Source organism: Elaeis guineensis, chromosome 12 (assembly GCF_000442705.2).
Source record: "Elaeis guineensis isolate ETL-2024a chromosome 12, EG11, whole genome shotgun sequence".
Taxonomy (NCBI): domain Eukaryota; kingdom Viridiplantae; phylum Streptophyta; class Magnoliopsida; order Arecales; family Arecaceae; genus Elaeis; species Elaeis guineensis.
Genome location: NC_026004.2, coordinates 20,656,500 through 20,728,588, shown reverse-complemented (window position 1 = coordinate 20,728,588; position 72,089 = coordinate 20,656,500). Strand labels below are relative to the sequence as shown.

The window sequence follows — 72,089 nt, the reverse complement described above, 5'->3', positions numbered from 1 at the left end:
TCTAAGCTCAAAGATTACTTTGTCATTTTCAAATTGAGGATTCTTAGGTTAGACATTGGATTGATGACTAGGTCTAGGTGATTGGTGGATAGGTGGGTTATTTCAAAATTTGGTATTGATTCGTTTGGCAATTGACCTAGTTCTCTCCTCATTGTAAATTCAGTTAATTGATCTATTTGTGCTTCTAGCCTAACGAGGGATTGCTGTTGGATCATAATCATTTGTTGAAGTTGGCTAAACTTATCATCAGCTAGATTGGTCTGTTGAGGAGGTGGGTATAACGGCTAATTGTAACAGGATGGCTGAGTAGGCTGACCTCTATTATAGGCATATTCTGGTATAAAGGCCTACTCTGAAAATTTTGCAAAAGAAGAATTTGGATCTGAACCTGAGTCTGTTGGGGTCTCCAAGAAAAATTAGGATGGTTCCTCCAGCCTGAATTATATGTGTTAGAGAATGGATCATTGACAGGTTTGGAGTAACCTTGGACAGCTTGAACTTCTTCTTGAATGAAAGATGGACACTGTACAGCGGTGGGACATTCGCTCACATGATGGGCCAGACTAGCACAGATAGAACAAATCTCCTGATAATTAGGTGGTGTGTATTGTGCAGGAGATTGTTGACCTAATGCTAAGAACTGATCAAATTTCTGGGCAAAAAGGTCAACTTTATCTAATCTTTGGACTATTAGGTTCAGATCGACTTTAGGACTAGAGTCTGTTTGCTTGATCTCAAAAATTTCTGTCCGCTTTTGGTGAGGAATTGATCTTTCGTAAGAGGATAATGAAGCATGATTGATTGAATTTTCACTCAAAGTTTCAAATAAAATGTAGGCTTCATCCTTACTTTTACTCATGAATGCACCCCCACAAGATGCATCTACCATCTGTCTGTATTGGTCACCTAAACCCTCATAAAAAGCTTGAACAATTTGCCACTTAGATAGACCATGGTGTGGGCATTTTCTAAGAAGTTCCTTAAGTCTCTCCCATGATTCATGAATTTGTTCTCCTGAAAACTGAGCAAATCTAGTGATGGCTCGCCTCATAGTGTTGGTTCGACCTATGGGATAGAATTTCTTAAGAAACTCATGCTGCATTCCAGTCCAAGTTTGGATTGGTCTCCCTATTGTGCCAAGTCAGTACTTGGCTTTGTCTTTAAGTGAGAAGGAGAATAAGGTCAATCTAAGTGCATCATCAGTAAAATTTTAAATTTTCACCGTGGAACAAATTTCTAAGAACTCATCCAGATGCTTGTAAGAATCTTCATTAGTATTCCCATAGAAAGACGGGAGCATCTGGATTGTGATCGACTTGATCTCATAGTGGCTTGCAGAGATATCAGGTAAGTGGATACAAGTCGATGGGTTATAGATGGAAGGAATAAAATATTCCTTCATCTGCCTAGGTGGTTCTCTAGGATCTCCAGCCATCTAATTTTCAGATTTAATATGAATCAACCGTTCAATCTCAGGATTGGGTTCAACTAGATCAGGATAGAGAGATCTTCTACCTTGCATATACCAGTGCAAACCCTAATGTATGATTCAAGTTTTGTTTTTGTTTCATTTTTTTTTTTTAAGAGAAAAAGGAGAGAGAAGAAAGAAAGAGTCCTAGACCTAGATACGTAAGGTGGGAAGAATTAGTTGTGGTTTAGTGTTAATTATAATCAAGTTAGCAAACAATTAAACTTAGACACCTATGGATTTCTTATTCCTAACAGTTCAATGTAGAGTGGCTTAGCTTAAATGCAAATTAGGTTTATTCTCACTTCCTTCAACTAGCCAGGTAAGAGGTGAGATCGTGGGGATCCTCCTGTTGCTTGCCTTAGATACCAATTGAATTGGCCAGGTAAGCTAACGAAACTAATAAAATAACCACAAATCCACTTAGGCTGAGCCTTTATAACCTCTAGCCTTAGACACCACTTTCAGGAGTGAGTCCGGACTTACTTTGCACTTGACTTGACCACAATACTCAGAACTAAACTCGATTAATACTAGGGGCTAATGTTTACTTGATTTTAGTTAGACTAAGGTTAATGTGGAATGCTGGTTGGTTGTTTTTGGACTAAGGGAGGGTGATGAAATCCCCACCTTATCTTATTATGGGTGTTGCCCTTAAATTGATTTGAGATGAATATGCACAACCAATTTCAAACAAAGAGTTCTATACAACTAAATTAGATGCATGAAACTAATAAAACTTGAAAGCTTACCTTGTCTCCAGCAATCACCAAAAATAAATCTACAATGATAAATGCTCCTAAAAATTAAGTTTCTACTCTTGTCATGCAATTTTTATTAGGTTTATATGGATGAATTTTAGGCTAATTAAAAAAATAGTAATTAATACTAAAAAAAATAGTTAAGACTAAGATTAGGATTGATCCCACCAACTTGGAAGCTTTCTATCTCTCTTTTTTTTTGAATTTTTGAATTTTTTTCTGCAAAAAGATAAAAAAAGTTAGTAAGCAATAGTCACAAGAAAATCAAAAAAATCAAACATTAAAATTGGTCCCTTCCCCGACAACGGCGCCAAAAATTTAATAGGGTCAAGATGTTATCGTTAGAACACTGTGATTATCAATCAAATTTCAATTTCAATAAAAAATAAAAATATGTAGAAAGTAATGAGTCGAGTCGAATCCACAGAGTCGAATCCGCAGGATTTTGATTTGAAATCTTTGATTTTACAAAAAAAAAATAAAAGTTTGAAGAAAGTAATTTAAGTCAGAAAACAAAAATTAAAAGTGCGAAAAATAAATCGGATACTAAGATCTACTAACTATATCCTAGCATCTACTTACAATAAAAATAAATAACAAAATTTAAAAAATATAAAAATAAATTGGTACTAAGATCTACTAATTAGATCCTAACATTTACGTGCAAAAAATAAAAGACAGAAATTTAAAGTGCGGAAAAATAAATTTTACATTAATTGAAATTGAAATTCAAGTATAAGAAATTTAAAAAGAACAATAAAATAAAATAAAAATAAAACTATAACAAGGATTTGAAGTTGATCAGCCATGCCTCGTCGGAAAGATGGTTGATGACCTCTCCATCTTCCGTCGTACTCCGTAGAGCGAACCGGCTTTTCTCCTTCTTTTTCTTGGATCCCTAAAGCTATTTAATTTTTTCTCTATTTTTTTCTACACTTTCTACTCAATTTTTTTGCTCACAAAGCTTATTCCCAGATCTCCTGTTTATAGATAAATTTTTCATAATTTTTTTGATAGAAAAAGGAGTCCTAAAACCCTTAAAAATTATATTAATCTCCTTAGGAATATTCCTAGCCATCGGATCTGGATTGGACCGCTCAGATGTGTCCAAAAATCAGCCTTTTACTCCTTATCAGGGTCAGATTCGATTCTGACCGTCCGATCGCGCTTCAGATGAGATCTGGACTATCGATCAGCGCTTCTGATCTTCTATTCAAAGTCGGAAGCATCCTCAGCCATTGGATCTCTTGATGGATCACTTTTGGACCATCGGATCGCACAAAAGAGTCCTCTTATAAACCGACAATGAACAGCAACCGTTGGATCTAAGTCGGATTGAATCTCAACCATTGGATCGCGCCCAGGATCTTTCTCTCGCTGTGAACCGCGCCTGTGGACCGCGTGAAGTTTTCTGTGGACCGCGTCCTGGCTCTGTGGACCGAGCGGCCGGTCCACCGTACATCGAAGGCTATTTTCTTTATTTTTTAGGATATTTTAGCTTCGTTTTTACTCCCATTTTCATCTGAAAAATTGAAAAAAATATGCATTAAATTTTTCAAAAATTTTTCTTCATTTTGGTGTTTAAATTGCTCAATTAAATTAACATCTATTTTTTTATAAATATATCTAATTTTATATTTTTTTCAAAATCACTTATTTTTTAAGAAAATTCAATAAATTCATGAAATTAAGATTTTTAAAAAAATATTAGCACCATAAATTATCAAAAATACCTACAATAAATATAAAAATATACCACTTATCAGAGATCAGCGAGAAATTGGTTGGCCTGCAGGCTTATCTTAGTGCTTCTTGAAAGAAGTCATGGCTGAAGCTATGATAAGAAGGAATGAAAGAAAAAGAAAAATGTCACGATTGTAACTTTGCAAAGTAAAGTGACATATTATACCACCTGAACATCTCCTATGTTTTTGAAAAAATGCTAAAATACAAGAATCCCTTATGAGGCCAAAGCATGAAAGAGATGAATTAAATTGATCAAAGCTCTACATTTTCACACATTATAGTGGGATGTCCATGACTTCATATTCTCTAAGATAACCTTACAAACAACGAGATAGAACATTACTGTTGCTAGCTATAGTTACATAGGCAGCTGAAAAGCAAAAATAATAGGATTACATAGAAAATAAGAAGAAACTAATATTTGTATTTCATATCAAATTGATAGGTTTTACATTATCTAAGATCAATGAATGTTCATTACAACTGAAAGAATTAAAGAAAATATAAAAAGACATATCATATAAGGATACAAAAAAAAGAGAGGGCTATCACTTGTGCATGGTATCATTATCATCATCTCAACGACTGCTGGAAGTATCAGAATCCTGTAAGAAACAGAAAAAACTTTCTAAGTTGAGAATATAGAAATAAATACATATAACTCATAAAGCCTATACAATAAAAATATACATGAAAACAATATAAAATTCACAAATTATATGTAGCTAATTACTTGATACAGGGCAAAATCCCATAAAAAAGATGTAATTTGATCAATCTAAGTCCTCAATGATACTATCTCTATCTGATAGCTCTGTCTCAGCTCCTCCATCTATAGGTCATGTCTCTAATTCATCTTCTGTAATTATATCTCATATCTCTGCCTCATCTCTTCTACTTATATCTCTAGTCTATGGACCTCTACAGTACAACTACTCTATCTATACTCTTGAGTATATCTGCTTATTGTAGACAAATGAATGGGGATGACTCCAACTCCATAACCCCTCACTCGGCCATATATAATGCTTTGGTCTTATAAGCTTGTGAACATCTTGATCTCGATATGACTACACTCCGCAAATGATGATGACTCACCGATACGTTTTGCAATAAGTATTGTTGTCCTATCCTATATATTAAAGAATAGATCTATATATTAATGATAAAAAATGATAATATAAATTATTCAACAAATAGATCAATACATATGACTAGATCTCTAGACTTCTTTTTTACAAAGCTGCCATCTCGGTAGGTATGAGTCATCCTATAAAACTCAATCTCACTAGGCTCCCTTCCATGCTCTTCCATCTATGGAAAAAAGATATATGTTACATGATATATGGTCCATTATATATGATGTGTGATGCAATATATATCTCAATTCTAGTTTCTAATTTTCTGTTGTAAATTGTGAAAAGTGAATATATGATCATGGAGGCAAATGAGAAATAAAAGTATTGATCTTTGTTATGCAAGCACATCATGTTTATCTCCCCTCTAAAAAACCTGAAGCAGGCATAGTATTCCTCAAATCATTTTAAACCACAGCATAATCCTCTACTTCCCTGGCTGTTCCATAAATGACCTGTCCGATAATGTATAAACAAAGAAGATAAACTTACTTGTCAACAAGAAAATAAGATAAACTTACTTGTCAACAAAGAAGACAAACATGCATGTCAACCTCTGTAGAGTCCTTTTTGATGTGATACAACTAAACTCATTATGCCATTTCAATTGGCAGAATTTGGGCTCAATTGACTTATTATGTATACATTACATAATTTTATTAAGAAGTATTAGAAGCCTATAATATACAAAGTTAGCTCTAACCTTGCATAACTCTTAAAACCTAATGTGTGAGGCACCAACGAGAATTTATAGTAGTTAATTCAATCTAACATTTGTATTTTTTTTATACTTTGTTGCAGGCTAAGTTTATAATCTCTCCAGAGAGCCATGATTGAGTACTAAAGTCCTTGAATTATAAATGGAAAAAATATATGGCCAAGTTGAAGAAGGAATATATGGAGGCTATGATGGAGGAGGAGGTTGGCTGGTCGTAAATTACTGATCTAGAATCCCATCTTTAAATCCAAATCAAACTTTGTATACAATTATATTCTTATACCAAGCAGAGACCTTTCCTTATTGAAAGAATTATGAGAATGCATCAAACTAGATCAGTTTACATAGTCCCAATGATTCAAAACTATTAATATGTTATCAGATGTTCTATTTTTTTGACACCAATGGTTCCTTGAAATCAAGAATCATGCGGGATCATATCAAAAACCTTCAAGAACATTGTACCAAAAAATAAAAATAAAAACCCTTCAAGAACTTAACATCACTCGAAATCAAAATATATACAAGACTAAAAAAAGAGAACCCACACACCAAGGTGAAATAAAGCCCCAAAGATCGAATCCTTTCCCCCTTCTCCATTATTAACTTATACTAAAAAATCTTTTAGATCTAATTTTCAATTATCTTAAATGAAGAAAAAAGCTAAAAAAATCCTGGATAACAAATAGAATCCCTTACTCCAGGGCTCAAAAGAACAATAAAGCCAGGAGCTCCTCATAGACCCCGACAATCCATCATATTGTGGTCTAGAATTCACAAATCTCTCAACAATATCCACACCATGATCACTGATCATGATCAAACCTACAACATCTATAGATCAACTCAAATTCATGCATACAATCAGGAGATCAGAGGGCATAAAGACATCAAGAAGAAGTGGAAAAGCTTCTTATCTTTCTTCGAGGAAAAGAGAGAAAGAAATCAAGGCCGAGCTTTCCCTTCAGCTTCCTCCGCCTTCTACGCCCAGGCGGAAAAGGCTCGACGCTCAGTAGCTTAGGGCATGGGAAGCAGGAGGAGGATCAATAAGGAAGAGTGAAGGTGAGGTAGGGGTAGCTTAGGGCACGAGGAGCAGGAGAAAGAGGATCTACGGGGAAAAAGGGGGGCGAATAGCTTAGGGCACGGGAAGTCGAAGAAGGAGGATCGATGAAGAAGATGGTGGGAGAGGGGGAGCCGAGGTTTATTGGATTCCGACAATGCGTATAAGCATCATCTCGAAATTTCCACCTAATGATGTTTATAAGTGGCAATAAGAACCACTTTATCTTATTAAATTTCAACACTTTTAAAAAAAACAGCAAGTGGTCAGGCAATTTTAAACTTGTTGATGCTTTTATTTGGCATTGGCAAATAAAAATCGGATTTTTTTTTTTTTTTAAGATAGATTGTGTGTGTATATATATATATATTATGGATATGGATGTAAATACGAATATTAGATAGATGCTTCAATTTTTATCCTAGATAGATTCAAATATAAAAATAAATTTAGATAAATATTGTCTTATTCATTTTCAATCCTAACAACAAGATCTAAAAAAAAAATTTCTTGATCATTATTTGACTAGGTCATTGGCACCATCTTTTGTGACCTTGAATATCCAAATGCTCAAATGGCAATCCGCCTCTTTTTTGGAAGACAGATCCTCTACAATGTGCATGATGCACCACAAAATATAGTACAATAAACAGTCAGTCAACAATGCGCATTATGTATATGTACAACACGTGCTCATATGTGTATTATTTGCTAACTATCCATCCTATGATGAATGACTAACATGATGTACCTTTAGAGGTGGGCACCGGGCCAAGCCACCCATGGGCCAGCTCGGTCTGATATGAACTAGGTCGGCCCGACCAGACACGAACTAGGTCGTGCCTGGCACGACCCGTCAAGTATTGTAATAGACCGTGCTAAGGCACGGCCCAATACTAGGGGTCGGGCTAAGCTGGGGGTTTAGTGGCCCGTGGCCTAGGCCCGGCATGGCCCTTCACGGCCTAGGCTAGCATGGCCCATTGTGTCAAGCATGGCATGGCATGTGCCCAGGCACGACATAGCCCACATGCCAGCCCATATGGGCCGTGTCTTAGCACAACCCATATGGGCCATGGCACGGGGTATTTTAAAGTTTTTATTTTAAAAAATAATTTTTATAAAATAAAATAGATTAGAAACTTAGAGGATAAATAAAAAAAAGGAGATATTGAAATTTTTTTTGTAAAAGCAAAAACCATCTTGTAATGGTGGAAGATTTGGCATAGACCCCTACCAGTTTATTAATATAAATCAAAATTATACAAAAGTGGGAGGGGGGCTAGGCCTGACCTCTAGAATATAATGAAGAGGAGAGAGAAGAAAATAGAGGTGACTCACCTCAACAAATAAAAAATAAAAATATATAATTTTAAAAAATTAAGAATTGAAATAAATCTTACTAATTATTTGTACCGTTTGTGTCATCCTCATCATCAGATCTAGTATCATGTGCTTCTCTATCCTGAAGTCTCGCCTCCACATCCAGCCAATCTTGAAAATATAGCAGCATCTCAATTATCTCTTCCCATCATCATGCTCCTCTTTTCATCCAGAACATACTGACCTGTACTAAAAGTTGATTTTCATGCTACTGTAGACATCGGTATAGCTAAAATATCACGTGCAATTACAAACATAATAGGATATTGATTTTTTATACTCTTCCACCAGGTCAACATATCAAAATTTTGATTTGATTTTCATCTAATGTAAAAGAGATTTTATTTTATAAATAAAATTTTAATTCATTGCTTAAAAATGAAGAAAATGCTGATGAAGAAAATGCATGTGAATATCTCCTGTTGGGTATAAAATACCCACAGCCGAAATCCTCGACGGAATCGACATCAGAACAGCTCCGCCCGGACTCCTACGGGAGTCGGGCTCCGCCGTCGTAGGAGTCCGGGCTCCGCCGCGACACCAGAGCAGCTCCGCCCGGACTCCTACAGGAGCCGGGTTCCGCCCGCAACTTCAGCTCCGAGAGGGCTCCGCCCGGACTCCTACGGGAGCCGGGCTCCGCCTCCGGCATCAGAACAGCTCCGCCCGGACTCCTACGGGAGCCGGGCTCCACCGCGACACCAGAATAGCTCCGCCCGGACTCCTACGGGAGTCGGGCTCCGCCTCCGACATCGACTGCAGCACAGCTCCGTCCGGACTCCTAGGGAGCCAGGCTCCGCTCTCGGTATCAACTGCTGGTAAGCTCCGTCCGGACTCCTACGGGAGCCGGACTTCACCTCTACCTTTGACTGCTGGTAAGCTCCGTTCGGACTCCTACGGGAGCCGGACTTCACCTCTAACTTTGATTGCAGAGGACTCCGCCCGGACTCCTACGGGAGTCGGGTTCCGCCCGCAACTTCAGCTCCGAGAGGGCTCCGCCCGAACTCCTACGGGAGCCGGGCTCCGCCTCCGACATCAGCTACAGAACAGCTCCGCCCGGACTCCTACGGGAGCCGGGCTCCGCCTCCGACATCAGCTGCAGCACAGCTCCGCCCGGACTCCTACGGGAGTCGGGCTCCGCCTCCGGCATCAGCTACAGAGCAGCTCCGCCCGGACTCCTACGGGAGCCGGGTTCCACCTCCGACATCGACTGCAGCACAGCTCCGCCCGGACTCCTACGGGAGCCAGGCTCCGCTCTCGGTATCAACTGCTGGTAAGCTCCGTCCGGACTCCTACGGGAGCCGGACTTCACCTCTACCTTTGACTGCTGGTAAGCTCCGTCCAGACTCCTACGGGAGCCAGACTTCACCTCTAACTTTGATTACAGAGGACTTCACCCGGACTCCTACGGGAGCCGGGTTCCGCCCGCAACTTCAGCCCCGAGAGGGCTCCGCCCGAACTCCTACGGGAGCCGGGCTCCGCCTCCGACAACAGCTGCAGAACAGCTCCGCCCGGACTCCTACGGGAGTCGGGCTCCGCCTCCGGCATCAGCTACAGAGCAGCTCCGCCCGGACTCCTACGGGAGCCGGGTTTCGCCTCCGACATCGACTGCAGCACAGCTCCGCCCGGACTCCTACGGGAGCCAGGCTCCGCTCTCGGTATCAACTGCTGGTAAGCTCCGTCCGGACTCCTACGGGAGCCGGACTTCACCTCTACCTTTGACTGCTGGTAAGCTCCGTCCGGACTCCTACGGGAGCCGGACTTCACCTCTAACTTTGATTGCAGAGGACTCCACCCGGACTCCTACGGGAGCCGGGTTCCGCCCGCAACTTCAGCTCCGAGAGGGCTCCGCCCGGACTCCTACGGGAGCCGGGCTCCGCCTCCGACATCAGCTACAGAACAGCTCCGCCTGGACTCCTACGGGAGCCGGGCTCCGCCTCCGACATCAGCTGCAGCACAGCTCCGCCTGGACTCCTATGGGAGCCGGGCTCCGCCTCCGACATCCCCTGCAGCACGGCTTCGCCCGGACTCCCACGGAGGTCAGACTCCGCCCATGACCCCGGCCGTCAGGAGGACCTCTCCCGGACCTCTACAGAGGCCGGGCTCCGACCGTCGCCGAGCTTCAATCAACAGATCCGCGCCCCCTGGCAAGCCACCTAAACGGCCACGACCCTGCTCCACTTCCTGTGACGGATTCCGCACAGCTCCATCATTCCCTGACAAGCCGCAGTAACCGTCGCCGCCCTGCCCCACTTCCTGTGGTGGATTCCGCACAGCTCCACTACCCCCTGGCAGGCCACGATAACGGCCACGAACCTGCTCCACCTCCTGCGATGGATATCGGGCGATTCTCCCATCCGCTGGCAAGTCACAACAATGGGCGCTGCTTTACTCCCTGCAACTGATTCCACGTGGCGAGCTGCGGTGATGGCCACGATTTCGCTCCACTATCACTCGCAATAAATTCTCCTGACCACGGGCGGCCCACTACCAGACGGTTACAGATATCGCCATCAATCCGTTGCCCCCTCCGCCTATAAAAGGGGGACTCAGATACGTTATTCTTTAAGCTCATTTCTTATCTCAAAACTCTGCTAAATTTTTCGTTCGAGCACTCCATTCTTGTTGAGGCAGAGAACTGACTTGAGCGTCGGAGGATCTTGCCGGAGCAACCCCACCTCCAGTTTAGACTTCCCTTGCAGGTCCCGGCGACGACCGCGGCTTCTCCGACTCCAGCTTCTCCGACGCGAGCAGATTTTTGCACCAACAGGATTGGCGCTAGAGGAAGGGTCCTGTGTCTTCGCAGCACCCTTGTTCTTAAAGGAGTGTTCAACGGAGCCGCCTTCGACCGTTTCTCCGTCATCCACTCCTAATCTTCCCCCGCGGGATCAGCACTCGATGCCTCCGCGCAAGGCGTCCACTCGACGGTCTACGGCCTCCGCGGCCAGATCTCAGGCTCCGACCTCCCCTCCAGTTTTTCAGCCTCCTCCTCCTCCCCTTCCGGCGGCGGCGGTCGACGCGGAGCAGTTTGACTTGCTGGCGCAGCAGGTCAAGGGCCTCGTCGAGGCCGTGCAAGCAATGCAGCAGCAGCAACCGCAGGCGTCGGCGCATCCGGAGGGGGCATCTCCGGAATGCCAGAACCCGGCGGCGGGGCGGGCCACCTGGGCCAGCCGCCCCGTCCTTCCCGGGAAGGCGAATCCGAGGGTAGAGAGCCCTCAATCGGATCACGACTCCACCCCTGGAAGATCCCTGCCCCCGTTCTGCCAAAGGACCCTCGAGACTCGAAGTCGAGAGGACTTCCTGGATCGAAGGCTCCAGGAGATGAACCGGTGGATCGAAGAACTCCGCCACGCGCCTCCCGCTTATGGTGAGGATATTTGCACTGACCCTCCCTTCTCCCAAATGATTATGCAGGAACCGATCCCGTCGAACTTCAAGCTTCCCCAATTCAAAAGCTACGACGGGACGTCGGACCCGATTGATCATCTGGAGGCCTTCCGAACGATGATGCTGCTTCACGGCGCTCCTGACGCCATCTTATGCCGGGCTTTCCCGTCTACTTTGAAGGGAGCAGCGAGGAACTGGTACTCGGCTCTGAAGCTGGGTACCATTTTTTTCTTCGATCAAATGAGCCACCAATTTGTGGCCCATTTTGTCAGCAGCCGGCGTCCCCGGAAGGGTTCGGAGTCCCTCATCAACATCAAGCAGAGGGAAGGGGAGTCCATACGGGCCTACATCAATCGCTTCAACATCGCGGCGTTGGAGGTCCGGAATTTGGACCAGTCAGTTGCCATGACCGCCCTGAAAGGTGGCCTTCAGAAGAATGATCTTTTGTACTCCCTGGAAAAGAAGTACCTCAGGGATTTTGCCGATTTACTGGCTCGGGCTGAAGGATACGCCCGAGCGGAAGAGGCCTTCAAAATGAAGGACGAAGAGACAGCAAGGGAGCATCAGGCGGGAGGTTCGAGTAAGCCCACAGTGGAGAAGAGGCCAAAGGAAACCCGGCCTCGCTCCCGATCCCCTCCTGGGCATAAGTGCGTCCATACTCCACCCCGGGCACGCAGGCAGAGAAGCCCGGACAACAGGTTTCGGCGGGGTTTCCCGTCAGAGAAATTCTGCAACTACGCCCCCCTCAACGCCTCGAAGGCCCAGGTGCTGATGGAGGTCAGGAAGCAGCTCCCTAGGCCGGAGAGGATGCGCACGCACCCCGGGAAGCGCAACCCCAATAAGTTCTGCCTCTACCACCGCGACCACGGCCACGACACCGAAGAATGTATCCAGCTCCAGGACGAGATCGAGGAGCTCATCCGACGAGGTCGACTCGACAGATTCATCCGCCGCAGGCCTGAGGGTAGAGGAGACCGGCCAAGAGCCCTCCCACCGCCTGAACCACAGAAAAGGGAGGAGCAGCCCGGGGACCGGCCTCCCATCGGGACCATCGACTCCATCGCCGGAGGACCTCAAAGAGGAGCGAGAAAACTGTAAATGTATCACTTACTATTTCGCCTTAAATCTACTTTTTTTTTCTGCCTAACGTGCCCCTCCCACCTAGCGTGGATGTATTATGACTGGACATGATCCCTCCAAAAATGCAGCCATGCCAGGAACAGGAGGAGAACCTCGTCCTGGCATGAGCAAAGTCAAAGGCCTGGTTCTTTTAGACCGGATGGGGGGAGAGGCCTTACAACGCCCTAATGTGCCCCCACAGCCCTGTTAGGGACAGGAGGAAAATCTCGCCCTAACTTGAGCAAAGTCAAAGGCCCGGTTCTTTTAGACCGGATGGGGGGAGAGGCCTTACAACGCCCTAATGTGCCCCCACAGCCCTGTTAGGGACAGGAGAAAAACCTCGCCCTAACTTGAGCAAAGTCAAAGGCCCAGTTCTTTTAGATCGGATGGGGGGAGAGGCCTTGCAACGCCCTAATGTGCCCCCACAGCCATGTCAGGAACAGGAGGAGAACCTCGTCCTGACATGAGCAAAGTTGAAGGCCCGGTTCTTTTAGACCGGAGGGGGGAGAGGCCTTACAGCGCCCTAACGTGCCCCCACAAGCCAAGCTGGTAACGAGGAGAGAACCTCGCGCCGGCTTGAGCAAAATGGAAGACCTCGCCCGGACTCCTACGGGAGCCGGGTTCCGCCGCCAAGGAAGACTTCGCCCGAAGTCCTACGGGAGCCGGGTTCCGTCGCCAAGGAAGACTTCGCCCGGACTCCTACGGGAGTCGGGTTCCGCCGTCAAGGAAGACTTTGTCCGGACTCCTATGGGAGCCGGGTTCCGTCGCCAGGAAAGACTTCACCAGGACTCCTACGAAAACCGGGCTCCATCCGCCACTCCTGCAGCAAGGGTTAATAATGGTGGCGAAACTCGGCCGCGTAACAAGGACGGATGATAGGAAAGAGCCCCCCCCCACGACGACATCTATGTCAAACAAGCCAAACGACAAGAAAGGTTCAACAGACGACAATATCAGTGCTACGCGTAGACAAGGTAACACAAAACGCTCTTTTTTTTATTTCCGATATACATACTTCAAGGCCAGGACGGCCAGGGAAAGAAGGACAAAACGACAAAAAGAAAGTAACTACATAAAGACAAAAGAGCTCTAAGGAGGCCCTGCTCCCTCCGACCTAGGGTTATCACCTCCATCCCTCAACCAGGACTGTCTCAGGTTCTCCATTGCTTCTTCTAGTTCTTCCTTCTTCCGCAGCGTATCCTGGAGCGCCTGACGAAGTTGCCGGCTCTCAGCCTCCACTTCTCGACGCCACTTCCGCAAAACTTCGGACTCCGCCTCTGCGTCCACGACGGCCTTCCGCTCAAGCGCCAGTTGGATTTTCACTTGTTGCAGCTCGGCTGTCTTCTCTCCAAGGGAGACAGAAATCCCTTCGACAGTGCCTCTCAGGGCTTGGAGCTCTTCGGTATCTTGGGCGGAAGTAAGCTGCGCCCTAGTAACCAGCTGCCTCTGGAGACGAACGACCTCGTCCGCCGCCTTTTGGAATCTCCCTTTGTACTCTTCCACTTGCCGGCGCCAGCTGGCCCGCTGCACATCGTGGCTCATCTCAGCGTCTTGAAGCTGCTTCTGGAGGTCGGAGACCTTCTGCGACCACTTCTGTTCATCATCCACCCGTGCCAGGAGCCGGGACGAGTTTCCTTCCAACTGGCCGATCTTCCTCTTCGCAGCTGATAGCTCCACCCTAAGGGCGCTGATCCTGACTTCTTGAGCCCAAGTTCGGTCGCTGGCGCTCTTCTTACATTCCTCGAGCTCCTTTGTGAAGTTCGCCTTCCTCCGGCTGTAATCCATGATTGCCTTCACTTGGAGACTCCTAAAGCGGGCGGCCTCAGCGGCGGCTTCGGAATGGCATTCTCTCGACTTACGGAGCTCGCCCTCCGACTTCTCCGACTTCTTCAACTTCTTCGTCAGGTGGAGGACCTCCTTTTTCAGCCGCTGGATGGTTGACTTCAGCGGGACCCCCAGGGGCAAGGGAAGTGCTTCAGCAGGGCACTGCCATCGGAAGGTGCAAGCGTCAAAGACCGACTCATTACAAGAAGAAAGACAGAAAGGAGGAGGAGGGGGAAGGAGAGGCCATCCACAACAAGAAATTCGACTTTATTGATTGAATAATTTTGAAGACAAACAGAAAGGAAATATGGCGACAAAATAAGGGCACAAGATCGGAGGTCTCAGACCTCAGGGGCAGGAGGTGGAGGACTCGGCGCGGGGGGTGCGACTGCGGTGGCGGTGGATGAAGGGCCGGCCTCATCTTCAGATTCCTCAAGAAAGCTGAGATCGAGGTCCGGGTATCTGCTGGCCACCTTCTCTTGGCAGAGCTCGAACCCCTTAGTGAATGCCTCCTGGCCGAACTAGACGTTCAGTTCCCTCATCTCTGCGGAAGCCTTGAACTCCTCCACCGCAAGGGCCCTGGCCTCCGAGACCAGAACCGGAGTTTGCTCGACCAGATGGGCGACCTCGGCCTCCGCCTTCCTCACCGACTCCTCCAAGATCCGTCTCTCCTCCTTCCGGGCTTGTCTCTCCTCTTCCCGAGCTTGCCTCTCTCTCCAGGGCCTCCTGGAGGGCGGCTACTTCGGCCGTCTTCGCTTGGAGGCGAGCAACCTCGGCCTGGTAGCGTTCCTCCGCCTGAAGGAGGTCCCTTCTCATGCGGCTCGTCGCCTCGACACAAGCGAAGAGCTGGTGCCCAATCTGCAAAGACGGATAGAGAATTACAACAAAGACCGAGTGACCACGCAAATAAACACCCGCTTATCTCAAGGAAGGACCCCAAAGAGTCCCAAGCCCGTTGCTCGGGATCGGTGCGATCGATCCTCTCCACGACATCGGACAGGATGCAGCCATCGAGCAGCCACCTGAACAGGTTCTTGTCGTTGAAAGGGTTCTCTGATCCCCCCTCGGAGCAGACGGACTCGTCTGCAGCAGCTCGATGGCTGCTCACCCTGCAAGCCACCGATTTCCTCCTCCTCCCCGCGGCAGGCGCCTCCGTGGGGCGAACCCCCGGAATGGGGACCCCAGTCGGCGGGCTCCTCAAGGAAGCTCGGGGGGCCACTGGCTCGGCATCCGAAGGAATGTCGATGGTCGGGGTCACCTGGACGGGCGCAGCCAAGCTCGTCTCCTCCGTCCTGGCCCTCTTCGCCGATCCGGAGGCCGTCGCACCCTTCCTCTTCTGAGCTCTCATGCCCTTGGCGAGCATCCGCGTGGCTTCGGCGTCCATTGCTAAAAAAAAAAAAAAAAGAAGAAAAAGAAGAAAAGAGAGAAAAAGAAAAAAGAAAGAAAAAGCGACACTGATCAGTCCAGAGTCAAAAAAAAAAAAAAAAAAAAAAGAGAGAAAGAAAAGAAGAGAGAAAGAAAGAGAAAGAAAAGAGCGGGAAGGAAAAAGTAAAGAGAAGAAGAAGAAGGCAAGAAAAGAAAAGATAAGTACTTGCTGGATCCTGAGGGCTCAGGCCGATGTTGAAAAGAAGCTGCTCCTTCAAAAGGTTAGGAAGGGAAGGAGCGGGATAACTTAGAAGCTTCTGGGCGGCCTGGAGGTCGTCCTCTCTCAGGCTGGGAGCCCGGCGGACAGAATCCCTCAGAGACCCCCAAGGGGGCAGGCCCAGTTCCAGGGTCGGACAGTAGACAAAGAGAAATTTCCCCTTCCAATTGTGAATCGAAGAAGGGGCGCCCTTCAGTAACCCCTTCTTACCAAACTGGGGGGAGAAGTCCCACCAGTCCTTCGTCGAAGGATGGCATTTGAAGGTGTAAAAATGCCTGAACAAAGAGAGGGACGGCTCGACCTCGGCTATGTGGCAGAGAGAGAGAAACCCTATCAAAAATCTAAAGAAATTCGGGGCCACGGAGGCGAGAGAAATGTCTAAGAAGCGGAAGAAGGCAGCAACGAAGACAGGAAGCGGAAGCCGGAGTCCGGCACGGAATGCCTCCTGATACAAACAGAAGCGACCAGGAGGGGGAGTGCTGGCCCGATCAGAGGGGCCAGGTAGCTCCAGGTTGTACTTCGGAGGAACCCCATACCGAACCCTTGTCAGAAGGAGTTCATCCGGAGTCGACGAACATGGAATGGCGCCCGGTGCAAAAACTGGGCGAGGCCCCGCCCCAGACGCAGGCTCGTCCGCAGAGGCAGCGACCTGGGGGTTCGAAGCAGAAGAACTCTCAGAACCGACGGGAGCAGAAGAGTCGGAAGACATTCTGGGTAGTTTCGAAGGGAGGATCTAAAGAACCCTAAAAAGACAGACCGAAAGGGGAACGAGACGCCGAAGGCTAACTCGGAGGGAGGCACAAAAGTAATGAAGAGAGGAGAAGCCCCTAGGCGGTGAGAAGAAGGTTGGCACTAACCTATATTGCTCTGGGGACCTGGGGAATGGGAAACGGGAGGCGCCTACGGCTCGAGAAGACGTTCACAAGAGCAGGCTCTCGAAGAGAAGACGGACACCAAGCGAAAACTCAAGAATGGAGTAGGACGCCTGAAGGGGGAAGGACGGGTTTAAATAGACCCTGGGATCCGGCGCCATAATGATCGCGAATCTCCCTAGCCAGTCCGCATCCGACACGTGTCCCACTCCCCCTGGCAGACGGCTAAAAGCGGCTGACGGTTGGCAGGATCATAATTACGCCGTACCTAGGCCAGTGTACCTGTGGGATTTTCGAAGCGTCCACTCGTACTGCTCTAATTCGAAAAGACTCCGGCACGCGCTCATTTAATGCCAAAATATCTGGAGGCGGCAGTGCGCAGGATTCGAAGGGACGGTTCCGGCTGTACCCATCTCTCTCTCTGCGTACTTTCTTCGCTTGAAATTCAAACTCGGAAGTAGGGGGACTGGTATTGGGTATAAAATACCCACAGCCGAAATCCTCGATGGAATCGACATCAGAACAGCTCCGCCCGGACTCCTACGGGAGCCGGGTTCTGCCCGCAACTTCAGCTCCGAGAGGGCTCTGCCCGGACTCCTACGGGAGCCGGGCTCCGCCTCCGGCATCAGAACAGCTCCGCCCGGACACCTACGGGAGCCGGGCTCCGCCGCGACACCAGAACAGCTCCGCCCGGACTCCTACGGGAGTCGGGCTCCACCTCCGACATCGACTGCAGCACAGCTCCGCCCGGACTCCTACGGGAGCCAGGCTCCGCTCTCGGTATCAACTGCTGGTAAGCTCCGTCCGGACTCCTACGGGAGCCGGACTTCACCTCTACCTTTGACTGCTGGTAAGCTCCGTCCGGACTCCTACGGGAGCCGGACTTCACCTCTAACTTTGATTGCAGAGGACTCCGCCCGGACTCCTACGGGAGCCGGGTTCCGCCCGCAACTTCAGCTCCGAGAGGGCTCCGCCCGGACTCCTACGGGAGCCGGGCTCCGCCTCCGACATCAGCTACAGAACAGCTCCGCCCGGACTCCTACGGGAGCCGGGCTCCGCCTCCGACATCAGCTGCAGCACAGCTCCGCCCGGACTCCTACGGGAGTCGGGCTCCGCCTCCGGCATCAGCTACAGAGCAGCTCCGCCCGGACTCCTACAGGAGCCGGGTTCCGCCTCCGACATCGACTGCAGCACAGCTCCGCCCGGACTCCTACGGGAGCCAGGCTCCGCTCTCGGTATCAACTGCTGGTAAGCTCCGTCCGGACTCCTACGGGAGCCGGACTTCACCTCTACCTTTGACTGCTGGTAAGCTCCGTCCGGACTCCTACGGGAGCCGGACTTCACCTCTAACTTTGATTGCAGAGGACTCCGCCCGGACTCCTACGAGAGCCGGGTTCCGCCCGCAACTTCAGCTCCGAGAGGGCTCCGCCCGGACTCCTACGGGAGCCGGGCTCCGCCTCCAACATCAGCTACAGAACAGCTCCGCCCGGACTCCTACGGGAGTCGGGCTCCGCCTCCGGCATCAGCTACAGAGCAGCTCCGTCCGGACTCCTACGGGAGCCGGGTTCCGCCTCCGACATCGACTGCAGCACAGCTCCGCCCGGACTCCTACGGGAGCCAGGCTCCGCTCTCGGTATCAACTGCTGGTAAGCTCCGTCCGGACTCCTACGGGAGCCGGACTTCACCTCTACCTTTGACTGCTGGTAAGCTCCGTCCAGACTCCTACGGGAGCCAGACTTCACCTCTAACTTTGATTGCAGAGGACTCCGCCCGGACTCCTACGGGAGCCGGGTTCCGCCCACAACTTCAGCTCCGAGAGGGCTCCGCCCAGACTCCTACGGGAGCCGGGCTCCGCCTCCGACATCAGCTACAGAACAGCTCCGCCCGGACTTCTACAGGAGCCGGGCTCCGCCTCCGACATCAGCTGCAGCACAGCTCCGCCTGGACTCCTATGGGAGCCGGGCTCCGCCTCCGACATCTCCTGCAGCACGGCTCCGCCCGGGCTCCCACGGAGGTCAGACTCCGCCCATGACCCCGGCCGCCAGGAGGACCTCTCCCGGACCTCTACAGAGGTCGGGCTCCGACCGTCGTCGAGCTTCAATCAACAGATCCGCACCCCCTGGCAGGCCACCTAAACGGCCACGACCCTGCTCCACTTCCTATGACGGATTCCGCGCAGCTCCATCATTCCCTGACAAGCCGCAGTAACCGTCGCCGCCCTGCCCCACTTCCTGTGGCGGATTTCGCACAGCTCCACTACCCCCTGGCAGGCCACGATAACGGCCACGAACCTGCTCCACCTCCTGCGACGGATACCGGGCGATTCTCCCATCCGCTGGCAAGTCACGACAACGGGCGCTGCTCCACTCCCTGCAACTGATTCCACGTGGCGAGCTGCGGTGATGGCCACGATTCCGCTCCACTACCACTCGTAATAAATTTTCCTGACCACGGACGGCCCACTACCAGACGGTTACAGGTGTCGCCATCAATCCGTTGCCCCCTCCGCCTATAAAAGGGGGACTCAGATATGTTATTCTTTAAGCTCATTTCTTATCTCAAAACTCTGCTAAATTCTCCGTTCGAGCACTCCATTCTTGTTGAGGCAGAGAACTGACTTAAGCGTCGGAGGGTTTTGCCGGAGCAACCCTACCTCTGGTTTAGACTTCCCTTGCAGGTCCCGGCGACGACCGCGGCTTCCCCGACTCCAGCTTCTCCGGCACGAGCAAATTTTTGCACCAACATCTCCTATGTGTAATAAATGAGAAAACAGATGATAAATGAGAGATACTAGAAGTGGGTTGTAAAGATGATATGGACTGTCTAAATTCATGAATCTTTTCATCATATAATGTAAAAATATCATAAAGTAGCTGAATTACCTCAACTTTAGATGCTTCAGAATCATGATTCATATATTTACAAATTTCATCAAGTAAAATATGTACACCACTTAATTTGATCCATGGATCAAATATAGCAGCTAAATTATGCATGGGACATACCACATCCCAATATTGATTTCATTTAGTTTTTATTTCATGAATAATAGGCATTAAAATATTATCATATCTATATTGTGCAAATTAAGCATAAATTATATATGCTTATTATAAAAATACACAAGAAGTTGGAAAATAAATAGCAGAAAGAATATTTATAGTATTATAAAACTAACTAAAAATTTTTTTAAATTTTTTTTTTCCAATCAGTTTCAGTCAAAATAAAACATAATCTATGATCATTTATATATACACTTAACAGATTTTTATATAAATATACATCATGAATCATTGTATATGTAGAATTCTATCAAATAATTACATCGAGTTTAAATTTTTTGAAACATTTACCATTGTCTAAACATAATTTTTTAAATTTTTATAATCATGCTCTTGAAAATTGACTAAAAAATACTATATTTTTAATTTTTATAATTATACCTTGAACAATGTCCATTTCAGTTTGAATAGAAAGATTCAAAATATGACCTACACATCTAATATAAAATAAATTTTTATTAAGAATGTGATGAAAAGAGTCCTTCAATAATTGAACAGCTACATTATTATTAGATGCATTATCAAATGTAACAGACATAATTTTAATACTAATACTATATGTAGCTACAATTTGATAAATAGCATTGGATATTTGTCGGCCAGAATGAAGATAATCAAAAGAACAAAAAGCAAGAATACACTTATTTAATTGTCAATCATTGTCTATGTAATAAACAGTGACAGAAATAAAAGATATACTACTTATAGATGCAATCTATATATCAGAAGTTAATGATATTTTTGTATTTAAGATAAAAAGAGTTTCAATCAAATTATCCTTCATTGCTAAGTAATTAGTCATAGCTAATCTTTTAAATGTACGTCTACTGGTTCTTCTGTAACCAGGTTATAAAGCTAATTGAACATACTTTTCAAAATTAAAAGATTCACATAGGCTAAAGATAATTCATCTCTAACCATCCATTTTACAAGTACTTTTCTTTGATTTTCATGATTGTAAGTAAAAGTTTCTACAAGGGCACCCCCTTGTGTATTAAGGGTGCTTTGAAAACGAAAATCACTTATCCTATAAGACTCTTAAAGTCTCTTCAAATGGCCAGTTCCTCCAGAACTGGCACGACTATATAATTTGGTATATTTTTTTTATTTTTTCTTATAGACTCTATCAACTAAAACTCTATCAAAATTATTCCATACAGTCCTGGTCCTCTTACGGGAAGAGGATCCAGCTTTAACAGAAGGGGCTTCAGAGGGAGTAGGAAGAGTTTCTTCCTCCTCAAAAATAGGAGAAAAGTCAGATTGCACGATGACAATACTCTCATCATCATAATTTGCCATGTAAACTGAGTAAACATAAAAAATAATTAAAAACTAACCCATAACCAGCAAAAAAAATTGAGTAGAGCCGAAGCAAAAGATGAAGTAGAGCAGAGAGTTGGAGAGCCGAAAGAAGATGGTTGAGCCAGAAGAGGAGAGCAGAAGAGAGTAGAGCCGACAGAGTAGAACTGGAAGAGCTGCTTCTTGAACTCTAACCTGCAAAAGGAGAATGCTTCCTTCTTTTGTATAACTCTTGAATTGCTAAACTATAATTACTACTTGCTAAATATTGAATGGAAAAAAGCAGAATTGCTAGAAGAGAAAATAAATAGGAGTAAAGAGATTAGAGAGGGAGATGATTGGTTTGATGAATTGGTATGGTAAGAATGAAAAAGGAGGGCCTTATTTATAAAAATCTTAAAACTTTTATTTTTCCAAAATACCCCTCATTCTAGCTATTTTTTGACTGTTGGAGGGGTCAAAATGATCATTTTCTCAAATATAACTGTTATAATCCAAAAAAATAAAAAAAAAAGATTTTAGCCGTAACGGCCTTAAACGAGCCGTGCCAAGCACGGTCCGTAACGGCCTTAAACAGACTGTGCCAATCACGACCCCTTTGGATGATTTTTTCTAATAAAATAATAATAAAAAGTCAGGCCATCAGGTCTGCATGCCGTCCACCAGGCCCACTAGTCTGACGGGCCACGGGCCGTGCCATGGCTTGGCACAGTTTGTAACAGCCTTAAACAGGCTGTACCAGTCACGACCCCTTTGGATGATTTTTTTTAAAAAAATAATAATAAAAAAATCGGGCCATCAAGCTCGTATGCTGTCCATCAGGTCCACTAGTCTGACGGGCCACGGGTCGTGTCTGGCACGGTTGGTTAGGCCCAGGCTTAGGGTCATGCCAAGTTGAGGTCTGATGTAATCGAGTCGTGTCAAGCACAGTCTATTTATTATCGGGCACGATCCAGTATCCAAGTCCACGCACCTTATAGCACCACATGCTTTTTTTTTTTTTTTTTTTAATAATAATAAAAGACCTATCCGAATGCCGATCAGCATTAATTTTTTTTTTTTTTAATCCTTCATCCGGTAGAGTCAACTTCAGACGCTCCGGTGATGGACAAAGAAATGAGAGAGGCACATCTCCAATTAAATCCTATCCAAAACCACAACTGATCCAATAGAAGAAGCCATTAGCAATGGATACCTCTACTTTCATTTTCCTATCTACCATTCTCTGCTTAGCTCTAAAATTTCTCTTCTTCAACACCTACAAGAACAGAAGGCTTCCGCCGGGTCCACCAGCCATTCCCTTCCTTGCCAGGTTCATATGGCAAAGAAAATCCATCTTCGACATCGAAGACATCCTCCGAGAGCTCCATGCACAGCACGGCCCCGTCGTAACACTTCGCATCACCTCTCGCCCAACCATCTTCATCTCCGACCGCCACCTCGCCCACCAAGCCCTCGTCCAGAGCAGCGCCACCTTCGCCCACCGCCCTCCGGCCATGGAGCCCAACCACTTCCTCACCTGCGGCCAGCACGACATCAGCTCTGCCACCTATGGCCCCCTCTGGCGCCTCCTCCGCCGCAACCTCACCGCCGAGATCCTTCACCCATCCCGTGTCAAGCTCTTCGCTCCGGCTCGCCGGTGGGTCCTCGAAATACTCATGAACAAGCTCAAAGCCGGGGCAGGGGCTCGCGGCGGAGAGGTGGTGGTCATGGAGAGCTTCCAGTACGCCATGTTCTGCTTGCTGGTACTCATGTGCTTTGGCGAGAAATTGGACGAGAAGGCGATCAGAGAGATGAAGGCCGTGATGACGGTTCTGCTTTTAAACTTCACCGATTTCCCGATATTTTCGTTCTTTCCCCGGATCACTAAGCTCCTCTTTCGGCGAAGGTGGAACAAAATAGTAGAAGACCGGCGAAAGCTGGAGGACATCTTCATCCCACTAATACGTGCACGAAGAAATCGAAAGCAGCAGTCGGACGAAGACAGGTTTGTTTACTCTTACGTCGATTCTCTCCTTGGTCTTTCTCTTCCGGAGGAAGAGGGAGGGCGGAAACTCACCGAGGGTGAGATGGTGAGCCTCTGCTTTGAGTTCATGACTGGAGGCACCGACACGACCGCCACTGCGTTACAATGGATCATGGCCAACCTTGTGAAGCACCAGGACATGCAAAGAAAGCTATTGGGAGAGATCGAGGGGGTGGTAGGGAGTGATGGGGAGGAGGTTAAGGAGGAGGCTTTGCAGAGGTTGCCGTATTTAAAGGCAGTGATCATGGAAGCGCTGCGGCGCCACCCGCCGGCGCACTTTCTACTGCCCCACACGGTGGCAGAGGACATGACCTTGAATGGGTATTTGATACCGAAGGGAGCGGAAGTGCATTTTATGGTGGCAGAGATGGGGCGGGATGAGAAGGTGTGGGAGGAGCCAATGGAGTTCAAACCGGAGAGGTTCTTGGCTGGGGGGGCGGGGGAAGGGGTGGATGTAACGGGGAGCAGGGAGATCAAGATGATGCCATTTGGGGCGGGGAGAAGGATATGCCCAGGTTTCGGACTGGCCATGCTCCATCTTGAGTACTTTGTGGCTAATTTGGTATGGAAGTTTGAGTGGAAGGCTTTGGAGGGAGAGGAGGTGGACTTAATGGAGAAGCTGCTGTTCACTGTGGCCATGAAGAATCCTCTCCGTGCTCGGATCTGTACGAGGAACAAGTAACTGATTGCTTTTTATCATGAAGACAGGTAACTGTTTGTGAAACTAGCGCTTGGAATCTATTTTCTGGTATTCTGTGACTTTGTGTTGTAATAGAATAAAGAAGGAAAAAAAATTAAGAAAAAATGGAGCAAATATAGATTGCTTCATGATAGGACTGGTGTACTGTTGAACTGGTGGATCTAATCCAATCAATATTTTCTACCATTATCTCAAGCTTTTCAGATGGTTGTGGTTCATTAGAGCTGGATTTGATTGTTTGCTTTGATTCTACCAAAAGCAGGAAACAACAATGTGATTCAGGCATTTTTCTTTTTTAAATTAATCTTCATCTATTAAGAGTGGTGAATGGCACCTTTGGAGCTATGGCCCATAGAAACTGTAATGTTTGTCTTTAAAACGCGACAGGTAGACGGAAGTTTGGGCTCAAAACTGAAAACGTCAAGAAATTTCAACTAGTCCTGCCATTGGCTTAGAGTATTTTTGGTTTCTTCAAAAGAAATCTGAAAAACAGAAGAATTTAGAAAAATCAAATTTGTCCGCATAAATTCCAAAAGTAGATATTTAAATTTGACTAGATTTTTGCTTGTTTTAGAAAATCTTTTCTCTTTTCTTTTCCTTTTATTTAGTTTTCCCTGTAATCAAACATGCCAAGTCATTTCCTTTCCTTTTTTTAGGTAGCAAAATGAAAGGAACTTCATTGAAGCAAAGAGTCCACACATATTACATATGTCTTTGGGATACAGGATGATGTAGAAGTAAACCTGACATAATTAAGCAAACATATAAGAAGTATGTAAAATATGACAGCAGAACCAAAATATTCACTTGACAACAACATCCTAGTAGGAGTAATAGGAGCCCAACCAAACCTTTGTGTCCAAATGGTGATAACAGTAGAAAGACAGATGCCTTCTCTCCAATAATTAAACATTAATCTGAATACCTTGATATATACCTGAATGTTGTGCATAAATGAAATGAAGGTCCCCACAGTCGCAAAGGCAAGCAACAGCTGGTTCCCCCTTGGTAAACAAACCTTGGAGAATAACTCTGAACCTGAAGCCCACAGTGAAAACCATCCAACAGGGAGGATTTGGTTGAAAGATATTTCCCCGACAGGAAGCATCACAGGTAAGCAATGTAAAACTATACAGTTGCCTCCAGCAGCAAAAATCAATACTATATAAAAACTTTGTATGTAGCAGTTGATGTGTGGGTGAACTATAAGTATCAATCTGGGCACAAATGGTTTCTCCCTAACATTTAATATGCCACCAGCTAGTAAGGAAACCTGCAACGAAAGACACAAACAGTTAGAAACAACCTCTCTCTTCTTCTTATTTTTTGCTTTTGCTTTTGCTCTTGTTTTTTCCTTTCTTCTTTTTCCCTTTCTTCTTCTTTTTGTTCTTCCATTTTTTTGTTTTCCTCATTTTTCCTCCTTATTTGCAGCAGTTCCTTTCCATCTCCATATTCAGAAGAATAGGAGATTAAAACAGGTAGTAATCCGTTGAAGTTCATAAATGAACGAGAAGCAGAAGGCTTGCATGATGGTAACTGTAGAGCTGCTATGAAGCAATGCGAAGCTATACAGTTGTCTTCAGCATCAAAAGACAATGCTATAGAAAAGCTGTGTATGTAGCATTTGATATGTAAGTGTAATGTAAGTATCAATTTAGGCTCAGATGATTTCTCCATAACATTTAATACGTAACCAGTTAGTAAGGAAACCTGCAAATAAAGACAAAAACAGTTAGAAAAAACCTCTCTCTTCTTCTTTCTTATTTTTTTCTTTTGTTCTTCTTGTTTCTTTTCTTCTTTTTTCTTTTCTTCTTCTTTTTATTCTTCCTTTTTTTTTTTGTTTTGCTCATTTTTCCTCCACATTTGCACCAGTTCCTTTTTATCTCCATATTCAGAATAAGAGGAGATTAAAATAGGTAGTAATCCGTTGAAATCAGTAGATGAATGAGCAGCAGAAGGCTTGCATGATGGTAAGTGTAGAGCAGATACATAGCAGCAGTGAAAGGCATTAAAATGCATATAGAACTTCAAAAATTGTCCTGGATGTATAGAAATCAGCATAGAGTTGTGATACCCAAATTGGACAGCAGCCATGACAATATCTCCAGCATAAGTAACACTAGCTTGACCATGCAGAAAGGGGTCCGGCAATGATATTTTGCTAATACTCCCACAGCAGGTAACAATGAATTTTGATAGGAGCCGTACACCCTTTTGTTTTCTCTTTTTTTCCTTTTATTTTTTTCCGTTTGTTGCAGTCTTTTGTATATTTTTGCCTTCATCCCCTCAGTTGTCATTTTACACAATGTGATTCTGGCAACTCCCGACTTCTTGTTTGCATCATATAAAAACTTTGTACGGATAAGTAGGTAAATTGCATGGTAAGGAGGTGAACAAGGCAAGGGAGCAGGAGTACAACAAGTGCCACACCAAGCAATGAAAAGCCCAATGAAACATGAAAGAAGAAGATCACACAGGGATTCAAAGCACCCCATCCCTTGTTTATGAAACTGAAAGATCCCCCTGCTGAAACTATATGTAACCGAAGTCCAAGAAATTGTCAGTGTATAAAGCAAGATTAATAGATGTTTAAACAAAATTCTCCGAAGCCTTGATTCTTTATTGCAAGAGAACACAGGCATCCAGCAACAAGAACTATCTAGGTGTGCATTCTGCATCACATTTAAGGAGAAAACCAATGATGTATAATGGCAATTGTTAGGAAATGTAAACTTGAAGGAAAAAACTAGATGTAAACTTGTAGCAGGATGTTGAACACTTGTATGCAAGAATGTGCTTACAACGTGAGATGATCCACTGTCATTAAGACGTTATTTGGCCTCACTAGTTGCTGCAGAGTACCGGCAAGTCATCTTTAGGAATGATCCAAGCACCAAAGATTCCTATTCAGCAATTATAAGAACCTTACTTTCAAGAAAGCTATTGAATGATATTTGAGAAAGCAAAGAACTTTGAGAGCAAATATGAACGTGCAAAAGTGATTTGTGAAGCCTCGGGGATCTCTATTTATAGTTTTCCAACAGTCATAAACCAAGAATCATGTCCCATACAAGATAATTCTTTATATAGAGTTCTATCTCTTGCTTGAAAGATCACAACTCATCTAGCTATCGCAACTGTTCACGCAGCACCGCAGCGCCGACGCTTCGGACAGAATTCTTTCAATTCAACACAGCTAGTCACAACTTTTGATTTTAAATAATAATAATAATATATTTATATATATATATATTCAACAGCAATTATAAATACCTTTTCGCAATATGCCATTCTGAGATATTCTCCTAACCTCCTGCCATCTTAGATGCTTTTGATAAACCTGTTTGTGAAACATGAAGATTAGGCATATGAAGGTTTGTGGAATACAAAGATTTGTACAAGAAATATAAAAAACCACATATGAACAATTCTGCTTAGCAGGAAGCAACAGCAAGAGATCTACCTGTCCAATACAGTCAAAGTATTTACAAGCCTGAACATGACCAAAAATTTTTTCTACTAAAGGGCACCCGTATCTCTCGGAGATCTCTAACATATTGAATTCCATAAGCATCGGTCTGTAACAGATTTCTACACTCAATAACAACTGCAGCCTTAGATGTCCACTCAAAGTCTCCCTGTGAGACTTTGTTGGCCATAAAATCCGCAACTTGATTTGCTTCTCTATAAATATCTATAATTTAATAAAAAATTCTTGATATTTTCCACTGATTTACATCCTTGATCAGAGGAATATGATCAAGCTTTTCAATGGTGAGACCATTTAACCAAGAAACCACAGTTGCAGAATCACCCTCGAGCCATATTTTAGAAGCATGAAGATTAGATATTGCTATCTTAACCCCATACCACGCAGCATGCAGCTCTGCTAAGGGGACCGAATCAAAAGGAATAAGCTTACCTCCAGCCTGCAAGATGATAGCCTAGTGATTTCGATTGACACAACCAGCCATTGTATTATCTGCTGTTACAGATGCGTCAAAATTAATTTTAATGACTCCTTCGGAAAGGGATAGCCAAGACACTAACAAGGGTTGACAAAAGGATGACTCCTCTTGTGATTGGCTACTCCAGTATTGACACCGAGCCCACGAAATTTGAATATCTGCACGTCCATTTACTTTAGAAAAAGCCTAAAGTCGGTGCACTAGATATGATGGGGTCCTATAAAAATTATTAAAAATCCATTCATTCCGAGCCCACCAAAGTATCCATGCTGCATATGCCAAGAGTAATTTCTGTTCATTTCCTACCAAGGCACTATAAATCAAATCCATCAATGTGGGCAAGGAATCAAAATAGAAGTTCACATGGTACATACAACATAGCTGCTGCCAAAACATCCGTGCAAAACTACAATAAATAATAACATGCACACTATCCTCAACTTGATTTAAATATAAGTCACAAAACTGAGTATTGGCTGACATAATATTGCAATGTGCAAGGTAAGCTTTACAAGGAAGTCTGTCCCATACAAGCTTTCATAGGAAGGTTTTAACCTTAGGAAGTACTTTCATAAACCAAATCCATCCGCAATTAACCTGCACAGGTTGAACATCATTAGTAATAGATAAACTCCCCATATCTTGTAATGATACCTACAAACGTTTAGATGAGGCCCATACCAGTTGATTAGGCCAAACACCTTGAGATATAAGGATTAATGTAATAATATTAACAAGCTTAGCTAAAAAATATTGAGAAAGATTCTGTATATCCCAACATCTATCAACAGTAATAAAATTATGAACATGCATATTAATATCAAAAGTTTTCATATTTATAAAAGTTGGCCAAAATATGATTAGGATGTTTGTAATCCAAGAATCCTCATAAATATTAATTAATTCACCACAGCCAACCAACCACTGAAACTGAAATTTAATATGAAACCCAATCTTCGAAATTTCTCACCAAATGGTGGAAGTTTTTCTATGATGACTATAACCATACCAAGATCCATAAAACTGATATTTGGCAGCAACAAGTTGAGCCCAAAGTGAGGAAAATTGTAGGACAATCTGTGCAGCAAGCTTACATAGACAAAAAAACTTACATTGAGTTAAAAGTTGAAATCCAAGTCCCCCATTGGCTTTAGGCTAACAAACTTTATCCCATGCAATGGAGTGAAAAACTCTCTTGTCTGAAGGATGTCCCCATAGAAATGATCTAAATTCCCTCTCCATTTTACTAAGAATATTTATGGGAACATGCATTGAAGAGAGAACATAAAAAGGAATCGCATATAAAACAAACTGAATCAATGTAATTCATCCTACAAAAGATAAAGCACGCCATTTCCAAGCTGCAAGCTTATTAAAGACTTTTGAAAGAAGAAATTGATAATCACTTGCACATGAATATTTACCTAATAAAGTTGCTCCTAAATATTGCCAATTCATTCTTTTTTCTGAGATGCAGAGCAGTTCCTGGTTTGGTGTCGAATATTCCAATCAGTGCCTGGAGTGAACATAATATGAAATTTAGTGACATTTATGGATTGCCCAAAATAAGTAGTGTAAGCATTTAAAATGGCTAATAAGAAATAGCATCTCTAATTGTAGCTCGAGCCATCAGTAAGCAATCATCTACATAAAAAATATGAGAAATTTCAGATTCATTTCGAACTTTAAACCCTCATAGAAGATGCATCTATACAGCAGTATAAAGAAAGTTAGAAAAAACTTCAGGACAAAGTATAAATAAATAGGGAGACAATGGGCAACCTTGTCTTAAGCCTTTGATAGCACAAAATGGAGTGGTCTGGATACCATTAACAAGCAAAATAAATTGAGGATTATAAATACAACCTTGGATCTAGGATATGAACAGAGAAGGGAAACCCATTTGATTAAGAATTTGAAACAAAAAGACCAATGCATCTTATCATAGGCTTTCTCCATATCTAATTTAATCATCATAAGAGATCTCAAAGTCGGAACCGAAATGAAAGAGTATATATTTCTTGAGCAACAACAGGTTTTCAATGATATTTTGATTTGAAACAAAAACCCCCTGTTCGTTGGATATGAGATCCAATAAAATATTTTTAAGTCTCCCCACCAAAATCTTAGTGATGATTTTATACACAGTGTTACATAAACTAATTGGTTGGTAATCATTTGGAACCTAAGGATTATATTTTTTGAAAATTAAAGTAATCAAAGTTGATGTCCAAGAAGCCGGTAGATTACCAGAAGAAAAGAAAAAATACACTGCATCAATAACCTCAATTTTAATAATAGGCCAAAAGTTTTAAAAGTAAAAAGCTGGAAAACCATAAGGGCCAGGAGGCTTGTCAGGATACATAGTCATGATAGCATTTTCAATTTCTTCTTCCATGACAGGTTGAATTAAAGAGGAGCTTTGAAGAGGAGATACAACAGACATAGTAATAAAAAGATCCATCGGAGGAATCTCATCATCAGATGTCCAACGATCACGAAAATGATCCACCAACATATTTTGAATGGTCAAACTATCATCAATGATATCACCCTAAGGGGAATAAAGAATATGCACATGATTTTATCTTCAGCGTAAAATTATAGAACAATAAAAATATTTTATATTAGAATCTCCCTCTCTAAGCCAGGTAATATGAGATTTTTGACGCCACATTAACTCAATATGATGCAAAATTAGATTATAATCCCGCAAATGAGATAGAACCATGGAATGAAGATTAGACAGTAGACTTCCCCAATGAAATTCTTTCATCTGCAAATCATAAATAAGATTATATAATTCTCAAGCTTGAGAATTCAGATTGCCATTTGAGTACTTCCAAGACTTTAAAGCCCGATTGACCTTTTTTAAAAGTAAGGATATTCTACTTGTAGGATTATAATTGTCAAAATCATTCCAGGCTTTATTAGCAACTTCAACAAGTTTAGGATATGTTAACCAAAACTTTTCAAAATGAAAAGGATGGGCTCCCTTATGAATTTTGTCAGTAATAGAAAGAAGAAGGGGGCAGTGATCGAAAGCAAAATGAGTCAAATGAGTAACAAAGGACTTAGAATACTGATTTAACTACAAATTAGAAGTAAATGCTCTATCTATCCATTCCCAAACCCTAATCATTTCCTTTTAGAAAACATCAATATGGTACAATGGGAGAAGAGACAATTTGGCAAGGAGGCAAATTGTTGACATTGACAAAGAGGCTAATCTCGATGGAATCAAGAATGGAAGAGACACCAAAGAGGCACAATATACCCTTGTGAACCAACGCGTGTTCATATTAGACATCGATGACTACCTTCATTTACGGACCAAATTGAAAAATATTAGGGATGATGAAGCAGCAAGATGTGCAACTTAGGATATTCATATTGGAAAAATTTTTGTTTGACCTAAGCATGAGTACAAATATCCCAACTAATTTAAATTTTTGGAAGTTATACTAATTTTATGCATGAAAGCTAATATGATCACACCCTCTTCTTTTTGTACTAACAGAATCAGTAAGTCATTGCTGATATACAAGTTTGGATGGCGATCGTAACTTTGTGTTCCACCCGTAAGCTTAACGCCTCACTTTGTAGCCTTCCTCATAAATGAATGACTTCTCCTACAATAAATCAAGAGTGCTAGCAGGTCTATTTGCAGAGCTGTGGATTGCAGCCAGCGTAAGCAACTTTTATTTCAATATCTAAATTTTTATATGATAAAATATTTATTTGTATTCATTTTTTCGATCATATTATTTTGATGTAAGTGCAACTCATAAAATTAAGATATAAAAAATTTTATAAATCTGACGGAAATAGATCATCCTGTCTCTAAATCTAATTTTCAAAATGATTTGTCACATAAAAAGTGATCCAATCAATCATGCTATTTGCATTTCGGTGCATGCTGAGTCAAGGTCGTAGAAGAATGACATAGAAAAATATGAAGAAGCTGATGTGCCTCCAATTTTGCATCCCTTCGTGAAAAGATGTTGTTCATTTACTTTATTTCTTCGCTTAGCCGTGTCTCCTCGTTGACCTTCACCAAAAACTAGCCACAGGCTGCTACGCTAAGCACTTGCGTCACCCACGTCACTTATCGGTTGTGACCGGGAGAAGATGCTTAATGACCAAGAAACTTGATGTCCAATTACTTTGCGAGTACCCAGCGGTGATCTAGAACGCACACTAACAATAGGACTAAAATAAATAAATAAATATTTCAAATTTGAGATAGCATCATCTCTTGAAATTTAAAATCTTGGATAAATCCTTTCCCCTCAAAAATCCAATAATCTAATCATCCTGAGCGAGGGATGTCTAGAACCTTTGACGTGCGTTTAACAAGTCAATTACATGCCGCTAACGTTGAAACCAATAACCTTAAAATCCCACGTCAATTGGGGTGAGCTTAAACGCCAACAAGATAGTGCTACAGTATGTCGATACCCTGCTTGAATTACGGATATTTTAACCACTTGCGTCAGTTTTGATAACCAAAACATCCTTTAAAATTTAAACTAACTGGCAGTCTACTTTATGTTGTATCAGTAATAGTTTTGTAGTTTAATCGTAGTTCTGTAGTTTTGTACCATGATAAGGATCGTGTAACATGACAATGCCCATATTTTTTTAAACAATTATCACACGTGTGAACACCGAAGAGAAACCAAAGCGATTCACCAGGAGAAGTCCACATCCCATTGGCACGCGGAAGCCGCCCGCCACCACTGACCGAAAACAGTAGACGAGATTAATACAAATCCGGATAAAATCCACCACCACCCATAAAAGTAGTCGCATTCCTCTTGATGGCCGCAATAGAAACCAGAGAGAGCCAGAGAAATTAAGAAACAAGACATGGAAATTTGGCTCCTTGTCCTGCTCTCCCTTTGCTTTGCCACCGCTCTCGGTCTTCTCCTCCGCCAGTCAATCAATAAGAGAAGGCTCCCTCCGGGCCCCCCCGCCGTGCCGATCATCGGCAACCTTTTCTGGCTCCGACGGTCCTTTCAAGACGTGGAGACCATCCTCCGGGAATTCCACGGTCAGTATGGTCCCATCGTCACCCTCCACATTGGCTCCCACCCCCTCATCTTCATCTCCGACCGCACCCTCGCCCACCGGGCCCTCGTCGAGCATGGAGCCACCTTCTCTGACCGCGTGCCCCCACTCCCCGCCACCCGTTTCCTCAGCCGCGACCACATCATCTCCGCTGCCGCCTACGGCCCCCTCTGGCGCCTGCTCCGCCGCAACCTCATCTCCGAGATCCTCCACTCCTCCCGCGTCAAGCTCTATGCCCACGGCCGCGCCTGGGTCCTTCAAGTCCTCACCAACCACCTCCAAACCCAAGCCGCTTCGAACGACGCCGGCGCGGTCACTGCCATGGAGAGCTTTCAATTCGCCATGTTCTGCTTATTGGTTCTCATGTGCTTCGGCGAGAAGTTAGACGAGAAGGCCATCAAGGACATCGAGATCGCACAAAAGAGCCTCCTCCTTTACAGCGGCAAACTGAACGTCCTCGCCTTCGCTCCAAGAATCTCGAGGTACATCTTCCGAGATAGGTTAAAGACGGCTCTCCAAATGCGTCAGAGACAGGCAGAGCTATTCGTCCCATTGATCAGAGCTCGAAAAGAATTCAAGAAACAGCAACAACGGCAGAAGGGCGAAGAAGAAAGGTTCGTCTTTTCCTATGTCGATTCTCTTCTGGACATCGAACTCTCAGAAGAAGGGGGAAGGAAGTTAACAGAGCCGGAGATGGTGGCCTTGTGCTCGGAGTTTCTGAACGCGGGCACCGACACCACCTCGACGGCATTGCAATGGATCATGGCGAACCTGGTGAAGCACCAAGAGATACAAGCGAAGTTAATGGAAGAAATTGAGGGGTTGGTGGGGAGCGACGGAGAGGAGATCAAGGAAGAAGATTTGCAGAAGATGCCGTATTTGAAAGCAGTGATCATGGAAGGGCTGCGGCGGGACCCGCCGGGCCACTTCGTGCTGCCGCACACCGTGACGGAGGACGTGATCTTGGATGGGTATTTGATGCCGAAAGGGGCTTCGATTAATTTTATGGTGGCGGAGATTGGTAGGGATGGGAAGGTGTGGGAGGAGCCGATGGAGTTCAAGCCGGAGAGGTTCTTGGCCGGGGGGACGGGGGAGGGGGTGGATATAACGGGGAGTAGGGAGATCAAGATGATGCCGTTTGGGGTGGGGAGGAGGATGTGCCCGGGGCTTGTGCTCGCCATGCTGCATCTCGAGTACTTTGTGGCCAATTTGGTGAGGGAATTCGAGTGGAAACCCGTGGATGGGGAGGAGGTGGACTTGTCTGAGAAGCCGGAATTCACCGTTGTCATGAAGAATCCTCTCCGGGCTTGCATACTTCCACGGAGGAAGATATAGCAGTCAAATTAGTTAGCTGTAGCGCAGCAATTATGTTTGAATTTTTTCTTCTTAGACTTTTCCTTTTTCTTTTTCTTTTTTTCTTTTTTTTTTTTATAATGGCTGCACACCGTTGCCTATACGAGACAGTGGTGCTCTTGTAGTACTCCATGAGTTTGTTCCTATATTCCATGGATGTTGGGTTATACGGAGGAAAAGTTTTTCGCTTTGAGTGCATATTCGTTGCAATAATAATATCATATTATCATTCATAAAATTAATAAATATATGATAATCGATAAAATATAAAAATTTTTATAAATTTATTATAAATTTGATATGATATCAGTGATGCAATAAATTTTTTTTTCATTTTTATTAAGACTTGAATGGTTAGGAATACTTTGACAAGAGAGCTACTTTAGTTGGGACTAGCGGGTTCCCACTATTCCAAGAAAAGAATATAATAAAGGAGCCCTTGAGCTCAAATTGGCTGTAAGTAATTGAGTATGAATCAAACTTAAAATATGAAGTTTAAGGAACAAAAGAAAAAGAAGTGCACTTCTAAACATTTGACAAGAGGAACTATTGGAATCAAGTGTAGCTTTATCTTGCAACATGATATAAAGAAAAACATATCTAATGGTTGCCATCCTTATCAATGAAACGCCATCGGATTTCTTCTGCTCTATGGTCAGATTGCTGTAAGATTATCTCTTATTTGCATGTTGTATCTTAGGGATCAGATATGGATTCTTACTTGCCGGCCCCAGGAGTGTGCTTGTTTACTGATGGATCAGATTTCTGTCCAGAATGCTGCTAACTTCAAAATGGTGCTAGAGAAGTATTGCTTAACTTTGGATCAAAAGATAAACTTCTTTTAAGTCTGTAGTATATTTTAGTCCGAAGACGCCAGCTCAGCTGCAGCAGCAAATCAGGGACACTCGAGATCACGAAGAATAACAAGAGCTCTTTCAATGATAGGAAGAGTTACCCTGGTGAGTTTTAATTCTATATCTGTCTACCTCATTTTGAATACTATTCTGCCCAGGACTATGGTGGTGAAGCTCAAGCAATATTTCTGGAGGTTTATGTAGGGATCGGGTTTTGAAGATGGTGGTGTACACCCATTGATCTGTAGGGATGTTGTGTACGAGCCACTGATGGAAGGTGGTTTGGGGATCCATTCCTAACTACTGGGTAGGAGGCTCTGGTTGCCAGATATGCAGCCAGTTTTTTTTCTTGATTTCAATTGTTGGTGGAGTACAGTGATGGAGGCCCATTTTTTTTAATCCTTCATCTAGTAGAATCAACTTCGGACGCTCCCGCAATGGACAAAGAAATGAGAGAAGAATGCTGGCATCCATCTCCAATTAATTTCCCATCCAAAACCACAACTAATCCAGTAGAAGAAGCCATTAATAATGGATGCCTCTACATTCATTCTCCTGTCTCCCATTCTCTACTTAGCTGTAAAATTTCTTTTCTTCAACACCTACAAGAACAGAAGGCTTCTGCTAGGTACACCCACCATTCCCTTCCTTGCCAGGTTCATATGGCAAAGGAAATCCATCTTTGACATCGAAGACATCCTTCGCGAGCTCCATGCGCAGCTTGGCCCCACCATAATGCTTCGCATCACCTCTCGCCCAACCATCTTCATCTCCGACCGCCACCTCGCCCACCAAGCCCTCGTCCAGAGCAGCGCCACCTTTGCCCACCGCCCTCCGACCGTGGAGCCCAACCACTTCCTCACCTGCGGCCAGTGTGACATCAGCTCTGCCACCTATGGCCCCCTCTGGCACCTCTTGCTCCACAACCTCACCATCGAGATCCTCCACCCATCCCATGTCAAGCTCTTTGCTCCGGCTCGCTAGTGGGTCCTCGAAATACTCATGAACAAGCTGAAAGCCGAGGCTGGGGCTTGCGGCGGAGAGGTGGTGATCATGAAGAGCTTCTAATATGCCATGTTCTGCTTGCTGGTACTCGTGTGCTTTGATTGGATGAGAAGCCGAACGATGGAAGAAGTCTATGGACTATTCCATACTTTTTTCGGAACACAAATTTTGAAATATATTTTATTGGCTTGCTTGTAAATTAAAACTAGACAGCCTTATCAAGATATTACAATGCAGAATGGACAAACCTCATTATAATCTACTTAACTATACAAAAAAATAAACCAACAATTTATTATCCCAAAAATAAAAATTGACACCTTAATACCACAAAATAAAAATCTAACAACTTAACTCCATACATTCTAATTCCACATAATTACAAACCACTTATTATGACAATTGAATACCATACATTTTGATTTGTTGTAACTTCCAACACCTCCCCTCAAATCAAAACATTCTCAATCCAAGCATATCTCTTAATCTTTTGAAGGATTTAACCGACAATGGCTTGATAAAAATGTTAGTTGCTTGCTCCATTGAATGATAATATTTTAATTCCACAATTTTCTATTTTATATGATCCCTTAGATCAATGTGTGTGCTCCTCTTATATTGAACTAGATTTTTCACAAGCTTTATGGCCAATTTGTTATCCACATATATCACTGTTGGTTCTTCTTGTGTATGATTCAACTCTTTTAACAAATTTTGCCGTCAGATTACTTCACAAACGGCTAATAACATTGCTACATATTCTGCTTCGCATGAAGATAAGCCACAACTCCTTGCTTCTTGAAGGTCCAAGAAAATGCAGTTGACTCAAGATAAAAAATATATCCTATGGTGCTTTTCCTCTCATCTTGGTCACCTCTCCAATCACTATTTGAATAACCAACTAGTTGTGCAATTTCACTATAGGCATAGAAGAGATCAAAGTTAAGAGAGCCATTAATATACCTTAAAATCCTCTTTGCAACTAGCCAATGAGACTCCTTTGGTGTCTCCATGTAGTGACTCACAAGTCTGACTCTATAGACGATATCGGGCCTAGTGATTGTCAAATACCTCAAACTACCAACAATACTTTTAAAAAGAGTCGAGTCCACAAAATCTTCATTTTCTTCTTTAGATAACTTCATTCCTGTGGCTATTGGAGTGTTCACTGGGTTGCAGTTACTCATATTGAATTTTTTCAAGATCTCTTTTATGCACTTCTTTTGGGATATAAAAATTCCATCTTGTTGCTACTTCACTTCGATACCAAGAAACTAGGATATCAATCCATTGTCCGTTATTTGAAATTCATTGAACATGGATGTCTTGAATTCTACAAATATCTCAGCACTATTATCTGTGTATAGCAAGTCATCAATATAAAAATAAATTATTAGAACTTCACCTTGATGATTTTGTTTCATGTAGACTGTTTGCTCATAGGGACATTTGGTGAAGCCATTTTGATGAAGATATTCATCAATTCGTGCATTCCAGGCCCGTGAAGCTTGCTTCAAGCCATATAAAGCTTTCTTGCCCTTTTACCAGAAATCCTTCTGGTTGATGCACATACATCTCTTCCTCAAGTATGCCATTAAGGAAGGCTGACATGACATCAAGATGATATATCTTCCATCTGTGATGAGCTGCAAGAGAAATCAATAATATCACTGTATTCAATTAAGCAACCAGGGCAAAGACTTCTTCATAATTAATGCCGTATTTCTGTTTATAGCCTTTCACTACAAGCCTTGCCTTGTATCGATCAATTTCGTCATTTGCCTTGCGCTTAATCTTGTATACCCACTTGACACCAATTGCCTTGTGATTTTATGGAAGTGTTGTCCACTCCCATGTGTTATTTTTTTGAATGGCTCGAATCTCCTCCATTCCTCATCGTCAACATGCTTCTTCACTAGCCTCTATGAAAGTAAGAGGCTCATGATATGCATATAAACAGAAAAAATTAGACTCATCATCATCTTCTATCTACTCATAAATTTTCTTGAGGCTTCTCATTTTGATGGGACCTTAATGCATGGCCGATCTGTTACTACTACCCTTCCTAGAAGATGAAGGATCTCTTTCAGGAAAAGATGTAGCTTGTTGAAGAGATGTTTGACGAGATTTTGGTAAAGCTGGTGGTTGAAACTCCTGTGGAGATTCATCAGCCATAGGTTGCTTTACGGTAATTTCTTCAATGCTCCAATTCCATGCTTCATCATCGTTGAAGATGATATCTTTACTAACCACTAATTTTTTGGTTAGTGGATTATAGAGCTTATGTGCTTTTGACTCCTCACTATATCCGATGAAGATGCATTTTTCATCATGATTATCAAGTTTCTTCCTTTTTACATCAAGTACTTGAGCATATGCAATGCACTCAAATATTCTTAGGTGTGTCATACTACGCTTGTAACCACTCCATGCCTCTTGAGGTGTCATATTTTTTACTATCTTCATCAGACACCGATTGAGTAAATAAGTCGAGCATGCCACGGCTTTCGCCCAGAATTGCTTCGGCAATCCTTTTTCATTAAGCATGGTTCTTATCATGTTAAGGATGGTTTGGTTCTTTCTCTCTGTAATGCTATTTTACTGTGGCATGTAGGCAATAGTAAGCTATCTTTTGATGCCTTGCTCCCTATAATAATCTTGAAATACATTTAAGGTGTACTCTCCATTTCGGTCAGATTGGAGAGTTAAAAGTTTATACCCACTCTCTGCTTCAACTAGAGCTTAGAAATGCTTGAATGTAGTATAAGCAGTTGATTTATCTTTAAAAAAGTATACCCATAATTTTCTACTAAATTCATCAATGAAGGTAATGAAATATCTATTACCTTCCAAAGAGACGGGCTCAATTGGTCTGCAGATGTCAGTATGAATAAGTTGTAAGGGTGCCTCTGCTCTCCATGACTTTCCACTAAACAAAAGCCGTGGTTGCTTTCTAAGTATGCAGCCTTCATACACATGATTTGGTGGATCAATTGCTGGTAGGCCATATACCATGCCAGCTGAAGAAAGCAACTTCAGGCCATTAAAGTTTAGATGGACAAAGTGAAGATGCCACCTCCATAGCTCATTCTCAATGAGTCCTTGAAAATACTTCTCAAAATCTATATTTAGATATAAAGAGAATATGTGGTTCTTTGTCATCTTAACATAAGCTATGAGGCTTTCATTTGCTTTTTTCAACCAAAGATGATTGCTCTCCATATATACTATATATCTTTTTCCAAGTAATTGATCGATGCTAATAATATTACTTTTCATGTTAGGAATATAGTAAACATCAGAAATATATTTGGGCTTACCATTCTTTTGATAGATTTTGATCTTTCTTTTGCCTTTAACCGGGAGTTTTGAAGAATCTCCCAAACTCACAGTCTCATGAACTCCTTCAGTGAATTCCATAAAAAGTTCTTTTTTCCAATATATATGGTTACTAGCATTCGAGTCAAGATACCGAACATCATTTTGTAATATTTGAATCATCATAAGCAAGAAGAAGGATAGTGATGTTACCCTCATTATTTGTTGCTTCGACGAGATTGATTTGCTCTTCTATTTTGTGCCCACAATCTGATACATAATGCTCAAACTTATGACAGTTGTAGCACTAAACATTCTTGATATTCCTATGCCCAGGTGTGAATCTGCCTCGATTACCTCATTCTCAGCCTTTGAAGGAATGGGACTCCACTTGATTTTGAATCGTTCTTCATGGGGATCACGTACCTTGCCTCTTCCACGATCACAACCTCTACCTTGTGAGCCTCAATCATTTAAGAGTTAGTTTTTACTCTAGTGCTTGTTTCAAGGTGATGGAGACAGTTTTCTTTTACATGTGCTGCTCATGAACTTAGAGAGATCCCAAGAGCTCCTCTATTGAGATCTCCTCCAAATTCTTTCTCCTCAATTACTGCCACCACGTGCTCGAACTTACATGAGAGCGAGCTGAGTAACTTCTCCATGACTCGAATATTTTCAATCTTTTCTCTATTTCTCCTCATTTTATTTACGATAATATTAATCATGAATAATAGTCAAAAATATTTTCTTCATTCTTTATTTGAGCAGCTTCAAAATCGCTTCTAAGTGATTGGATACGAATGCGCTTAACCTGCTCAACTCCTTTATAAATGTAGCAAGGATTTTCCATGCTTTCTTGCATGTTGTTGCTTTGGCAACTCTCTTTGCTCCTTCTTTATAAATGTAGCAAGGATTTTCCATGATTGATAGAGTACGAAATGAGCCTTATTGTCCTTCTTTCTTTGCTCCTTAAGAGTCTTTTTTTGTTCAGCATTGTAGGCTGCTTCTTCTTCTCATGTGGGTTCCGTGAACCCAATATCTATTAGCTCCCATAAATCTGGAGAACCAAATAAAGCTCTCATCTAGATTGATCAACTCTCATAGTTATCTTGCGATAACTGAGGTACTTGTAAATTGGAGGCTATGAAAAATAGAGAAAGTGAAATAGAGAACGTGAGGAAACACCGAGGCTCTGATAACAATGATGAAAGAAGTCTATGGACTATTCCACACTCTTTTGAGAATACACAAATTTTGAAATGTATTTTATTCACTTGCTTGTAAATTAAAACTAGATGGCCTTATAAAGATATTACAATGCAAAACGGACAAATCTTATTATAATCTACTTAACTACACAAAAAACAAACTGACAACTTATTATCCCAAAAACAAAAATCGATTTCTTAACACCACAAAATAAAAAATTGACAACTTAATTCCATACATTCTGATTGCACATGATTACAGGCCACCTATTATGATAATTGAATAACATATGTTTTGATTTGCTGTAACTTCTAACAGATCAGAGAGATGAAGGCCGTGATGATGGTTCTGCTTTTAAACTTCACCGATTTCCCGATGTTTTCGTTCTTTCCCCGGATCACTAAAGCTCCTCTTTTGGCAAAGGTGGAACAAAATAGTAGAAGACCGGCGAAAGCTGGAGGAGATCTCATCCCACTAATACGTGCACAAAGAAATCTAAAGCAGCAGTCGGACGAAGACAGGTTTGTTTACTCTTACGTCGATTCTTTCCTTGGTCTTTCTCTTCCAGAGGAAGAGGGAGAACGAAAACTATCATGCCTCGAACCCAACACCTGAGTTGGATACGTGATGGCCGCACACTCCTTAGAGTAAGCCCTAAAGAATATGCAAGGCCAAATTAAATCATTACAACCTTATCAACCATAATATTTAATTTCAACAATAATTCATAAAATCTTGCATAATTACAAATTAAATTTCTTCAATCCTCTGATCAGGTATCAACGGTACTCTATCTATGCATCCGCTCACTCATAAATCCATACTATAGCCAACCATGGACATCTTGTAACTCTGAGAAGAAAAGAAAGATGAAGGGTGTGAGCTTTACAGCCCAGTAAGAAATCCCATATCACACCAATATAATAATATAATCTGAAAATAAAGATAAGCAATAATACATAAAAGCCGATGTTCACTGTCCAGAATACTGCAAACATTTATAGATTATCTGTTTTATCAAAAGAGATGCATTATCATATATTAATAAGTGAAACAATTTTATTCAACGATTGTTTCATGTCTTATCTTTCTATCACATCGTCTTTAATCATTTTCTTTTTGACTTTGGCTTTGACTTTGGACTACCAGGATTATGCGACGATCTTTTATTCGGATCGATTTCTGTGATTTTTCTCGGATCGAAATATTCATGATCTTTCTCGGATCAAAGTGGCCATGATCTTTCTCGGATTAAATCATTCATGATCTTTCTCGGATCAGATTCTTCCGCACATAAGCTTGTGGGGGCTGTCCCAGACATAAGCTCCTGGCAGGCTATTCCACATGATAAGGCCAGTCCAAACCATATTTCTCTTTCTTTTTATTTTTATAAAATTATAATATTTGACTTCATTAATCAATTCAAATTTTGCAGTGTAATAAATATGTCATACCCATATAATCATGCCATACATATGTATTGATATAACATATTCTTGCTCAAAATCACATAAATAGATAACAGTATCTCAGGTATAAAAAAATTTATCGATCTCAAATCCAACGATGCAAAATCAATGAGATAAAACCAACAGTAAAATAACATACATAATGATAATCATGTACAGAAATTTTTACCTTTACCGGTGACTGATCCAAGTACAGAAATCAATGTTCTTCTTTGATTTATGAATTTCTTTAACAAAATATTTCACTCGATATCATATGCAGACAATCATCTCTTCATGACCCTGATCAATATAAAAATCACATATAGAGAAATTATCGATAATCGATCCTAATAACACAGATTGAGGACCTCTCTTAGGATTAACCAAAATTAGGACTTGTCTATGTATCAGGATCCTTCACTGATCCATAAGACTTCTAGAGAGAAAAAATTTATAAAGAGAGAGAAAATTTTAGAGAGAGAAAGTAGAGAGAGAATCTTCATATTCTTCAGATGAGGCAATCATGGTCGAGATCATCAGAGGTCCTATCAGGGTGACTTAATATGAATCAAATGTTATAAATTTCGAATAGGATCGGACTGAGATCAGATCTACTACACGAATTTTGGAGCAATATCAAATCATCATATTTTTATTTCAAATTTATCCTAGGGTCTGTGATGAAATCAGAGAGAGAGTAGAAAGACCTTAAAGAGATAAAATTCATAAAGAGAGAGAAAAAAAGTCTAGAGAGAGAATCTAGAGAGAAAAAATATAGAGAGAAGTTAGAGAGAGGAAAGAGAGAGAAAGGAGAGAGAAGAGATTTTTTCTTTCTTTTTTTTTCTTTCTCTTTTTTTCTTTTTTTTTCTTTTACTCTTTTTCTTTTTTTTTCTTTTTCTTTTTTTTTCTTTTCCTTCTTCTTTTCTTTTTCTTCTTTCTTCTTCTTTCTTTTTCCCACGGCTTCCTTTGGGCCGAAACAGAGGACCTCAAGATCTCCCCGATTTAGTCGACCAGCCGGCAGTCGATCGGCACGAGGTTGGCCGACGATAAAAGGGCGACGACGGGCGGCTCGGAGGGATCCAAACCGGTGGTCGGCGGTGACCACCGGCGTCGGAAAATCAAAGAAAAATGGGCAAAATAGATGTTTCTTCCGTAACAAAATCCGACGACTCCGGTCGCCGGCGAGCATGCACACTGACACGGGAAGGAAAGGGGAGAAGAGAGGAAGGAGGAGGAGGCTCACCTTCGACGTTGGTGAGGCTTTTCGGTGAGAAATTGGATGGGCACAGGTCGGGTCTCCATGGTGGTTTTTCAGCGATTGCCACCGACTGGATCTCGGGTATTTGGTGGAAGAGAGAGAGGAGGGATCTCCTCCTTAAATAGAGTTGGAGGGGCTCTTTTCTAACTCCGATTGGGAGCCGGTGAACAGAGGAAGAAGACTCCCTTTGGGAGTCTTCTCCTCTGTTTCTTTCTCTCTTTTTTTTGTGTTTGGGCTGTGGCTGATTCTGGGCTCAATTGGGCTGGGGTGTTATATTCTCCCCCCCTTCAAATAATTTCATCCTCGAAATTAAGTTATGTCGTTCGAGATACATATTTCAAAGTATCTATTCTTCATGTCATTCTCAAGCTTACGATAATATCTTATATATTATTTATTTCTCATGATCTTGTTATAACAAAAATTATTTGAAATCTCAAACTCATCTCTTCTTATTGATTTCTCAATTTTTTGAAGAACTGTAACATTTTGGACTTGAATTAATATACCACCATTATTTGTCTAACACATTCCACTCGAAATTCATAATTATCTCAGGCTACCCTTGATAGAAAAATAAATAAAAGTCAAACATCGGGTACTCTTCACAATCATCAATTTCTTTCTTCTCTTGATCTTCTAACAAATTTTATATGTAGACTCTTATCTTAAGAAAAATCTCAATCTTCTATATCAGTTCGAGTAACAATATTAAATTTAAAAAAAATAAGATCTATGTCAGGACATTCTAAGTTTGAACTAATATCAGAACTATCAAACTGTTAATAAACTTGAGATATCTAAAATTTTTTGGCATTATCTACAATAAAACAACCTACTGACAAAAATTATCTGACTATGATCAGATTAGATCAAAATTTGTAGCATCCTTTCATTATCAATAAAATTCTTCCTTATTTACAACTAATGTATTTCATCATAATATTTTTTGATTTAAAAGATTAATATTTTTAATCAATTTAATCCACCATGCTTTTGCTGTGCACTCTGATATTAATTTATCAAATTATATAAATCTATCAAGATAAAAAATATCATTATATGTTAGATCAATCCAGGATAGATCCAATCTTCAAATTTCATATAAGACTTAGGATAAAATTTTTAAGTTTCTTTATCTTTACTACCTTTGGGTATAGCATACAAAAATTAAATCTTGATCCACTTTCTATATTTGAAATCATTGCATAAGTTTCATCACTCTTCAAGAATCCAACATGTCTAGAATCAATTGGAGTTAATCTTAGATTTATCTTACAATCATTTAGATAATTTCTAAATCAATCTTTCTTTTTAAAAGAATTAATCCTAACTTGACAAACTAGAAGAACTCAAGTCAACATTTTTGTAAGCAGAATCAACTTAATTATTTCTTATAGAGCTCCCTTCATCACAACCCTTAATATTAATCAATAAATCTATACAAAAGTCTTGTCCCTTGTATAAGTCATTCAATATTTAACACTAGCAAGATGTCTTAGTTCAATTAAAAAAAAAAATTCAAACTTTGACTTGAATAATTAATACACATCAACATCTTCAACAATCACAAGAAAAATTTAAAAAAAAATTAATCCACAGATAGTAATACAAATTATTAAAGATTTCATCATAACCTGTATATCATACTCTGACAAAATAAATTTTCTTCTTTAATTTAACAACAATATCAAAATACTTTTGATCCACTTAAAAAAATAAACTTTTGACTTGAAATTCAATGCAACTTAAAAGATCAATAAATCATATTCAGAATATGATATTTTGAGTAATCAAAGATTTCACTAAAATATGTATCTCATATTCTCATAATAAAATTCAAATTTTTTTTTTCATCTAAGATTGAGTTTCATATATGATCCTCTTATAGGTTCAATGCTCAAAAATATTTCTCTCTCATATGATGAAATTTCTTCTTAGACCATATCCTAACTTCCTTCTGATAAATTTAAAATTTGTAATGCTCAGATAATTAATATCAAAATCAGAAAAGTTATCATGATTTTCTTCCATATAAGTTTAGCATTTCAAAATTATCGAGTATACTCAACATAACATATCAATACCTCCCACTTCTTTTCAAGGTCAACTCTTCTTATATTCAGGCCACCCTACTAATTGAAATCTAAGATATAACTCGTCAATTCTATTATAGATATCATATGCCACTTATGCATAAATTTCATCTTAATATCTATTGATTCGAAATCTAAATATTGAATCTTTTCTTTTATATCTATCATGTTCCTCATGATCATAACTTAAGTTCAGATATCACTAAAATTACAATTCTGAATAATTATAACCTTAAACTCAAATACTACTTAAATCATATTTTCTAATGACCATAACCTAAACTCTAATATCATTCTATCATACCTTTAATGATCATAATCTTAAACTCTGATATTATCAATCATATTCTATTGATTATAATCCCAAAGTTTTGATATCACTTATATGACAATCCCTAGTGACCTTAAACCTGAACTCTAGTACTGTTCTATCATATTCTCTGATATCACTCTGTCACATCCTATTGATCATGCATAAAGTTTTGATATTACTTCATAATCCCTAGTGACTTAAACTTAAGCTGTAATATCATTTTATCAAATCCTAATCACTTATATCATAATCCCCAATGATCATAACCTAAGCTCTGTTATTACTCAGTAATATTTAAATCACTTATATTATAATCTTTAATAATCATAACCTGAGCTCCGATATTACTCTGTAATATTTAAATCACTTATATTATAATCCTTAATGATCATAACCTGAGCTCTGATACCACTTTGTCACATCCTATTGATCTTACATAAAATTTTTAATATCTCTTCATAATCTCTGGTGATCTTAAACCTAAGCTCTGATACCACTTTGTCATATCCTAATCATAAATCTCACATGATCATAACCTAAGCCCTGATATTATTCTGTCATATCCTATCACGTATATAATAATCCCCAATGATCATAACCTAAGCTCTGATACCATTTTGTCATGCCCCGAACCCAACACCCGGGTTGGATACGTGATGGCCGCACATTCCTTAGAGCAAGCCCTAAAGAATATGCAAAGTCAAATTAAATCATTACAACCTTATCAACCATAATATTTAATTTCAACAATAATTCATAAAACCTTGCATAATTACAAATTAAATTTCTTCAATCCTCTGATCAGGTATCAACGGTACTCTATCTATGCATCCGCTCACTCACAAATCCATACTATAGCCAACCATGGACATCTTGTAACTCTGAGAAGAAAAGAAAGATGAAGGGTGTGAGCTTTACAGCCCAGTAAGAATTTTCATATCACACCAATATAATAATATAATCTGAAAATAAAGATAAGCAATAATACATAAAAGTCAATGTTCACTGTCCAGAATACTACAAACATTTATAGATTATATGTTTTATCAAAAGAGATGCATTATCATATGTTAATAAGTGAAACAATTTTATTCAACGATTGCTTCATGTCTTATCTTTCTATCACATCGTCTTTAATCTTTTTCTTTTTGGCTTTGGCTTTGGACTACCAGGATCATGCGACGATCTTTTATTCGGATCGATTTCTGTGATCTTCCTCAGATCGAAATATTCATTATCTTTCTCGGATCAAAGTGGCTATGATCTTTCTCGGATCAAATCATTCATGATCTTTCTCGGATCAGATTCTTCCACACATAAGCTTGTGGGCGCTGTCCCAGGCATAAGCTCCTGGCAGGCTATTCCACATGACAAGGCCAGTCCAAACCATATTTCTCTTTCTTTTTATTTTCATGAAATTATAATATTTGACTTCATTAATCAATTCAAATTTTGCAGTATAATAAATATGTCATACCCATATAATCATGCCATACATATGTATTGATATAACATATTCATGCTCAAAATCATATAAATAGATAACAGTGTCTTAGGTATAAAAAAATTTATCGATCTCAAATCCAACGATGCAAAATCAATGAGATAAAACCAACAGTAAAATAACATACATAATGATGATCATGTACAGAAATTCTTACCTTTACCGGTGACTGATCCAAGCACAGAAATCAATGTTCTTCTTTGATTTATGAATTTGTTTAACAAAATATTTCACTCGATATCATATGCAGACAATCATCTCTTCATGACCCTGATCAATATAAAAATTACATATAGAGAAATTATCGATAATCGATCCTAATAATACAGATCGAGGACCTCTCTTAGGATTAACCAAAATTAAGACTTGTCTATGTATCATGATCCTCCACTGATCCATAAGACTTCTAGAGAGAGAAAATCCATAAAGAGAGAGAAAATTCTAGAGAGAGAAAGTAGAGAGAGAAAGTAGAGAGAGAATCTTCGTATCCTTCAGATGAGGCAATCATGGTCGAGATCATCAGAGGTCCTATCAGGGTGACTTAATATGAATCAAATGTTATAAATTTCGAATAGGATCGAACTGGGATCAGATCTACTGCACGAATTTTGGAGCAATATCAAATCATCATATTTTTATTTCAAATTTATCCTAGGTCTGTGATGCAATCAGAGAGAGAGTAGAAAGACTTTAGAGAGATAAAATCCATAAAGAGAGAGAGAGAGAAAAGGTCTAGAGAGAGAATTTAGAGAAAGAATCTAGAGAGAGAAAATATAGAGAGAAAGTAGAGAAAGGAAAGAGAGAGAAAAGAGAGAGAGGAGATTTTCTCTTTCTTTTTTATTTCTTTCTCTTTTTTTCTTTTTTTTCTTTTTCCTTTTTACTTTTCTTTTTTTTTCTTTTTCTTTTTTTTCTTTTCCTTCTTCTTTTCTTTTTCTTCTTTCTTCTTCTTTCTTTTTCCCACGGCTTCCTTTGGGCCGAAACAGGGGACCTCACGATCCCCCCGATTTAGTCGGCCAGCCGGCAGTCGATCGGCACAAGGTTGGCCGACGATGGGCGGCTCGAAGGGATCCAAACCGGTGGTCGGCGGTGACCACCGGCATCGAAAAATCGAAGAAAAATGGGCAAAATAGATGTTTCTTCCACAATAAAATCCGGCGACTCCGGTCATCGGTGAGCATGCACACCGGCACGGGAAGGAAAGGGGAGAAGAAAGGAAGGAGGAGGAGGCTCACCTTCGATGCCGGTGAAGCTTTTCGACGAGAAATTGGACGAGCACAGGTCGGGTCTCTATGGTGGTTTTCCTGCGATTGTCATCGACTGGATCTCGGATCTTTGGTGGAAGGGAGAGAGGAGGGATCTCCTCCTTAAATAGAGTTGAAGGGACTCTTTTCCGACTCCGATTGGGAGCCGATGAATGGAGGAAGAAGACTCCCTTGGAGAGTCTTCTCCTTTGTTTTTTTTTTTTTTTTTTTTTTTTTTTTTTTTTTTTTTTTGTATTTGGATTGTGGCTGATTCTGAGCCCAATTGGGCCGGGGTGTTACGGAAACTCACCGAGGGTGAGACTGTGAGCCTCTGCTTTGAGTTCATGACTGGAGGCACCGACACGACCGCCACTGCGTTACAATGGATCTATATGGCCAACCTTGTGAAGCACCAGGACATGCAAAGAAAGCTATTGGAAGAGATCGAGGGGGTGGTAGGGAGTGATGGGGAGGAGGTTAAGGAGGAGGATTTGCAGAGGTTGACGTATTTAAAGGCAGCGATCATGGAAGCGCTGCGGCGCCACCCGCCGGCGCACTTTCTACTGCCGCACACGGTGGCGGAGGACGTGACCTTGAATGGGTATTTGATACCGAAGGGAGCTGAAGTGCATTTTACGGTGGCGGAGATGGGACGGGATGAGAAGGTGTGGGGGGAGCCAATGGAGTTCAAACCGGAGAGGTTCTTGGCTGGGGGTGCGGGGGAAGGGTGGATGTAACGGGGAGCAGGGAGATCAAGATGATGCCATTTGGGGCGGGGAGAAGAATGTGCCCCGGTTTCGGACTTGCCGTGCTCCATCTCGAGTACTTTGTGGCTAATTTGGTGTGGAAGTCTGAGTGGAAGGCTTTGGAGGGAGAGGAAGTGGACTTAACGGAGAAGCTGCTGTTCACTGCGGCCATAAGAATCCACTCCGTGCTCGGATCTGTACGAGGAACAAGTTACTGTTTGTTTTTTTTTTAACGAAGACAGGTAACTGATTGTGAAACTAGTGCTTTGAATCTATTTTCTGGTATTCTGTGATTTGTAACAAACACCAGGAAAATTGGAATAGTGTTTGTATGACTTTATTCTAGATGGAATAAGGATTTATTCCATCTTATTTCTCCAAACATTAAAAAAAATGATGGTAGGCCCCATAGGTTTAGCAATTCGGATCAACCCTACATTAATTACACCTTATTCCCATCTACCCTGATTTAGCTATTCCATGATGAACTATGGAATGGCTTATTCTAGATCTTTAATGAGCATTAATTATATTTTATTCTAGATATATGGAATAACACTGCATTAATTGCACTTTATTCCCAGTGAAATTGTAGATTTCCAATCAAACAGAAATCTGGAATAGACGTGGAGAATAGCTATCTTCTGAAAATTCGTATTCCTATTCCAAAAATAGAAAAAGAGTAACCAAACACTATCTAACAGAATAAAGTTTGACCACGTTATAAGATCAAGATATTTATCATCTACAACAGAGCACGAAGCTATTTACAGGGCTCCGTTCATGAGTATTTGTTCTAAAAAATATGGAGGAATAAATTTAATATTTTAAAAAATTATTAATTGGATGTGGTCCAACAGTTTAGAGGTGGATCAACCAACCATAGAGCAATACACGCAAATATGAAAGAAAAGAACTTAAGAAAAAATGGAGCAAAAATAGATTTGGTTGTGAGTATTGCTTCGTGGTTGGACTGGTCTACCATGGAGTTGGTGGATCTGATCCAACCAATATTTTTTCTACCATAATCTAAAACCTTTCAGATGGTTATGGTTTGTTAGAGTTGGATTCTGTTGTTCGCTTTGGTTCTATCAAAAGCAAGAAATAACAGTGTGATTCGGGTATTTTTAAAAGAGATTAATCTTCATCTATTAAGAGTGGTGAATGGTACATTTGGAGCCATGGCCCATAGAAACTTAATTGTTTGTCTTTAAAATGTGACAGGTAGATGGAAGTTTGGGCTCACAACTGGAACGTCCAGAAATTTCAACTCGGTCTAATGTTGCGACTAGCACACCCAGCGAAGAGCTTTAGCTTAGTCCTGTCATTGGCTTAGAGTATTTTTGGTTTCTTCAAAGAAATCTGAAAAATAGAAGAATTTAGAAAAATCAAATTTGCTAGCCGCATAAATTCCAAAAGTAGATATTTTAAGTCTGACTAGATTTTTTTCTTGTTTCAGAAAATATTTTCCCTTTTTCTTTTTCTTTTATTTAGTTTTCCCTATAATCAAACATTCCTAGTTATTTCCTTTTGGAAAAAGTTAACACGGTACAATGGGAGGAGACAATTCGGCAAGGAGGCAAGACAATGATCATGAGGCAATCTAGATGGTATCAACAATGGAGGATAGTCCAAAAACGTGCAATCTACCCATGCAAACCAACGCGCGTTCATATTAGATATCGACGAGTAGCTTCATTCACGGACCAAATTGAGAAGTATTTGGGATGATGAAGCAGCAAGATGGGCAACTTAGAATATTCATATTGGAAAAATTTTTGTTTGACCTAAGCATGCGTACAAATATCCCAACTAATTTAAATTTTTAGAAGTTATATTAATTTTATGCATGAAAGCTAATATGATCACACCCTCTTCTTTTTGTAATAACAAAATCAAATAAGTTGTTATTACAAATCATATTTTTGTAATAATATGATCACACCCTCCTCTTCCAACTAACCTCGCAGCCTTCCTCGTAAAGGAATGACTTCTCCTACAATAAGTCAAGAGTTCTAGAAGGTCTATTTGTGGAGCTGGGGATTGCGGCCAGGGCTGGCTACTTTTATTTCAATATCTAAATTTTCATATGGTAAAATATTTGTTTGCATCCCTTCATGGAGAGATATTGTTCATTTATTTTATTTCTTCTTCTTCTTGCGTCTAGCCGTGTCTCCTCGTTGACGTTCACCAAAACTAGCCACAGGCTGCTAAGCTAAGCGCTTGCGTCACCCACGCTACTTATCAGTTGTGACCAGGAGAAAAGATGCTTAATGACCAAGAAACTTGGTGTCCAATTACTTTACGAGTAACAAGCGGAGATCTAGAACGCACACTAACAATAGGACTTCTCCGTGTACTAAAATAAATAAATAAATATTTCAATCAATCTCATAGGAGATAAATCTAAAGATTCAAGATCCGACAGAATATTCCAGTGGTTATTGAAACGCGGTATCATTCCTGACTGTTTGTCAATCATCGCAACATCCAGGTTGGTATATCTTGGGATACCTCTTATTATTTAAAATTTTGGATAAATTCTTTCTCCTCAAAAATCCAATAATCTTATCATCCTGGATGAGGGATATCTAGAACCTTTGACATGCGTTTAACAAGTCAATTACTTCCCGCTAACGTTGAAATCAATAGCCTCATCATCCCACGTCCATTGGGATGAGCTTAAACGCCAACAAGATAGTGCTACGATACCCTGCTTGAATTATGGATTTTTTTATCAAAAAAAATTATGGATATTTTAACCACTTGTGTCAGTTTTGATAACCAAAACATCCTTTAAAATTTAAACTAGCTGCGAGTCTACTTTATGTTGCATCAATTATAGTTTTGTAGTTTAATCGTAGTTCTATAGTTTTGTATCATGATAAGGGCCGGCCATGTAACATTTTAATGCCCATAGTTTTTAAACAATTATCACACAAGAAATTCTTTGTGCAGCATGGGCAGTGTAGAAAATCTGACGTGGAGTGCACCATCTTACCTGATTGGTCCATATAGCCATCACTTTTCAATGCACATTTAATGCCTGCAGTTTCGTTTTTTCATTTAAAATTTTGAATGACGAAAATATTCCTCTTCTTTTAAAAAAATTATGATATCCTGTGGCATATTATGGTATCGTATGTCAAATTATAACTTTCTACACGATGTCATAATATGGTCCAAAAAATTATGACATCCTATGGCATATTATGACATTATGCGTCAAATTATGACTTCCTATACGCAGGATGTCAAAATATGGCTCAAAATATCATAATATGGGAGACACAATTTTGTCTAACCACTTTTTACATTTAATACGTGCAGTTCTATTTTTTTGTTTAAAAATTTTGAATGACAAAAATATCCTTGCTCTTTGAAAAAAATTATAACATCCTGTAACATATTATAACATCCTGCGCTAAATTATGACTTCCTTCATGTAGGTGTCATAATTTTGACATAAGATGTCATAATTTTATTCAGAGAGCAAGAGTATTTTCATCATTCAAAATTTTAAATAAAAAAAATAAAATTGTAAACAATAAATACGCATTAGAAAGTGGTGGCTATGTGGATCAATCAGATAAGATAGTGCGCTCCATGTTGAATTTTCTATATTACTCGTGATGCACAAAAAATTTTCCTTATCATACATGGGAGCACTGAAGAGAAACCAAAGCAACTCATCAAGAGTAGTCTACATCCCATTGGCACATAGAAGCTGCCCACCACCACTGACCAAAAACAAACTTGGATCACTATGATGATCTAAGATCACTGGTGATTCAAATCTTGAGATGATCTAATCTCTAGTGATCTAAGATTACTATGTTTGATTTGCTATAGTGCAGTGATTAAAGATCTTTGGATATGTACAAGCTACTAGTTTAGTATGCTATGAAAATTCAAGATCACCGATCATATAATGCTAAAAATATCCCTGATAACTTGTTTGGAAGTTAGGATTGAGGATTAAAATAGAAAAAAAATTTAAAACAAAATCAAATAGATTTTTTCTCTTTCTAATCAACACTACGAGAGAAGGAAAGATTTTCTTTTCCTTTCGTAGAGATAATGCCCCAACTAGTCAGCAGGCATTCCTCTCCTTTATGGAGAAGATGCCTCAACTATCCACCTCACGCGCGTGAAAAAAATATCACTGAAAAAAAAATGATTTCATCTCACGAAAGTTTCTCAATCATGAGAGTATTTTAGTTAATATATTATAATACAAGATCACCGTGATAGAGTGATGTTGGATACCCACGGGTTTTCTATCGCTCCGTTGGATGGTGATTTGAGGAGTGAAAATAATTTAAAATCATTACGATCAGATACAACCAAATATAGTGATCTCATTATTTTCATCCACATCATTCTTAATCCTGTATGAATTATTGCATACCAAACACCCTCTTAAAATCCACCACCACTCATTTAAGTACTCGCATTCCTCTTTGGACTCATTTGGTTCGTGGGAAGAACTTTTCTTCCTAGAAAGTAACTTTTCAAGAAATTCCTACGAATAAAATTTTGGTATATTTGGTTGACCACAGGAAGATGACTTATCATAAAATTACTTATGTTAGGATGAGCACCTATTTTTCTTGAAAAATTATGTAAAATACCTATTATACCCTTAGTAGATATAAAACCATACATTTTTACTCATAAAATTTATATAAATATAAATATTATATTTATATTAATATATTATAATATAACATTAGACCATAATAATTTATTATTTTAATATAATGCTAATATATTAACATTATATTAATATAATATGAATATTTTAATATAATAAATTTATTAATATAGATATAAATATTATATTATATTAATATAAATATTATATTAATATTAATAAAAATATTATATTAATGTAAATATTAAAATAATATTAAAATATAATAAATATTAATATAAATATAATATTATATTATTATTCAATATTTCATTTTATCTATTCATTGATATTTTACTAAATTTTAGCTATGGATCTTCAAAGAGTATTTAAAAAAAAAATATCATCACTTTTCATATCATAAAAAATATTAAAATCTATCTTAAATTTTTATTTTTTATAAAATATAAATAATAATTTTTTATAAAAAATATTTTTTTTTTTTCATCCTTCCTTCTCTTAGAATTTTAATCAAATAAAAACTTCCGTCAACCAAAACGAGTCCTTTTAAGCGCCGCCCCGCCGCGCCGCCCCCCCCCCAAAACGAGTCCTTTCAAGGCCGCAGTAGAAACCAGAGAAAGCAAGTTAAGAAACAAGGCATGGATATTTGGCACCTTGTCCTGCTCTCCCTTTCCTTTGCCACTGCCCTCGGTCTCCTCCTCCGCCCTGCAACCAAGAAGAGAGGGCTCCCCCCGGGCCCCCCCGCCGTGCCGATCATCGGCAACCTTTTCTGGCTCCGACGGTCCTTTCAAGACGTGGAGACCATCCTCCGGGAACTCCACGGTCAGTATGGTCCCATCGTCACCCTCCACATAGGCTCCCGCCCCTTCATCGTCATCTCCGACCGGACCCTCGCCCACCGGGCCCTCGTCGAGCATGGAGCCACCTTCTCCGACCGCGGCCCCAAACTCCCCGCCACCAGTTTCCTCATCCGCGACCATATCATCTCCGGTGCCGCCTATGGGCCCCTCTGGCGCCTGCTCCGCCGCAACCTCATCTCCGAGATCCTCCACTCCTCCCGCGTCAAGCTCTATGCCCACGGCCGCGCCTGGGTCCTTCAAGTCCTCACCAACCACCTCCGATCCCAAGCCGCTTCGAACGACGCCGGCGCGGTCACTGCCGTGGAGAGCTTTCGATTCGCCATGTTCTGTTTATTGGTTCTCATGTGCTTCGGCGAGAAGTTAGACGAGAAGGCCATCAAGGACATCGAGATCGCTCAAAAGAGTCCCCTCCTTTACGGCAGAAAACTCTACGTCCTCGCCTTCGCTCCAAGAATCTCGAGGTACATCTTCAGAGATAGGTTAAAGACGGCTCTCCAAATGCGTCAGAGACAGGCAGAGCTATTCGTCCCATTGATCAGAGCTCGAAAAGAATTCAAGAAACAGCAACAACGGCAGAAGAGCGAAGAGGAAAGGTTCGTCTACTCCTATGTCGATTCCCTTCTGGACATCGAACTCTCGGAAGAAGGGGGAAGGAAGTTAACAGAGCCGGAGATGGTGGCCTTGTGCTCGGAGTTTCTGAACGCAGGCACGGACACAACCTCGACGGCGTTGCAATGGATCATGGCGAACCTGGTGAAGCACCAAGAGATACAAGCGAAGTTAATGGAAGAAATTGATGGGGCGGTGGGGAGCGAGGGAGAGGAGATCAAGGAGGAGGACTTGCAGAAGATGCCGTATTTGAAGGCGGTGATCATGGAAGGGCTGCGGCGCCACCCGCCGGGCCACTTCGTGCTGATGCACACCGTGACGGAGGACGTGATCTTGGATGGGTATTTGATACCGAAAGGGGCTGCGATTAATTTCATGGTGGCGGAGATTGGTAGGGATGGGAAGGTGTGGGAGGAGCCGATGGAGTTCAAACCGGAGAGGTTCTTGGCCGGGGGGACGGGGGAGGGGGTGGATATAACGGGGAGTAGGGAGATCAAGATGATGCCGTTTGGGGTGGGGAGGAGGATATGCCCGGGGCTTGTGCTCGCCATGCTGCATCTCGAGTACTTTGTGGCCAATTTGGTGAGGGAATTCGAGTGGAAACCCGTGGATGGGGAGGAGGTGGACTTGTCTGAGAAGCCGGAATTCACCGTTGTCATGAAGAATCCTCTCCGGGCATGCATACTTCCACGGAGGAAGATATAGCAGTCTGGTGATGAAGCACTGCAATTAGTAAAGCTGCAGCGCAGCAATTCTGTTTGAATTTTTTCTTCTTAGACTTACCCTTTTTCTTTTTTTTTTTTTCTTTTGTTTAATGGCTGCACACCGTTGCCCATACGAGACGGTGGTGCTCTTCTTATACTCCATGAGCTTGTTTCTATACTCCATGGATGTTGGGCTGTAAAACTCCAGTTTTATCAAGGTCTGGATGGTTAGGAATGGTTGGAGAATAGAGCTACTTCAGTTATGAGTGGATGGGACTAGGTGTTCCCACCATTCCAAGAAAAGAATATAGTAAGGAAGCGTTAGAGCTCAAACTGGCTTCAAGCGTGATCAGTATGAACTCTTCTAGAAGGCTAGGAGGGTTGTCGAACTTAAGATATGAAGTTCAAGGAACAAATGGAACAGATGGGCACTTTTAAACATTTGACAAGAGGAACCACTGGATTCAAGTGTAGCTCTATCTTGCAACAGGATACGAGGAAAAACATACCTAAAGGTTGATGATGAGCTAGTAGATTTAAGAAAAGCCGCTTCTTTATACGCGGAGAAGCAGGGGACTTAAAAAAGAAATTGGAACGCTATTGTCTGCTTCTTATGTAGAGGCATTGGCCACACCTTAAGTAATGTTTGGTTCGTCACCAGATAATTTTGAATGATAATATAGATTATCTTCAGGATAGATTATCATTATTAAATTATTAGTAATATTGATTATTATATTTGATACATACAAATAACATTGTAGTAAAATTATTGAAAATCTTGATTAACATACTTGGTATGATAATAAGATTATCGGTAATGTAAAATTAAATTTTTAAAATATCCTTAATAATTTTGGGATGGAGGAGCCTCAAGCAGGCAAAAAGAGATGGAGGAGCAAGGGTGCATGCGGAGAGGGATGGGGGGAGGAGAAGGGTTGGGCAACGAGAGGCAATCTGGATTGTCAAAATAATCTAGATTACCATCTAAAAAGCATACCAAATACATTAATCTAGATTATCATATTAAATTACCAACAATCTGAATAGATTGTCGGCTATCAAATACAACCTAAGGGTCTGTGACTCTTCTCTTAAATCTATGCATCGGAAGCGGATAGACATCAACGGGAAACCAAGAAATCTTTATTAAATTATATGTAATAATAATGGATAAAATAATGGCTATTATAACATTTTATTTATCATTATAATAGATTATTATAACATAAAAATCAAGATCCTTTGTGATTTGCCTGTCAACTATATAGGGTTGGTCCTCCAATCACGGCCATTTATGATCGGTGCAATAGTTGGAGCACCCTACATGTACAATATATAGAGCAGAGGACACGTAGGGCTCATCTAATTATTATAATTGTTATAACAATAAATATGAATTTAGGCAGTGCTTTATTATAATGATATAAGGTTTTTTTTTGGACTCTTTATATAGTGTTGTGATGTTTGGATGATTTGTAGCTGGACTTATATTAATTATAACTTATACTAGTTAAGAATGCATCTGACATCTAATTGAATTCTTAATCTAAACGAGAGCAGATAGGGCTGCTTTTGTTATCATGAGTTGATCTTCACAAGTCTCGTTAGGAAAGAACAAAGGTTGAAGCCTCCCTAGGCTTTCATAAATTTCTCTTTTTTTGAATAGGAGGGTGCTGAGGAGAAAAACAAAAAACCCCCTATCCAAACTAGGAATTTATTCATCAAATTAATCATAAGTTATTCTGCAATACATGAATGATCCATAATTTGGAATTGAACCTCTCTAATTCAATTCCAAATTAAAGAGTATTCCAACTCAGTTGCTGCACTTTAGAAACCATGTTCTGGTTATAGAGTTGAGTATAGAACACAAAGAACTCATGCCTCAGGTAGTTCCCAAGGAGAGTCAATAGAAGCACCAGTCATAAATAAATAAGGCCATCTCATTGGTTGTTTGGTATTTTTTCATGTTCCGGTTTGATATACAATTCAGAAACATAATTGAAATTTAATTATATATTTTAAAATATTCAGATTAAGATCTGTTGCTAGGAATTGCAAATTATATAGTTTATACAATTTTTTGCTTATTAACTATATCACCATCATTCTTTTCTCTTTTTTTTTTTTTTTTTGACTTGATGCATAAGCAAGAACTAACAGATATTTAGTTTTCAAGTATATGTTATTTATCTTAGATCATGATCAATGGTATAGCAATTACTAACAAATATTATGTTTTTTGTTAAGTTTAACTTCAAATGTATATTAACACCATAATTTTTTCTATTTTTCTGACGAACATGATTCAAAGCACCAATAATTCATTGAGTCAAAAAAATTTATATAAGAGACGTAGAAGCAAGGAGAAATAATTATGAAATCTTAGCTTGCTTGCTCCTATTCTATACTTGGTTGCCATTTTCTCGAGTTCATAGCATTAGGCCTTTTTTAATATATTTTTTCTACTCTTCCAGTATCACTATTCTAGGCGCCCCTCTCTGTTAACTTGAGTGCCTAGATGCTAGATTTGAGAGGAGCAGTTTTACTCTCAAGAAAGAAAGCCTAATTTATTGAAAATAGAATCATTAAAAACTTTCAGATCTTAATCAATGTTCTCTCCTTATCCTTACCCAAGTTATCAAGTAAATCAAGCTAAATGCTATCTTCATCCAAGAAACTTGCACAAGTGATATATTTCTACATGATTTCATACCTTACTCCCCCTGGAAATAGCTAGACATTAGTTTTGTAGTGAACAAGGGACAAGATGTTATTAAGAGGGTTGAGAGACATGATTATCTTTTTTGGATGTGTTTTGTAGTTTCGGAAAAGGCATGCATATGGATGCCCAACGTGTTCTTGATTTTAGTCAAAAACAACTTTCTATAATGAGAGTTAAGATGGAAACAATCTTTGCCCTTTTTCCTTTTTATTTGCTTCTTGTTCTTCTAGCTACAAACTAGTTCATTTTGTGGCAGCAATTTACACAACGTTATAATAAACAGAACTAGCAGAGCCTGAAAACAAGAGGACCATGGAACTATGTAGGAATGGGTGCCAAAAAGTCCCAAATCATAAAGTGCAATGTATGAAGCCACCCACTTTCCAGCACTATTAGCCTCTCTATATCTTCAAATTAGTTCACTATTTTATTATTTGTTCCATTCTAAAGGGCTGGTATCGGTAGATACTTATGGAACCTCTCCAGGATGGGTCGCTCCTGCGCTTTGACTAATTTGTCAGTGAGATAGTATGATACCTAACTCCACCGGAGCGGCTTGAAACTGGGTTCTTTTTCTGGGCCGGATCGAATAGGCCTTTTGGTCCGCTCGCAGGCACCGAACACAAGAAGGGGGAGGAAAACTCCCAACCGGAGGGCCATCGGATTTGGGCGAATCATAGGATTTCTTCTCTATAAAGTCTCCCCTTTTATTTACGAAAGTATTTGTCTAAACTATTCAAATACTCTTAGATTTTATCTATTTCTCTTTTCTTAGTATTTTAACGCACACGCGTAAGCGCACGGCAACTTATCTTTTGATGGACATTTCTGAAGTATGCACAGCATCCTATGATACTTTTTCAGTACAGCAGAGAATTCGTTCCCAATTGAGTGTGCCCAATTGAGTGTGCCCTCGATCGTTGCCGGTTAATAGCACTGATCTTCATTGTGCCTTTCCATTGAAACCTTCATTGAGATAGCTTTGAAGCCTCACCGGAGTTGAGACAAGGGTCCTTGATCCTTCTTCTCTCTTTCATGATGCTAAGGCTGCCACTGTCGACTGGATTGGAGTGATTAATTGCCAGATTGGATGCCCTATTCTTTTTCCTTGTTTTTTCTTTCTTTTCTTCTTCCGTCGACTTGGTCGTCGCTGCTGGACGTGGCCGTGCTCGGGCTGCCAAAAGTCGGAGCTATCGAAAGTCGCTGCTGTCAACTGACTCGGCTTTCCTCCATTTAGATCAAAAACATAAGCCACCTTTCATCTGTTTTCTAAGAAGATGAGTAGGAAGAAGAAAGGGCAAAAAGAAAAGGAAAGAATAATATTTTGACTCTCTCCTCCCTCTCTCTTCTCTTTCTCTCTCTTCTTCAGCTTTTTTTTCTCTTCATTTTCTCTCTTTCTCTTTCTAGATATCATATGGATCAGTGGATCAATAAACTCAAAAATTAATTGGTTGATCCTAGAGAGGTATTTGATTTAGTATTATGGTCATTTATCATAATTTTCCATCATCCACGATCGTCTATGATTTTCATATTTGAATTGATTATGTAAAAGAGCAACTATATCATGTGCAAGATGATGTTAAACAGAATATTTTGCCTCTTGGTTCATAGATCGGAGAGTAAATCGGTATTCACTATACTTGAGTCTAAGACTATTAGAGATAAGGATGCTTTTATATGATCACTTGTATTACATATTTTTATGTGATGATTGATGATTTTTAGTTTGTAAGTAATTATTATTTATCACATAATATGCTAATATGAATATATAAATATATGATTCTATGTTGTATTTGTGTATTACATATTGATTGTTGGGAATAAGATGCTGACAGTTTTGAAATTGGTTAAGAACTATAGCATGAAAATCATGTTTTATTTGTTAAGAATAAATTGAATGATTGATGTTTGCATGAAGAAGATTTGAACTAGCTATAATATTGACTGCTAGTTATGAATTGGATCATAATACCTCAAATTACCAATTATGGACCGAATCACGACATCTTAATTTGCTATTGGAGGCCAAAGTACAGATACCAAAGCACAGATATTTTTGTTTGCCATCGTAGGTTGAAGCATGAATATTTTTATTTACCATCATGGGCTGAAGCACGAATGTTGTATTTTGCCATCACGGACCAAAGTGTGGATTATGATTTGCCAATCACAAATTAAAGCATGGTCGTGATTAGTTCAAAACCTGAAGTTAATTATTAATGGATCCAAATCCTACTAGTGAGACATAGATGATAAGTCATATAAAACCACTGATAATATTAATAATGGATTTGTAATGATATATGTTATATACATATATAACAATTTAAGATATATTGGATTTTTTATATGAGATTTTATTATTCATGTTTTCACTTCAATATTATTTCTTAGCTATTTTCAAATTATACTATTATATTTGTGTGAAAGTGTGGGGATTCTTACTAGACTACAATAGGATTGAAATTGAGCTGAGCTATACTCTTACTCGAGCTCGGCCCAAAAAAATTTTTTCGAGCTTCGATTTAGGCTTAGGCTTAAATTATTTTTAAAAAATCCAGGCCTAAGTCCAGCTCGAGCCTAATTGGGCCAGTCCAAAAATTCTACAAACTTTATTAGACCACAGCAGTTCTTTGCCTAGTCTCCTCTCTCCCTCCAATCCAAAGCTAAATTGAACCCAAGAGATCTTCTTTATCCATTCTCCTCGACCAAAGGTGGTAAAAACTAAACAATTTATAGAGAGAGAGGTACATGAAAATTTGACAGCGGGATGCCAATGATAAGTAGGAATGGCAGCATCATCCTTGGCTTGGATGAGGGCACCACCACCACCATCTGCACCTCTATCTTATCACCCTCCATTCCTCCAGCCACCTCTCTGACCACCCCCTTTCCATCCTCGATCGTAGCTTTGCTGATTGCTCAACCACTACTCTATCAAAGGTCTCTATTGGTGAAACCCAAACCCTAGAAACCCTAACCATCAACATGAGTGGAAGAGACCGAGACCGAGACCTCGACAGCCCCTCCATGGACTTCCTCTTCTCCATGTATTGCTATTATGCTTCTTAGGTCTTGGATCGAGCAAGTACGAAGACTTGGAGCTTCTGATCTCCTTTAAGAGCTATTTTTTCCAATCTCCAAGTCCTTCAGAGGGATGTGAGCCAGAACCCTTGCTCTTTTACCGACATTAGTTACAGGGCCAACCACATCATTGACATCGCCCTCTAGAGCCTCATCCTCAATGCCGACTTCCGCTCTATATCTTTTTCTCTTTCGAGCCAACTTCTCATGCTGTAAAGCATTTTAATCTCAAAACAGACCAATCCCTTAAATTGGCCTTAATTGCATGGTGTGAATGAGCTTGGGTCGGCTAATGGTATACTTGAGCTCAGCCCAAAAATCAAATGGGCTCTACATCTTAGTCCAAATTTAGTCTAAAATTATTCAGACTTAATTTAAAGCCTGATCCAAAGTTGGCCTAGTCTAAGTCCCGTTTCAGTTCTAGCCTAAAATAATTAATATGATTATTTTGGTATTATTAGAGATTTTATTATTATATGCATCTCATATGATGTCCAATGCATTACTTTAAAAATTGTACGGTCTTGTCACCTTGTTGACCAAGGTCACAAGTACATGGTGTAATAGATAGTTTAGAAAAAGATAATTAGCATACTTTGTACATGGTGTAGGATATAAAGATGTATTGTTGGAAGGTCCAGTTACTACACATCTAAAGATCCATGACTCATTTTGGTATTTCAAGTCGAATTTTCTCACTGATCCCTCTCTCTCTCTCTCTCTCTCTCTCTCTCTCTCTCTATATATATATATATATATATATATATATATATATATATATGATTCCTTGAGTATTTTTTGCAAATGTAATTTCTAATATGGTTACCAGTCTGCATGAAGGAAGTTGATGTGACTAATGAGGGATACAAGATTCACGTTGCACTATAAAAGGGCATTAAGTTATCCAAATTCTCATTTTTCCCGTATCATTATTTTTAGTATATTCATACCTTTTGTCCGTTGGCGTTGCATACCCATTAAATGTGAGGTCAAATCTGAGTTCAAACCGTTGGATTTGCATCTCTTTATATATATATATATATATTAAAAATTTATTTGGATGGTTGATCCAAAAATTCTATTGAATTTATGAGTTAGGATAGTAAATCATTAAAAATATTGAATCATAAGCTGGGTTAGATTTAGATTTACAAATACCTAAGATTATCTTTTAAGTGGGCTGTTTCAAATTTTATAAAGCGAAACCCCCCCTCCCCCCCCCCCCCACCTATGAGATGGTATAGATTATCCTAAATGGGCTCTAAAATATAATATTTAAGAGCATGTTTGGATGGTAGGTCCGAAATCTCATAAAATACGTGAAGGACCGTATAACTATAAAAATATTAAATTACAAGTTGGACTAGGCCTATGCTCAAAAGTATCTAAAACTATCTTTTAGGTAGACTTGTCCAAATCCCATAGGTAGAAAAAAATTGACCGCATTAGGCCTTTTCTCCACCCTAGAGAAATTAAGTGGAAGATGTCCAACTGATATGGGCTAGATTGAGCCTCATATTCTATAATATTAGATACAATTTGTGTATACATTTAGCATATATGTGTTAGATGGGCCAATCTCCATTCCTGTAGGATTTTTAGTCTAAGAATATCCAAGTAAGCTATTAGATTTTAAATTTTCCTATTTGAGAGTTGGAAACTTATGACTGTTAGAATTTGACGTCTCGAGATTCGATTCACATTGAGCCCGCAACGAGGTTTGCGACGACGAACGGAGTTCAACGAGTCCAAGATCATTCCAAACGAAATCCGGACGAAGGAGATACGTTTGATTGAAGATGGCATGAAAATTAGAGCAGCGGAGGTCGACGGCTGCCAGCGGTGGGCCGGTAGAGGGCATGATGGTGCGGCCGCGAGCGTGCGGCCCAGCACGTAGATGCACAGGCACACGTGCGGGTGCAGCCCAGGCCCATGCGAGCGTGCGCGGGCCATCTTCATGCGGTCCACGCACTATGGTCCACGAGGACCCGCATGGACCGTGCAGGCGTTTCTCCTCGGTTTCTCGTGATCCACCGTAGACCGACAGCCGTTTTTCCTCAGTTTCTCATAGTCTATGGAGGTTTTTCGTGGACCATGTCACGATCCGACGGTCTGGAACAGTATCGATCGTGATCTGAGGGTTCAGAAAGATTTTGAGTGCTGTAAGAAGTTTGTATTCCTATTCTTTCACAGATTTAAGGCTTAAAAAGCACTGTCCACGGAACAGAGAGGTATGTTAGTGGTTTTGATCGGTTAAGAACTCAAACCAACAGTAGAGGTGAGGCACCGACAGGAGCAAGAGTAGAGGACTTCAAGCAGACTATCTGACAGCAAACAGTGGTCACTTCAAGGGTTCAGGGGGTCTTCCTAAAGAGAGAGTTTTTGTGAGGAAGAGCTTCTTATGAGGAAGAGATTGGGTGTACGAAGGTTGAAGGTGTAATAATCTCTTATAATTTTTATATTTTTTCATTGTGAAGTTTGCATGCCCCGTAGAGGCGAGCCTTTTTTCGGTTGATCCACGTATTTGATTGTTTCTGTTTTATTGCTTCTTTCTTCCTGCTGCGATGCATGGTATCAAAAAGATCCTGGAAGGTAGTGTCCTGACCAGACATCTAGGGGTGGCAATCGGATCGGATCGGATCATAAATGGGTTGGGTCATAAACGGGTCGGATCAAAAAATCGTCAATCCAAATCTGACCTGTTTATTAAACGGATCAAAAATTCAAACCTGAACCTGACCTGTTTATTAAACAGATAACCCAACCCGACCCATTAATCCATTTATTAAATAGGTCAAATTAGGTTAAATGAATTAAACAGGTTAAACAGGTCAGATTAAATGGGTCAGAAACAGGTTAAACAGGTTTTAAACAGGTAAAACGGATCTTAAATGGGTTAAAAGGTTAAACAGATCGAGTTAAATGGGTCAGAAATAGGTTAAACAGATTAAACAGGTTAAATGGGTTATCTGACTCAATCCAATCTAGATATTAAATGGGTTAAACGGGTCAGATATCTAAAATCTAAATCTGATCTAATTATTAAACAGGTTAAATGGGTCGACCCATTTATGACCCAAACCTATTTAGCCTAAATCCAAATATGTTTATAGTGAGTCGAACATAGATCGGGTTGGCAGGTTGGATCATATTTTGCCAGCCTTATAGACATCTCTAATAAGTAGTATCAGAGCAAGGTGGTACCAGAACGCAGATTGTGACGGTGGTGAGCAAAATTGAAGATGGAGAAGATAGGATCAATTAAAATAGAGATCAACAGGTTTGATGAAAAAAATAATTTCTTCTTATGGCAAGCAAGGGTGAAGGACATGCTCATCCAGCAAGGGTTGATCGATGTTCTCTTGTGCGAGGAGAAATCGACTACCATGAAGGTGCAGGATTGGAGGCAGCTCCAGATACAGGTGATAAGTAGCATCCGCTTGTACCTAGTAAATGAGGTGGTGATCCATGTGTTTGGTAAGATTTTTCTGACGATGCTGTAGTCGAAGCTCGAGGAGTTGTACATGACAAAGTCTCTCACCAACATGCTCTTCCTCCAGAGGCAGTTCTATCAATTGCAGATGACTGAGGGACAGAGCATGTAGAAACATCTCAGCTACTTATAGAAGATCTTCACCGACCTTCTCAGTATTGGCGAAAAAATTGAGGAGAAGACCAGGGTGCTAGTCTTGCTACCATCGCTTCCTCCTTCGTATGAGTCCTTGGTGATTACTCTTTTAGTGGAGTAGAACACCATCAACATGGATGAGGTTACTATAGTGATTTTTCAAAATGAGGTTCTCAGGAGGGAGAATCCAACTTCGAGTTCAGGTGGCAGCTCAGCTTTGGTGGTTTTTAAAGAAGGAGGCAGTAGACGAAGCGACAGAAAATCGCGACGAGGGTAGTCCAAATCCAGGATGAGGGACTTGAGCAAGATCAGATGTTATCGGTGTGATGAGTTGGGACATCTAGCCAGAGATTGCTCTCAAATCAGACATCGGACGATGGCTACTGCAGCGACGGCCAGTAGCGAGTCAAAGAGTGATGTCTTAAAGATATCTGACGAGGTATCTACTTTTTTCCAGCATGAATTTTAGATTCTGTATGCACCTATCATGTATGTTGCAGAGAGGAGCAGTTTGACTCCCTGAAGAGTAGTGAGGGCACTATTTATCTATCGGATGGATCGAGCGGTGCGATCAGAGGCATCAGAACATCAGCTGGAGGATACATGATGGTGTAATCAGAAGATTGAGGGAGGTCCGATATATATCCGATTTCAGACGAAATCTTATCTCACTGAGCAGACTGAATTCGAGAAGCTATAAGATGGTAGATGGTGGAGGAATTCTGAAGGTGTTGCACAATGATAGGGTTATTCTGGAAGAGAAGAAGAGGACGAGAGGATATTACTACCTGATGGAGAGCCCAGTGTGAGGTGGAGCTCAGGAGCCAGGAGGAGTCCAGAGTGAGATAGAGCTCTAGATGAAGGTAGATCAGACATGAGATGCGAGACTCGAGAGGATGAGAGGCGATGTCGCAAGATGAAATTCTTATTGCCGCAGGATAATACCCCGAGCAGGTCTCAGGTCAGAAGGAGCACAACATACAATGAAAATAAGATCGAGCGGTCTGGCTCAACTTTCATGTCTGCCCATCCATGATCAGCAGACATTTATCCCAGGGCATAGGGGTGAGGAGATCCAGAAGCTCTCAGAGTTATGAGGAGATCGAATGTCGAGTCGAGATGAAGATTGTTAGAATTTGGTACCTCTCGATTCAATCCACACTAAGTCCACAACGAGGTCTGCAGCGACGAACGGAGTCTAACGAGCTCAAGATCATCCCAAATGGAGTCCAGATGAAGAAGATACGTTCGATTGAAAATGGTACAAAAATTAGAGCGATAGAGGCCGACGGTGGCTGGCAACGGGCCGGCGGAGGCCACTGTGCCATGCACGGCCCACCATGCGGACATGTAGGCACATGCGTGGGTGCAGCCTAGGCCCATGCGAGTATGCACGGGCGCGGCCTGCACGTTACTCTTCATGCGGTCCACGCATAGTGTGTGGACCAGCGGTCTACGGGGACCTGTATGGACCGAGCAGGCATTTTTCCTCGATTTCTTACGGTCCATCATGGACCGACAGCCATTTCCCCTTAATTTCTCGCAGTCTATGGGAGCTTTTCGTGAACCATGTTGCGATCCGACGGTCTGGAATAATGCCAGTCGTGATCTGAGGGTTCAGGAAGATTTTTGGTGCTGTGAGGGGTCTGTATTCTTATTCTTTCACTGATTTAAGGCTTTAAAAAACTTTATTCATGGAACAGAGAGGTGTGTGAGTGGTTTTGATCGACAGAGAACTCAAACCAACAATAGAGACAAGGCGCCGACCGGAGTAGGAGCATAGGACTTCAAGCAAACTGTCAGACAGTGGATAGCGATCGCTTCAAGGATTCAGAGGATCTTCCTAAAGAGAGAGTTTTTATGAGAGAGAGCTTCTTGTGAGGAAGAAATTAGGTGTATGAGGGTTGAGAGTGTAATTTCTTCTTGTAATTTTTATCTTTTCTCAAAGTGAAACTTGCAATTCCCATAGAGGCGAGCTTTTTTTTTTTTGTTTGATCCACGTATTTGATTGTTTCTGTTTTATTTTTCTTTCTTCCTACTGCGATGTACGGTATCGAAAAGGTCTTAGAAGGTGGTGTTCTGGTCAGATATCCCAACAATGATAAACAACAAATGATGTAAGCTACAACATGAAAAAGGCAAAAAATATTAAGATGATGAATATGAAAATTTATTTTGGATGCGCATAGAAAATCTAGAGGAGTTTGATTAAGAAAAAAGATAAGATCGTAAATTCTAGGAATAGGTTTTTATTTTTTATAATACAGGAATAGGTTTGTTATGATTTCACATTTTCGTTGGAACATAGCCCGTTGCTTCATTAATACACAAAGGTCATCTCACAAACTTCGTACCAATGCTGCTGGATAACATGATAAGCAGCAACTGAGACCGAAAAAATGAAGTACAAAGCAAACATAACAACAGGATAAAGATAACGAGCACATCCGCTATACAAAACAAAACCCATATAACGCATAGGGTGAGACAAAATATGGTTCCATTTTGAAATAACTTTGAGTCAACAATTAGATTTAATTTAGACATGATTAGGAATAGATCAAAATCTAGTTTAATACTTCATAAAAAAAAAAATCTCATATTTTGTTTTAATTCTTTTTAAAACCTTAAGATAAATTATGTTTTCTAAATATCTTTAAGTTATTAATGGCACTACCATTGCAAACATTTTTTTGAACAAAAATTTATATCAAGACATTTCATATTTGTACTAATTTTACATCTTATATATAAATTACATAGCTAGAAGAATTTATTGATAATTAGCATAATGTTAAAAAAAAAAGTTTGATATGTTTCTCATTAAATTTTTATTTTTATTAAACACTATAATTTAGTAACTATTTATAAATATATAAGAAGTTAATAATTTTTACGTGGATTGCATGTGTATATACCAGTAAATATAGAAGAAAATTGACAAATAAAATCTTAGCCGATGATGGTCCAATTAACTTTCAATATCATATCAACTATGCTTATGCAATCGACATAGATGATGTGTGACATGCATCTACAAATTATGATTCTCCTTGCATTAACATACATCAAGGCACAACATCACTGCATTATCTAATTGTTATGGTAATTACTGTGAGCACCTTGGATCAGCGCTATATCATAAGATATTTCAAATTCTCGGATCATCAATACGACCGCTGACCACCATATAAATTGAGGAGTCCATCTCCTTGCTGAGTTGAGGCGTCTCTGAGGTCTAATCTATGTACGAGCTGCTCAGCCAGCTTATTCTTTCAATGTGTGTGACAGCCGTCTATCCCGAATAAATAGAATTTGACGTAACCATCTCTCCTAATCTCGCGGGAGCGATTAAAGGCTGAATTATCTCATCCAATTTGGCATACCCAACGGTCCGACAATTTCAGGATCATGTGATCTCACGACTAACAATGTCCAGCTGCCCGGCATCCTTCTATATAAACAATCAGAGCCCCGAAGATCTAGGTAAGTCCAATCAAATCTCTCTCAGAGAATCCGTTGCTGCTCTTTTGTTCTTTGCTTTTCTAATTTGAGCATCGGAGGGTCCTCGTCGGAGCCACAATCTTCGATTTGGGACTTGTCTTGTAGGTCACTCCAGCGCCAGCATCTCTACATGAGAACTAAGTGTCCATCTTCTGACCTCGATCGATTTCAACAGCAACATATAGAGAAAGGGTTTATATTCGCATTCATGGCTCCAAGACCGACATCTTCCTGATTTTTCAATGTCGTCACTTTTTGAGAGGCGGCCAGCTCAGCTGACAATCAAGTTCAACTGCTGGCATTGAAAATCCCTCCGTTAGTTTAACCGATTGTCCCTTCACCAGTTCAACCGGCCCAATCGATGTCAATCATGGCTGACCAATTCGATCAACTCTTCCAGCAAGTTCAACATCTGACGATCGTAATTCAAACGGTCCAGACCTTTCTCATGCCCTTCCAAGCAGTGCCACAGCCTCCTCAAGCTATCCATGCATCCTCTACAGTGGTGCGTTGATACGATCGTGACGTTGTCGTTAGGATATCATGATTATCAATCTAATTCTAACTTCAATAAAAATTAAAAATATATAAAGAGTAGCGAGTCGGATTGAATCCACAGAGAAGACAAGATTTTGATTTGAAATCTTTGATTTTATAAAAAAAAAATTTAAAAAAATAATTTAAGTTGAAAAATAGGAATTAAAAGTGTGAAAAATAAATCGGATACTAAGATCTACTATTTAGATCCTAGCATCTACTTACAATAAAAATAAAAAAAATATAAAATAAATTGGTACTAAGATCTACCAATTAGATCCTAGCATCTGCTTACAAAAAAAATAAAAGATAAAAATTTAAAGTGCAAAAAAATAAAATTTACATTAATTGAAATTAAAATTCAAGTATAAAGAATTTAAAAAGAATAAAAAAAATAAAATAAAAATAAAACTGTAATAAAGATTTGAAGTTAATCAGTCCAGCTTCATCGAAAAGATGGTTGATGACCTCTCTTTCTTCTTTCATACTCCATAGAGCAAACCAACTTCTCTTTTTCTTCCCTTTGGATCCCTAAAACTATCTAATTTTTTTTTCTATTTTTTTTTACTTTCTACTGAATATTTCTTCTCCTCAGATTTATTTTCAGACCTCCTATTTATAGATAATTCTTTTATCTTTTTCTGATCACAAAAGGAGTCCTAAAATTTTTAGAAATTAAATAATACCCTTATCAATTTTTTTTGACCGTCGGATTTTCAATGGACCACTTAGATCACTCCAAAAACCAGTGTTTAAGTTTTTATCGGGGTCGGATTCGTTCTCAACCATCCGATCACGCTCCATATTGAATTCTGGCCATCGGATGGTGCAAAATGTCTCTTTAATAAAGTCGAGACGAACAGCAACCATTGGATCGAGCGATGGATGGAATCTGGGCCATCGGATCGCACCCAAAAATTCTATTCAAAGTTGGGAATGATGCTGGCCATCGGATCTCATGTCAGATTTGATCTGGACCATTGATCAGCATAAAAAAATCTTTCGCCCACTCGTAGACCGCGTCGTGGACCTCAAATTGTTTCTGTAGACCGCGTCCTTGATTCTGTGGATCGAGCAGCCAGTCTACCGTACACCAAAGATAATAAAAATTATTTCTAAAGATATTTTGACTTGATTTTTACTTCAATTCTTACTTGAAAAATAAAAAAAAATATGTATTAAATTTTTTAAAATTTTTTTATTATTTTGATGTTTAAATTACTTAATTAAATCAACATTTATTTTTCATAAATATGCTCTAATTTTATATTTTTTTAAATTATTTATTTTTATAAGAAAATCTAATTTATTTAAAAAATTAATTTTTTTAGAAGATGTTAGCACCATAAATTATCAAAAAATTTTAAAATAAATATAAAAATATGCCACTTATCATACCTCCCAACTTGAAATTTGATCGTCCTCCAGTAAAGAAAGACTTTAGAATTAAGTACCGTTTAACTTAAAATTTTGAATTTCATCAAATAATTTTAAAAAGGACCACTGATGTCCAGTAGAGCATGAGTGAGATATATCATTAGAGTATTAATACTAATCAATGTAGAAGTTAAGCTAAAAATATTAATTTTTTTTAATTTTTTTAAATTATACCTACCTTTATCTCCAAATTATTAACCTTCATATGGATAAGTATATTGTTACTTCCATCCTTCATTTATTGATAAAATATCTTCATATTGCTCACTTTTTGATGTGAACCATAATGCTTACTTAGGCGAAGTAGCCCAATTACTCGGTGGGAGACCAATATTTAAAATTTTTTTTAACGTTGTATCGCTATTGCTTGTCTTAACCCCTTAAGCTTTCTGTTTGACCCATGTAACAAGTTTTCAGTCAATGACTCGCAAACCAGATGGCTTTAGAAAACTAGGTATAGAATACCCTTCGGATCTACTTGCTCGAATCAAATAAGCTATGAGTTAAAACTAGCTTTACAATAAAGCTTCTTTACCCTTCATACCTTTTTGACGTGAAACTCAATACTTGCTTAGGCAAAGAGACCCGGTTACTCAGCATGAAGTATTTGAAAACTCATATTTCTAAAAAAAAAATATAAAAAAATATATAGTTATCCTACATAAGCCCATAAGAAGTAAACTCTTCTTTGATGCTGGTAGAAAAATTTAGAAGTGCTCAAAGAAAACTGTTTAAGTTCTAAATTTAAC

At 40.5% G+C, this 72,089-nt stretch overlaps 3 protein-coding genes, 1 non-coding gene and 1 pseudogene across 8 annotated transcripts; all 5 read left to right on the top strand.

Annotated features, from left to right (window-relative positions):
- The first annotated feature begins 947 nt into the window (after nt 1–947).
- LOC140853012 (small nucleolar RNA R71) lies at nt 948–1,056 on the top strand. Its single transcript, XR_012136090.1, has one exon. It is a non-coding gene; the product is annotated as a small nucleolar RNA R71 (small nucleolar RNA).
- A 21,549-nt stretch (nt 1,057–22,605) lies between these two features.
- LOC105054734 (cytochrome P450 89A2) lies at nt 22,606–26,805 on the top strand. Of its 5 annotated transcripts, none has more exons than XR_012135883.1 (3): nt 22,606–24,205; nt 25,163–25,310; nt 25,632–26,805. XR_012135883.1 is itself a non-coding variant. In XM_073246803.1 (2 exons), exon 1 carries the CDS (start codon nt 22,659–22,661, stop codon nt 24,177–24,179), a length of 1,521 nt encoding a protein of 506 aa, XP_073102904.1. In that variant the 5' UTR covers nt 22,606–22,658; the 3' UTR covers nt 24,180–24,205; nt 25,632–26,805. The 5 variants fall into 5 exon arrangements, 3 of the variants coding, with proteins under 3 accessions (XP_073102904.1, XP_073102903.1, XP_073102905.1); XR_012135884.1 differs by having other exon boundaries at nt 25,629–26,805; XM_073246803.1 differs by lacking the exon at nt 25,163–25,310.
- Nucleotides 26,806–32,983: 6,178 nt separating this feature from the next.
- LOC105054735 (cytochrome P450 89A2) lies at nt 32,984–34,789 on the top strand. Its single transcript, XM_010936320.4, has one exon. The coding sequence runs from the start codon at nt 33,038–33,040 to the stop codon at nt 34,571–34,573; it is 1,536 nt and encodes a 511-aa protein (XP_010934622.3). The 5' UTR covers nt 32,984–33,037; the 3' UTR covers nt 34,574–34,789.
- A 1,048-nt stretch (nt 34,790–35,837) lies between these two features.
- LOC105054804 (cytochrome P450 89A2-like) lies at nt 35,838–50,272 on the top strand (annotated as a pseudogene).
- A 4,546-nt stretch (nt 50,273–54,818) lies between these two features.
- LOC105054733 (cytochrome P450 89A2-like) lies at nt 54,819–56,651 on the top strand. The gene has a single exon (XM_010936318.4). The coding sequence runs from the start codon at nt 54,882–54,884 to the stop codon at nt 56,415–56,417; it is 1,536 nt and encodes a 511-aa protein (XP_010934620.1). The 5' UTR covers nt 54,819–54,881; the 3' UTR covers nt 56,418–56,651.
- The last annotated feature ends 15,438 nt before the right edge of the window (nt 56,652–72,089 follow it).

What these genes read in the sequence shown, in the direction of transcription:
- LOC105054734 (XM_073246803.1), top strand. Translation starts at nt 22,659, where the DNA reads ATGGATACCTCTACTTTCATTTTCCTATCTACCATTCTCTGCTTAGCT.
- LOC105054735 (XM_010936320.4), top strand. Translation starts at nt 33,038, where the DNA reads ATGGAAATTTGGCTCCTTGTCCTGCTCTCCCTTTGCTTTGCCACCGCT.
- LOC105054733 (XM_010936318.4), top strand. Translation starts at nt 54,882, where the DNA reads ATGGATATTTGGCACCTTGTCCTGCTCTCCCTTTCCTTTGCCACTGCC.